At 40.7% G+C, this 72,089-nt stretch overlaps 1 protein-coding gene across 1 annotated transcript; it reads right to left on the bottom strand.

Moving 5' to 3' along the window:
- Positions 1–26,161: 26,161 nt before the first annotated feature.
- Positions 26,162–58,324, bottom strand: ZNF235 (zinc finger protein 235). Its single transcript, XM_047077895.1, has 4 exons — positions 58,291–58,324; positions 55,563–55,689; positions 54,762–54,845; positions 26,162–28,774 (listed from the first exon to the last, which is right to left on the bottom strand). Exons 1-4 carry the CDS (start codon positions 58,303–58,305, stop codon positions 26,838–26,840), a joined length of 2,163 nt encoding a protein of 720 aa, XP_046933851.1. The 5' UTR covers positions 58,306–58,324; the 3' UTR covers positions 26,162–26,837.
- Between the last annotated feature and the right edge of the window lie 13,765 nt (positions 58,325–72,089).

Here is a 72,089-nt window from a genome sequence, read left to right as displayed (position 1 = left end):
ATTTCCTGTCTTATATTTAGGTCTTTCATCCATTTTGAGTTTATTTTTTGTGTATGGTGTAAGAAAGTGTGGACCATTATGTTTTCATTTTCATCTGTTTCCATGTACTTTTGGATTTCTTCTTTGATTTCTTGGTTAACCTATTAATTGTTTGATAGCTTATTATTTAACCTCCATGTATATGTTGCCTTTCCAAATTTTTTCTTGTGGTTAATTTCTAGTTTCATAGCATTGTGGTCAGAAACGATGCATGGGATGACTTCAATCTTTTTGAATTTGTGGAGACTTGGGGACTAAAGTGTGATCTATTTTGGAGAATGTTCCATGTGTACTTGAAAAGAATGTGTATTCTGCTGTGTTATAACAGAATGTTCTAAATATATCTGTTAAATCTACCTGATCTAGGGGCGCCTGGGTGGCTCAGTCGGTTGAGTGGCTGACTTCTGCTCAGGTCATGATCTCACAGCTCATGAGTTCGAGCCCCATGTTGGGCCCTGTGCTGATGGCTCAGAGCCTGGGGTCTGCTTTGGATTCTGTGTCTCCCTCTCTCTCTGCCCCTAACCCATTCGCATTCTGTCTCTGTCTCTCTCAAAAATAAACATTAAAAAAAAAATCTACCTGATCTATTGTGTCATTCAAAGCCATTGTTTCCTTGTTGATTTCTGATTGGATGATTTGTCCATTGACGTAAGTAGGATGTTAAAGTCCCCTACTATTGTATTGCTATTGTTTGGTTCCTTTATGTTTGTTATTAACTGTTTTATGCATTTTGGTGCCCTTATATTGGATACATAAATATTTACAATTGTTATATCCTCTTGTTGAATTGTCCCCCTTGTTATTATATAGTGTCTTTTGTCTTTCATTACAGTCTTTTTTTAAAGTCTAGTTTGTCCAGGGGCGCCTGGGTGGCGCAGTCGGTTGAGCGTCCGACTTCAGCCAGGTCACGATCTCGCGGTCCGGGAGTTCGAGCCCCGCGTCAGGCTCTGGGCTGATGGCTCAGAGCCTGGAGCCTGTTTCTGATTCTGTGTCTCCCTCTCTCTCTGCCCCTCCCCCGTTCATGCTCTGTCTCTCTCTGTCCCAAAAATAAATAAACGTTGAAAAAAAAAATTTAAAGTCTAGTTTGTCCAATAGAAGTTTTGGTACTCTGCCTTTCTTTTGACGTCCATTTGCATGATAAGTGTTTCTCCATCCCTTCACTTTCAATCTTCAGGTATCTTTAGGTCTAAAATGAGTCTCTGTAGACAGCATATACATGAGTCTTGTTATTTTATCCATTCTGTACCCGATGTCTTTTGGTTGGAGCATATAGTCAATTTGCATTCAAAGTATTATTGATATATATTTATTGCCATTTTATTGCTTGTTTGTGGTTGTCTCTGAAGTTTTTCTCTGATCCTTTCTTTTTCCCTTCTTTATGGTTTGCTGGTTTTCTTTAATGATATATTTGGATTTCTTTCTCTTTGTTCTTTGCATATTTATTAGTGGTATTTGATTTGTGGTTACCATTAGGTTTGCATATAACATCTGCATATAGCTGTCTATATTAAGTAGATGGTCGTTTAAGTTTGAAACCATTCTTTACTCTCGTACTCCTCTCATTTTGGTCTATGGAGTCATACTTACATTCCTTTACTTTGTGAGTTCTTGGACTGATATTTTTACAGAAATATTTATCAATCCTGCTTTTGTGTTTCCTACCTTCATACGGTCACTTCTGTGACTCTGCAGAGTCCCCTTTCATATTTCTTGCAGGGCTGGTTTAGTGGTCACAAACTCTTTTATTTTTTGCTGGCCTGGAAACCCTTTCTCTCTCCTCTATTCTGAATAATAGACTTGCTGGTGAGAGTACTCTTTGCTGCAGGATTTTTTTCTTTCAGCACTTTGAATATGTCATGCTACTCCCTTCTGCCCTGCAGTTTCTGCTAGAAATCCCCTGATAGCCTTCTGGGGTTTCCCTTTTATATAACTGTTTTCTTTTCTCTTGCTGCTTTTAAATTTTTTTCTGTATGACTACATTTTGCCATTTTATATTTTAATTTTTGTTTATGTATTATTTATTTTCATTTAAACCTTATTTAGCATACAGTGCAATATTGGTCAGGAGTAGAATTCATCACTTACATAAAACACCCAGTGCTTATCACAATAAGTGCCCTTTTTAATACCCATCACCCATCTAGCCCATCTCTCTCCCACCTCCCCCCATCAACACTCAGTTTGTTCTCTATCATTAAGAGTTTCTTGTGGCTTGTTTCTCTCTCTTCTCTTTTTCACGCCTTCCCATGTGTTCATTTGGTTTGTTTCCTAAATTCCACATATGAGTTAAATCATATGGTATTTGTCTTTCTCCGATTGGCTTATTTCACTTAGCATAATACATTATAGTTCCATCCACATCATTGGAAATTGCAAGATTTCATTCTTTTTGATGGCTGAGTAATACTCCACTGTATATATATATATTTTTTTTTTTTTAATTTTTTTTTCAACGTTTATTTATTTTTGGGACAGAGAGAGACAGAGCATGAACGGGGGAGGGGCAGAGAGAGAGGGAGACACAGAATCAGAAACAGGGTCCAGGCTCTGAGCCATCAGCCCAGAGCCCGACGCGGGGCTCGAACTCACGGACCGAGAGATCGTGACCTGGCTGAAGTCGGACGCTTAACCGACTGCGCCACCCAGGCGCCCCTCCACTGTATATATTTACACCACATCTTCTTTATCCATTCATCAGTCGGTGGAAATTTGGGCTCTCTCCATAGTGGCTATTGTTGATAATACTGCTATAAATATTGGGGTGCATGTACCCCATAAAATCTGTATTTTTGTATCCTTTGGGTAAATACCTAATAGTGAAATTGCTGGATCATTGCATAGTTCTATTTTTAGTTTTTTTTCTTTTTTTTGAAGTTTATTTATTTTGAGAAAGAGAGAAAATGGGGGAAGGGGCAGAGACAGAGAGAGAGAGAGAATCCCAAGCAGATTCCAACATGGGGCTCAAACTCACAAACTATGAAATCATGACCTGAGCCAAAGTCAGATGCTTAAATGACTGAGCCACCCAGGTGCCCTTCTGTTTTTAGTTTCTTGAGAAACCTCCATACTGGTATCCAGAGTGGCTGCACCAGTTTGCATTCCCACCAGCAGTGCAAAAGGGTTCCCCTTTTCTCTGTGTCTTCGCCAACACCTGTTTTTTCTTGTGTTAATTTTAGCCATTCTGAAAGGTGTTGGGTGATATCTCATTGTGGTTTTGATTTGTATCTCCCTGATGATGGGTGGTGTGGAACATCTTTTCCTGTGTCTGTCAGCCATCTGCACGTCTTCTTTGGAAAAGTGTCTATTCATGTCTTTTGCATTGTTATTGGGTGTATAGAAATGCAACCAAGTTCTGCATGTTGATTTTGTATCCTGCAACTTTGCTGAATTCTTGTATTCTAGCAGTTTTTGTGCAGTCTTTCAGGTTTTCTACATAGAGTATCATGCCGTCTACAAACAGTAAAAGTTTGACTTCTTGCTTCCTGATTTTTATGCCCTTTATTTCTTTTTGTTGTCTGATTGCTGAAGCTAAGACTTCCAGTACTATAAATAGTACTATAAATAGTAATGATGAGAGTGGCAATCCTTGTCTTGTTCCTGACCATAAGGGAAAGGCTCTCAGTTTTTCCCTATTGAGGATGATATTAGATGTGGGTGTTTAGTATATGGTCTTTATGATGTTAAGGTATGTTCTTTCTTTTCCTACTTTCTTGAGGATTTTTGTAAAGAATGGATGCTATATTTTTGTCACATGCTTTTTCTTTTTTTTAAAAATTTTTTTAACATTTATTTATTTTTGAGACAGATAGAGAGCATGAATAGGGGAGGGTCAGAGAAACAGGGAGACACAGAATCTGAAACAGGATCCAGGCTCTGAGCTGTCAGCACAGAGCCTGACGCCAGGCTCGAACCCACGGACCGCGAGATCATGACCTGAGCCGAAGTCGGACACTTAACTGACTGAGCCACCCAGGCACCCCATGTCACATGCTTTTTCTACATCTTGACAGAATCCTATGGTTCTTATCCTTTCTTTTATTAATGTGGTGTATCTCATTGATTGATTCGTGAATATTGAAACAGGCCTGCAACCTAGGAATAAATCCCACTTGATCATGGTGAATGATTTTTTAAATATACTATTGAATTTGATTTGCTTATATCTGGTGTGAATTTTTGCATTTGGTTTCATCAGGGATATTAGATGATCTGTCAACTGTTGTAAGTGGGTGTTAAAGTTCCCTTCTATTACTGCATTATTATCGAGTTGCTTTATGTTTGTGATTAATGTATTTCTATATTTGGGTGCTCTAAAGTTGGGGGCATAAATATTTACAATCGTTAGATCTTCTTGATGGATAGACACCTTAATTATGATATAATGCCCTTCTTCATCTCTTGTGATAGTCTACAATTGTTTTAAAGTCTAGTTTGTCTGGGGCAACTGGGTGCCTCAGACAGTTAAGCATCTGACTTTGGCTCAGGTCATGGTCTCATGGTTTATGGGTTTAAGCCCTGTGTTGGGCTCTGTGCTGACAGCTCAGAGCCTAGAGCCTGCTTCAGATTCTGTGTCTCCCTGTCTCTGCTCCTCCCTGCTCATGCTCTGTCTCCCTCTGTCTCTCAAAAATAAACATTTAAAAATTTAAAAAATATTAAAGTCTAGTATGTCTGATATAATATGGCTACTCCAGCTTTCTTTTGACCACCATTGGCATGATAGATGGTTCTCCATCTCTTCACTTTCAGTATGCAGATGTCTTTAGTTCTAAAATGAGTCTCTTGTAGGCAGCATATAGATGGGTCTTGTTTTTACTTTTTAACCCATTCTAATACTCTATTGTCTTTTGATTGGAGGCAATTAGTCCATTTACATTCAGGATAATCATTGAAAGATACGAATTTTGTTTGTGTTGCCTGTAGAGTTGGTGTTTCTGGTAACATTCTCTGGTCCTTTCCAGTCTCTGTTGCTGTTGGTATTTTCTGTTTTTTTTCTTCCTCCACTCAATGAGTCTCCCTTAAAATTTCTTATAGGACTGGTTTAGTGATCATGAACTCCTTTAAGTTTTTGTTTGTCTAGGAAAGTCTTTATCTCTCCTTTATTCTGAATGATAGCCTTGCTGGATAAAGAATTCTTGGCTGCATATTTTTCTGATTCAGCACGTTGAATATATCCTGCCACTCCTTTCTGCTAAGTCAAGTTTCTGTGGACAGATCTGCTGCTGCAAACCTGGTCTGTCTTCCCTTGTAGGGTAAGGACTATCTTCCCCTTGATTCTTTCAGGATTCTTTACTTGTCTGAGTATTTTGTGAAATTGACTATGATGTGCCTTGGCAATGGTTGGCTTTGTTGAATTTAATGGGAGTTCGCTATGCTTCTCTGTGCTTTGATATCTGTGTCCTTCCCCAAATTAGGAAAGTTTTTGGCTATAATTTGTTCAAATAAACCTTCTGCCCCACTTTCTCTTCATCTTCTGGAACTCCTATGATATAAATGTTATTATGTTTTAATAAGTTGCTGATTTCCCTAAGTCTGCCTTCGTGATCCATAACCTTTGTTTTCATCTTCTTTTCAGCTTCATTATTTTCCATAATTTTATCTTCTATATTGCTAATTCGCTCCTTTGCCTCATCCATTCTTCATGACATCCATTCAAATTTGCATCTCATCTTTGGCCTGATAAGATTTTAGTTCTTTTATTTCTGCAGAAAGAAATTCTCTGGTATCTTCTATGCTTTTTTTCAAGCCCATCTAGTATCCTTATAATCTTTGTTTTAAATTTTATTGGGGCGCCTGGGTGGCGCAGTCGGTTAAGCGTCCGACTTCAGCCAGGTCACGATCTCGCGGTCCGTGAGTTCGAGCCCCGCGTCGGGCTCTGGGCTGATGGCTCAGAGCCTGGAGCCTGCTTCTGATTCTGTGTCTCCCTCTCTCTCTGCCCCTCCCCCGTTCATGCTCTGTCTCTCTCTGTCTTAAAAAATAAATAAACGTTGGAAAAAAAATTAAAAAAAAAAATTTTATTTCAGTCATCTTACTTATATCTGTATTGATTAAATCACTGGCCTTGAATTCTACTTCCAGTTCCTTCTTTTGGGGTGAATTTCTCCATCTTGTCATTTTGTCCAAAAAGAAAAGAACAAAGGAAGGAAGGAAGGAAAGGGAGAGGGAGAGAGGGAGACAACAACAACAACAACAAAAACCCGAAAACTAGATCCTGGATGTGTTTCTGTCTGCTTGTTAAAAGAATCTTGATCTAAAAATAAAATAAAACAAAATGAAAATAAAAAAAAATACATACAATAAATATATAATTTAAAAAGGAAATGAAAAAATGAGAAAATAAATGAAAAAAGAAAGTAAACAGGAAGCTAGATCCTATTTCCCCTAGAGCTGAAGCTTTGTAGCACTCTATAATCAGTAGGATTGGTGCCAGGGAATTGTTTGTGCTGGTTTTCTTGGGGAGGGACCTGCTGGGCTGATTCTCAGGCTGACTTGTTTCAGTGGAACCGTGCTTCCGGGGGCATTGGGGTAGGGCTTGGCGTAAGTGGCTCTGGCTTCCATTAGGTGGCGCTGTTTTGCTCCCTGAAGGCTTTCAGCTCTGACTGGGGGGAGGGGATAAATATGGCATTGCCCTGCTTTCTCGTCCCGGAGCTGAAAGATCATGTCCCCCCACTCTTCAGGGAACCCTCACAGAAGAGCAGTCAGTCACCCCTCTTGTGTCCCTGGTTTCCATCAGAACCCTGTGTTTACCTTGCCTGTATCCAAGCTTTTTTTTTTTTTTTTTATCTCAGGTGTGCAATTCATTTTCAAAACTCCAAATTTCAGGGACTCCCACAGTGCAGACCTGCTCTGTTGCTACGCGGGAAGGTCTAACTGTACTTTTGCTGGCCCTTGCAAGGAAAGCAGTCACATGACCATGTAGCAGTTTAGGGTTTATATCAAAACAGAGCAGAAAGCTGGCAACTCCGCTTTCTGCCCTCAGCCCTAGTCCCTGTTCCTATGCCTGAAAACTGCGCAGCATGGTGGCACCACCTGTCCTTGCGACCCAAGGATCCTCAGGTCATGCTGTCACTCCTGGGATTCCACCCTGCTTTGCCACCTGAGCAAAGCCTTTAAAGCACATCTCCCACTGTAGCAGACTTCTAAAAGTTCAGATTTTGCCCTCCCCTGCTTGTAACACTTTGCAGTAGGCTCTGTAAACAGGCTCCCTCCCCACTGCCATACTCATAGCTATACATCTCCACACCTCCTACCTTCCAGAAGGTGGTAGCTTTTCTACTTATAGACTTGCAGTTTTGTTCTCTCAGACCTCCGACTGATTTCTTGGGTGTTCAGAGTGATCTGGTGACTATCTAGCTGTGTTTGAGGGAGGAGACAAGCTTACCCTCTCCCTACTCCTGTGCCATCTTAACTCCTCTCCTCAGCTTTCTATTTAAGTACTTTGAAGTTTTATTGTTAGGTTGCTTTATAGTTTATCCTTGTTTTTTATATTTACTTAATGAATTGACCTTTAATCATTACATATCTCTTTTTTTTTTCAACTTTTTTTTTTTTTTTTTTTTTTTTTTTTTGGGACAGAAAGAGACAGAGCATGAACGGGGGAGGGGCAGAGAGAGAGGGAGACACAGAATCGGAAACAGGCTCCAGGCTCTGAGCCATCAGCCCAGAGCCTGACGCGGGGCTCGAACTCCCGGACCGCGAGATCGTGACCTGGCTGAAGTCGGACGCTTAACCGACTGCGCCACCCAGGCGCCCCTACATATCTCTTTTTTTAAAAAAAAAATGTTTATTTATTGGGGCGCCTGGATGGCTCAGTCAGTTAAGCATCCCACTTTGGCTAAGGTCATGATCTGGCAACTGGTGAGTTCCCCTGGGTAGGGCTCCAGAGCCTGGAGGCTGCTTCAGATTCTGTGTCTCCCTGTCTCTCTGCTCCTCCCCCACTCCTGCTCTTTCTCTCTCAAAAATAAATAAACATTAAAATTTTTTTAATGTTTATTTTGTGAGAGGAGTGTGAGCAGGGGAGAAGCAGAGTGAGAGAGTAGGGGAGGGAGGGAGGGAGGGAGAAAGAGAGAGAGAGAGAGAGAGAGAGAGAGAATGAATGCCAAGCAGTCTCCATGCTCAGTGTGGAGACCAATGGGGGGGCTTGATCTCATGACCCCCAAGATCATGACCTGAGCCAGTATCAAGGGTTGGATGCTTAACCAACTGAGCCACCCAGGTTCCTGAATAATATCCCTTTTTATCCTTGGTAACTTTTGTTGTTATAAGACTAGTATGTCTTATATTAATGTGGCCATTTTGACTTTTTTTTTCTTTTTAAAACTTTTTATTTTGAAATACTTTAAGACCTAAGAACTTGATGGGAACAAGGGGGAAGGGTGGTATTGCCACACAACTTTTCACAATGACAAAATCTCACATAACCATTGTACGCTCCTGGTTTTAAAACCAGGAAATTGCCCTTGATACAATATTATTAACTGTACACATTTTTATTTGTTTTCATCCTTTTTTCACTTGAAAATTTTAATGAGGTAATTTAGGTTGCCATGCAGTTATAAGACACAATACAGAAAGACCCCTTGTGCCTTTTGCCCAGTTTCCTTCCATAGAAAAATCTAGCAAAACTATGATATAATAATGCAACCAAGATATTGACACTCATACAATACACTGACCTAAATCAGATTTCTCCAGTTTTATTGGTACACGTTGTGTGTATGTCAAGTGCCGTGTAGATTCATGTATCCACAACTATAGTCAAAATATTGAACGTTTCTTGTCTTATTTATAACCCTACCTACCACCTCCAACTTCTTCACCCCATCCCTAACCTCTGGCAATCACTATCTGTGTCCATCTCTGTAATTTTGTCATTTCAGGAATGTTATATAAAAGGAATCTTAGAGCAGGTAACCCTTGGAAATTAACTTTTTTACACTCATCAAAATTCCCTGGAGATCCATCCAATTGTGGGTATCAGTAGTTCAGTACATTTTAGGATAATGTAGTATCCCATGCAATATGCCACAGTTTGATTAACCTTTCACCAGTTGGAGGACATGGGCACTGATTACATTTTTTTGGCTATTACAAATAAAGCTGCCATGAGCATTTGTGCACAGATTTTTGTGTGAACATGTTTCCTTTTCTCCAGGATAAATGCCTAGGAGCAAAATTGCTGGCTTGGCAGAGAGCTGCATATTTTAATCAGTGTTTGCATGCAGAAAGTGTGTGTGTGTGTGTGTGTGTGTGTGTGTGTGTGTGTGTGTGTGAAAATTCATCCCACATACAGGTTTTGGTAACCACCACAACACTCAGGATATAGAACTGGCCCACCTGGTATTATCCCTTTATAAATAGACCCTCTATCCAACCCCAACTCCTGGAAACCACTAATCTGTCTTCTATTATTATAATTTGGGGTATTATACTTTATTTTTTAAGTAGGCTCCACACCCAAGAGTCACATGCTCTATAGACTGAGCTAGCCAGGGTCCACTTGGATATTATGACTGCAGCTGCTGTGAACATTTGCAGATAGGCTTTGGTCATATGGTCATATGGCATGTTTAGTTTATAAAGAAACTGCAAACTTTTCTAGAGTGACTGTACCATTTTATATTCTCACTAGCGACCTGTAATAGATCCATTTGCTCTCCAACCTCACTAGCCCTTCAGATTGTCAGGTTTTTTTTAATCCACTCTTCTGAGTATGTGGTGGTATCTTGTCATGGCTTTAATTTGCATTTCCCAAACAGCCACAGCTTTCTTGTGATTGTTACATGGTAAAATTTTACCCCATCATTTTACTCTTAACCTGCCTATATCATTGTAACTGAAGAACCTCTCTTGTAAACAACGTATAGTTGTGTCATTAAAAAAAATTTTATTCTGACAATCTGTCTTCTAATTGTTGTATTTTAATTTTTATTATTTTTTTTAATGTTTATTTATTTTTGAGACAGAGAGAGACAGAGCATGAACAGGGGAGGGTCAGAGAGAGGGAGACACAGAATCTGAAACAGGCTCCAGGCTCTGAGCTGTCAGCCCAGAGCCCGACGCGGGGCTCGAACTCACGGACCGCGAGATCATGACCTGAGCCAAAGTCGGCCGCCCAACCGACTGAGCCACCCAGGCGCCCCTAATTGTTGTATTTTTAGACGTATTTACTGAAATGTTTGGAATTCCCTTCACGTTTGTAATTTGGTCTGCCATTTGATTTCTGTTTGTTCCCACTGCTCGCCTTTTCCTGCCTTCTCTTGAAAAATAAACAGTTTTCGGGGCAATCAGTTGAGAGTCGACTCTTGATTTTGGCTCAGGTCATGATCTCGTGGTTGTGAGATCAAGCCCTGTGTTGGGCTCTGTGCTGGGCCTGCTTAAGATTCTCTCTCTCCCTCTCTCTATGCTCCTCCCCTGCTCCTGTACTCACTCTCTCTCAAAAAAAAAAAAAAAAAAGAAAAGAAATGATTTCACAGAAATTCAGCTTTGAACAAGGCTGCTTTTTTGCCATGATGCATCAAGGCAAAAACAAGACCACTCTGCAATCCTGTTTCAGCAGGGACAAAATAGTTTACCCAAATGACAGAAATGGCTAACTAGCACCCTCTCCCAGCTGCTTTGAGTGACTGCCGTTTCTTCACCAATTCTACCCCTAGCCTTGGTCTAACCTTCCCTCCTACATAACATTTATGAATATACCCAATCACAGAATTACCCCCTGACAACACCCAACCCAGAGCAAAGCCCCACTCTTTTGAACCCTCCGCGATATCACCTCACACAACTCACTGAAAATCCCTTGGTTGTGGTCTTTGCTGTCCCTTGCTGCAATGAGTAATCAGCCTAACTTGTTCAGCTACATAGCAGGAGTGTTTCTGGTGGAACTCTGTGCCTCTGGAGTTGAGCCAAAGTCCAGTTATCACCAAGTAGGGCAGATGAAACTAAACACAGCAGTTCTCAGGGACACAAACAAATAATGAAGTTCTTCTACGGTTTGGATAGCGATCTGAAGCAAGGTTTAGAGAAGATAATGACTAGGGGGCATTGACAGAATGGCTTCAATAATCCCATTGAAGCCCTTGCTGCCTTGGATGGGGACTTCCTGCTCAATAACAGTGTGTATGTATGAACCATTTCCACCCCCAGCTGAGTATTCAAGGTGCTGCCCAGAAGGCAAGTTCATGCAGAACTTACCTCTGAGGTTTCAATGAAGCAATTTGGCACTGGGTTTGTTTTTCTAGGATTGAAGTCCCCCGGGATATTTTGCTGTAGTTATCTGATGAAATTTGAACTGCTCCTTGGTGAAATTGTTTTCCAGGCTTTTAACACCTGCTCCTGTGGTCTGTCTGCTTGTTGATAGAATGAGCACAGGTTCCATGACTCTGGTCAAGCTGCTGTAGGGATTGGGAAAGTCAGAGGGTCTCCTCAGACCGTAGCCTTTTGGACACAAACTTTGCTTCAGGTCGCTATCAAAATAGTATAATAATTTCTTCCCTAGTGTTTGCGTCGCTGAGAACTTCTTTGTTTTGTTTTGTCTGCCCTGACTGGTGGCTATTGAGCTTTGGCTGAGCTCCAGAGACATGAAGTTATACAAGCACCATCCTTACTGCCTGGTCAATACTCATGGGGTCTCTTTTTTGTTTGTTTGTTTTTAAATGTGTTTAAAATCAAGTTAGTTAACATACAGTTTAGTATTGGTTTCAGGAGTAGAACTTAGTGATTCATCACCCAGTGTTTGGCCCAACAAGTGCCCTCCTTAATGCCCATCCCCCTCCCCCACCTGCCTGCCCCACCTCCCTCCAGTACTCCTCAATTTGTTCTCTCTCTCTCCCTCTCTCTTTTTTTAAATGTTTATTTATTTTTGAGACAGAGACAGAGCATGAACGGGGGAGGGTCAGAGAGAGAGGGAGACACAGCATCCGAAACAGGCTCCAGGCTCTGAGCTGTCAGCACAGAGCCCAACACGGGGCTCGAACTCAGGAACCCAGGAACCGTGAGATCATGACCTGAGCTGAAGCGGGTCACTTAACTGACTGAGCCACCCAGGCACCCCATCAATTTGTTCTCTTTAAGAGGTTCTTATGGTTTGCCTCTCTGTCTGTTTTTATCTTATTTTTTCTTCCATTCCCTGTGTTCGTCTGTTGTGTTTCTTAAATTCCACATATGACATTTGTCTTTCTCTGACTTCGCTTAGCATAATACCATCCAGTTCCATCCACATTGTTGCAACTGGCCAGATTTCATTCTTTTTGATCATCAAGTAATATTCCATTGTAGATATATACCACTTCTACTTTATCCATTAAAGGGGCACATGCACCCCAATGTTTATCACAAAACTTGTTTCCAGGCTTACCATCTGCTGCCTCTATCATTTCCTCACAAATAGTGCTAACTTGTACAGTTGCCTAACTGGCACAATTTCTGGAGGGACGATTTAGAATTGCACTGGCCACTTGGGGAACTTTTACAAGTGAGCGAGACTGTTTGAGATGCACCTTGGAACAAAGTGAAGGAAAGATAAATTCATTGGGAGATTTTTTTTTTGCCTAGAAGTGAGAGCATTTTGTTTAATTTGGAAGATACCTGATCCTTTGTTTCTGTATTTAAAGAGTTTGATCATTGATAACTTTAAAAATTATTTTTTAGGGGTGCCTGGGTGGCTCAGTTGGTTAAGTGTCCGACTTTGGTTTGGGTCATGATCCCACGGTTCATGAGTTCAAGCCCTGCACTGGGCTCTGTGCTGACAGCTCAGATTCTCTCTCTCTCTCTGCCCCTCCCCTGCCTAAGCTCTGTCTCTCTTTCAAAAAAAAAGTTAAAAAAATAAAAATTATCTTTTAAATTTAACTTTTAAAAATTACCAGGCACCAAATTTTCTCAAAACCAGCTATGTGTCAGTCCTTGAATGGGTCTATTCCAAATCTTTTTCTGCATCTAAACTTTCTTCCTTTTTCTTGCAAAGAGAACATATTAGCCTCATCATGGTATAAATGCATCATTGTCTGAAGCTGGATCCCTCTCATTTTTTTTTTCTGTTCCACTTCTTTTTTTTCTTTTTTTTAACGTTTATTTGTTTTTGAGACAGAGAGAGACAGAACATGAACAGGGGAGGGGCAGAGAGAGAGGGAGACACAGAATCGGAAACAGGCTCCAGGCTCTGAGCTGTCAGCACAGAGCCCCACGCGGGGCTCGAACTCACGGACCGCGAGATCATGACCTGAGCCGAAGTTGGACGCTTAACCGACTGAGCCACCCAGGCACCCCTGTTCCACTTCTTTTTTTATTTTCTCCCATGTGTGAGTTAGAGGGAGTGGAGAGAGAGGGAGAGAGAGAATCTTAAGCAGGCTCAATGCCCAGTGTGAATTCCAACACGGTACTCGATCTCAGGACCATGAGACTATGACCTGAAATCAAGAGTTGTACGCTTAACCAACTGAACCACTCAGGTGCCCCTATTTTCTCTCTCTCGTGAAACATTTAAGATTATCAAAAAAATCATTTGGTTGTTGTTCACACACACTAGGAGATAAACTGTCAAAATGGTTTAAAATAGAAGTTATTAAACTTCAAATTATTATATGAATAATGTACCAAGAAGAAAAATTACAATTTGGATATTTTTATGTAAAATGACTAAGTTAATACATGCCCAGATTAATACAGTTTCCTTTCATTACCAGATTTATTCTGTAAACTCCCAGGTAACCATCAAAAGTATTCTGCTGTTCTTGTGTATAGTGTTCTATAAATATCACTTAGATCAAGGTGGTTGATATTGTTCATATCTGTCTTCAGATGTAATTAAAAAAACTCCAATTCTAATACTTTTTGAGAGAGGTTAAAAATCTTTACTTCTGATTTTAGGTTTTCTTATATTCCCCTTTAATTTTGTAAGTTTTGTTTCATGTATTCTAAAACCTTGTGACTTGTCACATAAACAATAACTATGGGGCACCTGGGTGGCTCAGTAGGTTGAACATCCGACTTCGGCTCAAATCATGATCTCAGGGTTTGTGGGTTCAAGCCCTGGGTAGGGCTCTGTGCAGACAGCTCAGAGCCTGGAGCCTGCTTCGGATTCTGTGTCTCCCTCTCTCTCTGTTTCTCCCCTGCTTGCGCTCTGTTTCTCAAAAATGAATAAACGTTAAAAAATATTTAAAAAAATTAATAATTGTATGTGTCACTAATGTATTGACCTTTCTATCGTTGTAAGATTTCCCTGTTGTGTCTCTGTGAGAGTTTTTGTGAGGAAATCTACTTTATCTGATACTAACATAACTGCCAGTCTTCACACATTTACTGTTCATATGGACTTTTCAACCTATCTGTGTCTTTATGCTTAAGGTGCCTTTCTTGAAGACAACGTATAGTGAATTTTTTACCCATTCAATCTTTGCATTTGTATAGTTAATTAACATTTGATGCCATTATTTACATGGTTACATTTAGGGCTTCCGTTTTACCAGTTGCTCTCCCTTCTTTTTTTCCCTTTGTTTCTCCTTTCCTGCTTTCTTTTGAGCTAATTGAATATTTTTGAGCATTCAGTATTAATTCAGGCTGTACATATTTGCATTAAGTTACTTAAGTGATTGTTTTTTTCACAGTTGTCTTAAAGTTAATATTGTGTCATTTCCTGTAAAAATATTTTTTGCATGTATCGCATCCACATGTTATTTTGCATCATCAATCATGTATATTAAATAAATTAAGAAAAATAACATCTTATAATTATCCACATATTTACAGTTTTGGTGTTCTTCCTTAATTCCTGGAAGTCCATGTTTCTAGTGTCATTTCTGCTTGGAAATGTACATTTCTCGATGTGCAGTTCTGCTGGGAGTGAATTCTCTGTTGTCTGTGATTTGAAAATATCTTTATTTTGAGAGGACGTTATTCTGAATACTGGTGTGTGTGTGTGTGTGTGTGTGTGTGTGTGTGTGTGTCCTCGCAGCAATTTACAGACAGTGCTGCTATTTTTTTTGGCCCCACGTTGTTTTCTGATTGGACTTTTCCCCAAATGCCAACAGTCATTTGAACCATTGTTTCCCTCTGTAATGTCATTTGTCTTTAGCTGCTCTCATGATTTGATTTATATCCTTGGTTTTTATTAGTTTGATTGCAGTGTAGATAGGTCTGGTTTTCCTGTTTGAAGTACACTTCTTAAATCTGTAGATTTATATCTTGCACCAAATTTGGATTTTTCATCTTTATTTTTTTTTAATTATTGTCTGCCTTATTTTCCCTACCCCTCCTCCTAGGACTGTAAATACACTAAGTTATCCCTTTTGATTATCCTTCTGATCACAGAGGTTCTTTTAAATTTGGGGCTATCTCTGTTCTTCAGATTTGATAATTTCTCTCTCTTTTTAAAGTTTGTTTATTTTGAGAGTGAGAGTGAGTGAGTTCAGGGAAAGGGGCAGAGACAGAGAGAGTGAGAGAGAATCCCAAGCAGGCTCCACACTGCTAGCACAGAGCCTGACACGGGGCTTGATCCCACGAACCACAAGATCATGACCTGAGCCTAAATCAAGAGTTGGATGCTCAATTGACTGAGCAAACCATGTGCCCCCAAATTTGATAATTTCCATTAATCTGTCTTCAAGGCCATGGATACTTTTCTCTGTTGTTAGCATTTTGCTATTTTAGGAATCTAGTGAACTTGTTTTTGTTATTGTCTTTTTAATTAATTCATTTGGTTTTTTAAAAATATTTTTAAATTTATTTTTGAGAGAGCGAGCGAGTGTGAGCGAGCAGGGGAGGGGCAGAGAGAGAGAGAGAGAGAGAGAGACAGACAGACAGACAGAGACAGAGAGAGAGAGAGAGGAGACACAGAATCCGAAGCAGGCTCCAGGCTCTGAGCTGTCAGCACAGAGCCTGATGTGGGACTTGAACTCACAGACCGCGAGATCATGACCTGAGCCGAAGTTGGATGCCCAACCAACTGAGCCAGCCAGGTGCCCCTAATTAATTTGTTTTTTAAGTGAAATTCTATTGTTTACAAAAAAATAAAGCAGCCAGGGAGTTCCCATACATTCTTTCCCTCCTCCTCCCCCAACCCATTTCCCCTGTCATTACCATCTTGCTATCGTGATACATTTGTTACTACTGATGAACCAATCTTGATCCATACTATTAACTAAAGTCTATATTTACCGAGTATTTACTCTTCCTGTTGTACAAGTTTATGGGTTTTGACAAACACATAATATCCTGTATCTCCCATTACAGTATCATACATAATAGTTTCACGGCTCTAAAATTACTCTATGTCCCACTTAGTTAACCTCCCCTCTTATTTTCTTCAACCCCCTGATCTTTTTATGGTTTCTATAGTTTTGCCTTTTCTAGAATGTCATGTAGCTGGAATGCTATAATATGTAGCCTGTTCAGACTGGCTTCTTTTACTTAGAAATATACATTTAAAGTCACTTCGTGTCTTTTTGGTGGTTCGATAGCTCATTTCTTTGTTTTTAATCATTGAGGAACACTCCATTGTAAGAATATGCCATAGATTGTACGTCAACTCACCCATTAAAGGGCAACCATGTTCCTTCCAGTTTTTGACAATTATAGGTAAAGTTCCTATAAACATTTGTGTGAAGATTTGGAGGTATATAGATAGGTTTTCAACCCCAGTGAGTAGGTTCCTAGAAGCATAATTGCCAGATTATATGGCAAAACTAGGTTTAGCTTCATAAGAAACTGCCAAACGCTGTCTTTCAAAGTGTCTGTACCACTTTGCTTTTCCACGAGCAATAAAATATCATTTTTGCGCTCTACATTCTTAACAGCAGTTGGTATTGCCAGTATTTGGTGTTTTAGCCACTCTAATAGGTGTAGAGTGGTATCTCATTTTTTTTAATTTGCAAGTTCCTGATGACATGACCTCTTTTCACATGCTTTTTTTCCATCTGTTATCTTCTTTAGTGAGGTGTCTGTTCAGATCTTGTGCTTATTTTTAAGTTGGTTCGTTGTTGACTTTAAGACTTCTTTGTATATTTGGGATACACAGCCTTTATTAGATCAGAGTTTTTCAGGTATTTTCTCTGATTTTGTGGCTTGTCTTTTTATTCTGTCAACAGTGTCTTCTGCAGAACAGAGTTTTTAATTTTAAGGAAGTCTAACATTTTTTTTCTTTCATGGATTGTGGTTTTGGTTTTTTATCTACAAACTCATTGCCAAACCCAAGGTCATCTAGATTTTCTCTTATCTTCTGGGAGTCTGACAGTTTTACGTTTCTACATTTAGGTTTGCAATCCGTTTTGAGTAAGATTTCGTGAAGGATGTAAGGTTTGTGTCTATTTCTTTTTTTTCTTTTGCAACTGTTTGTTGAAAAGACTTTCTTGGCTCCGTATTATTGCCTTTGCTCTTTTTCTCAAAGATCACTTGACTATATTTGTGTAGGCTTGTTTCTGGGCTCTATTCCATTAACCTGTTAGTCTATTCTTTTTTCAGTACCACCCCATTTTGAGTACCGTGCCTTTGTAGTAAGTCTTGTATTCAGGTAATGTCAGTCCTGTCCTGTGACTTTATTCTTCTTCCTTCGTTGGCTGTTCTCAGTCTCTTGCCTCTTACACAAACTTTAGAGTCCATATGTCCATATTTATGGAATGGAATTTATGGAATGTCCATATAACATTCTGGAATTTTGTTGGCATCATCTTGAGTCTGTAGATCTAATCGGGAGAACGGACATCTCAACAGTATTAAGTCCTCCTGTCCAAGAACATGGAATATCTCTCCATTTATCTAGACATTAAATTTTTTTTTAATGTTTATTTATTTTTGAAAGAGACAGAGCATGAGCAGGGGCGGGGCAGAGAGCAAGGGAGACACAGAATCCGAAGCAGGCTCCAGGCCCTGAGCTCTTGGCACAGAGCCTGACGTGGGGCTCGAACTCACGAACTGCAAGATCATGACCTGAGCCGAAGTCGGACGCTCAACCGACTGAGCCACCCAGGCGCCCCAGACATTAATTTTTTTTTTACCAGAGCTTTATAATTTTCCTCATGTGGTTCTTATATGTATTTTGTTAGATTTATATATAAGTATTTCCCATTTTTGGAGCTAACATAAATGGTATTTTGTTTTTAATTCAAACTACAACCTTCCATGCTGTTACACAGGGAAGAAATTGACTTTTGTATATTGTATCCTGTACCTTGCTCTAACCAGAAGGAGGTGTTTGTTTTTTGTTTTTGTTTTTTTCAGTTCTTTGGGATTTTCTACATAGTCTTTGTGAACAAAGGCTGTTTAATTTCTCCCTCTTCAAGCTGCATACCTCTTATTTCCATTTCTTAGTTGTTAGCTAGGACTTCCAGTACAATATTCAATGGGAATGGTGAAGTGAACATGTTTGCCTTATCTCTGATCTTCAGAGGAAAACTTCTAGCTTACCACCATTAATTTATTATGTTGTGCTAGGTTTTCTTGTAGATGTTCTTTATCAAGTTCAGGAAGTTCCCCCACTATTCCTAGCTTACTGAGTTTTTATCATTGGAAGAGACGCAGTAGCACTGGCCTGCAGGGCACTCTCCTTGTGTTATCCTCTGAGAAGCTTTCATTGGTGGATGAGGCCTGCAGTCAGGCCCAATGTCTGCCTTCAAGCCCTCTGCTGGGGCCATAGTTGGACTGGCGTGTGTGGTTGTGTTCCCCATTTCCTTGGGCAGGAGTCACTTTGGAGTGGTGCTGGTCTTTATTGGGGATGTTTCTTTGGATAGGATCTGGCCAAAGCCGTATGGCGGGGGTGGGGGGGGCAGGCAGATCTTCAGGAGATGTGGGGGCAGAGTGAGTGATACCAGCAAGGTCAGCACCGGTCAGCTAAGAGGGGACTTGCAGCCACCCAGAATTCCTGCTTAGGCCAGGGCAGGTCCACACCATGTGTGGCAGGATGTGTTGTGTTAGCAAGTTAGGTAGGGAGTGTTGGTGCTATGTTGGTTCCTGTGTATATCTAGGCTGGGGGGTAGGGTTGGGAAATGGCATCTACCAACTCCTTTGTTCCCAGAGAAGTCTCCCAATGATATCTGCCTCTCCAGCACATGCTCTGAGATTAATAAATCTCCTTTTCATATACCCCAGGCATTTTTCAAACTGCTGCTTCTTGCTGTATCTCTTTAGGGCTGTTTGTTGTGCTATCTCTTTAAGGGTGAGGACTCCATTTCCTATTGCCCTCCAAGCTCTTGCAGATCCCACCTGCTGACTTTTAAAGTTCCAGTTGTTAAGCCCCATTGGTTGTAAAAACTAAAGAAATTTGGCCCCTCTCGTTTTTAAAGCCCAATGTCATGGGGATTTATCTTTCCTGTGTGGGTCCCCTATGGCTGGGGTACCTGGCATGGGGTCTGGTCCTCTCCCCTCTCTGCACCCATGGCATCCCTCCCTCCTGCAGCCTATTTCATAAGTCTATTTAGCTTTCATGTCTCTGCCCTTCCTACCCTCTTTGATGTGGCCTCTTCTCTACATGGAGCTCTGGAGAGTCTGTTCTGCCAGTCTTTGGGGCATTTCCTGGAGTATTTATAGTGATGTGGGTGTTATCTAGATGTATCTGTGGGACATGGTAAGCTTAGGGTACTCCTCCACTGTCTTCTCCCTAGACGTTTTATTTGGTTATTTTTTGATAGTTTCTACTTTTCAGCTAAGGTTTCTTTTTTTTTGTTTGTTTGTTTGTTTGTTTGTTTTGTTTTTGTTTTTTTTCCTTCTTTGGTGAGCATAGTTTCCTTTACATTTTAAGCATAGTTATAATAGCTTTTAAAAATCATTGTCTAATTCCCACATCTGGATCATTGCAGTGTTGACCTCCATAGATGTGTTTTCTCTTGAAAATGAGTCATGCTTTCCTGTTTTTGTTTTCTCACATATCTAGTAATTTTGAATTATATCCTGGACATTGTGATTAATATATTCAGGAAACTCTGGATTCCATTACGTTCCTCTATTTTCTTTTCTTATATTTTTATTAGGCACTTAATTTAGCTGGACTCAAACCAAAAATGTTCCCTTTCCTGTGGGTGGTGGATCAAATTTTAATTAACTTCTGTTAGTATTGGCTTGGATTATTTGTCTCCTCTGTCTAGTTGAGGAGTCAACAAGACATTTGGGAAATGCTTATATACAGAACTTGGGGTTTAACCTCTCTGGCCCTCTTCCAGGATATTCTACACACTTTATTTTCCAGCAGCAGTTGTGTAGGCCTTGAACAATTTTGTTGGAAAACTTATGATTTTCCATCCACATTTTAGCTGACCAAAATAGTGCAGGCTGGACTTGCTCTCTGGGTAAAAGCCATGAAAATCAGGAAACTGACCTTGTGTTATTTCTTTCTTCCAAGTGTTGACCATCTCCAGAATCTGCGTGCCTTTTGTTCACTCTCAAATGCCTTTGGGTAGTTTTTCTTGTACTATTTGGTCTAGAATTTATACTTGTCATCTGCTGGAGTTTTGGTGCAACAGGGACCATTTGGTCAGCAGATTTAAAATGCTTCTCTCATTCTTATACTTCATATATGGTTACTTGTTTACATATATTTACACCACTAAGCAGTTCACCTCTAAAGCAGTGTTTTCCAACTACATCATGGTAATTCATGAGATGTTGCACAGATAACTAATTTTAGCAACTGATCAATCTCCAAAATCTTAATTTTTTTAAGTTTGAGAGCACAAGCAGGGAAGGAGCAGAGAGAAGGAGAGAATACCAAGCAGGCTCTGCATTTTCAGCACAAGCTTGATGTGGGGCTTGATCCCATGAACTGTGAGATCATGACCTGAGCCAAAATTGAGTTGGATGTTAAACCAACTGAGCCACCCAGGCACCCCTGAAATTACTTTGTAAAAATCCTGAGTGTTGGCATTATTACTATAATAGCCTTATTCTCACTAGAACTGCAATATGACTTATGTGAAAGATAATAAATTGGGGTTGGAGCTAGTGTGCAAAAACACACTTAAGTCACAGCCTATTTGGACCACAAACTGTAGATTGCTTCATCTAGCATATATTCCTAACCCAGTTTCCTCTTCCCTGCCTTTCTATAGACTGGGAAACATAAACACTCTTGAAGTATTCCTTGCTGTTAGAGATTGACATGAGACACAATTTTGGGCATTGGGATTTAAGGGGAAGTCTGATCTTCTTTCCACACATAGGGGAAATTAAGGTGGGAGAGTGAAAGGGAGTAGGAGTGATGAATTTTAGGTCCTTGTGAGTTCTAAAGGTTATTAAAACGAGATATAGGCTGGTAAAATGAGAGTTGGTGATTGAATTGGAATGTTTGAGATTATAGAGGGTTTCTGGTTACTTTCTTGTAAGTAAGATGTTACCACTGGAGTCAGGGGCTGAGCTGATGTGGAAGACAAGACCATTGGTGGCACAGCAGTCAAAGAACTGAGAGTCCAGGTTTTTGGAAGTGGATATAATAATCTTCAAGTAGTGTGACAAGAGTAGTGGCAGGGTAACAGGACTCGTTCTGGAGATAAAATCAAGGAACAAGAAGAATGAAGATTGGTTGATAGCTGCATGAAGGAACAGTGGGTAGTTTGTGCAAATTAATGGGCAGAGGGGAGATGGAGATAATGGTTTGGAAGGGAAAATGAACAACAGATACCTACCCCATGTCCAAGTCCAGTAACTAGTACAAGGAATGTGAGAGAAAAGAGACAATTTGGAAGAGTTAGAATCCTTGGTCGGGGACAACTTTCTTCATTGAAATTTCATGGTAGTTGTTAAGAATGCCTCATTAACAGGCAGCATTTTTTTCCCCAGTAAATTGTCCAAGTCTCAAAGCAACTACAACTGCACATCAACTGCAGAGTTTGGTAAACTTTCTCTGACCCTAAAAGTCTATACTCACTAGTTCTCTTTTCATATATTGATGTATAGATTTATATTTATATGTGTACATAAATATACACACATATTTTTTATTTTAATCCTGGATTATTTCAAATATAAAGAAAATACAAAGACGACCATTTGTAAACCACCAAACTTCTGTGAATCCACCCAATTTCCACCATGCATTTTAACCTCCCCATTCCTGTGGCCTATCTACACAACGGAATATATAATATAAAGATTAATTTCATGAAAAAATGAAAAGTACTTATTGTATATTTCTAAGGAGGTAAATCAAAAACTTTAATAAATAAGTCTAACCATATGTCTAAATAAAAGGAAATCAATACAAATAAAAACATATTAGGGTACTTATGGAACTAGAGTTTCATCAGAACTTAATTCATTTACCAATTTTTGTAAATCACAAGATACGGAGAGCTTGAAAGGGAATATAAACATTAAAGAAAAGAATCTAATTTTATTTCAAATGAATAATATAACTAGATTGAATGGAAACAAAAAAGGAATAGACAAAATTACTTTTAAAGTACTTTATATACTTGGTTTAAAGAGAAAAATTCTTGTAAACAAGTCCTGAACACAGCCAGGTTTATTTTTTGCAATGCTATTGTTTTATTTATTTTTTGAGAGAGAGCACGCACGAGTGGGGGAGAAGGACAGAGAGAGAGAATCTTAAGCAGGCTCCATGCTCAGCTTAGAGCCTCATGCAGGGCATGACCCCATGACCGTAGGATCATGACCTGAACTGAAATCAAGAGTTGGATGCTCAACTGACCGAGCTACCCAGTTACCCCCACAATGCTATTGTTTAGCAACTCAAAACTACTTGCTGTGTATTAAAGGACTGAATAATCAGTAAACAGATTGATGATAGTGGGAACTGATTTCTGACTATTGCAAAAGAAGTTAATATGGAATAGGGACAGACTAGACATACTTATTTGAAGTTGAAGGTATCTTCATTTTTCACATACATACATATACAGGAAGGACTGATACCCCAATAATGATAACACATAGCACGCAGATCTTGGTTTCTAAGTACCATTCCACTCAAAGGAATCAGGTCTTTGTAGAATCTGTGGCTGCAGCAGGCAGTATACAAGATAAACCCAAAATGCTATTAGACCAGAAATCAAGTGTTCATATTGATGATACATACAGATAGAAAAGAGACACAGGGGAGAGGGGAAAGCTCCTGTAATGATGGAATGCCAATTGCTAAATATAGGAGGAATGATGGAGCAAGAAAGCCATCGCTTTGCAATCATCGCAGTAATAACTGATTCAGACCAAAGATATCAACAATAAAACTAGCAGGTGAAAGATTGTAATAAGGTAGTTGTTACACAAAAACCTCCCCACAAATTAGTTATTAATATCAAAGGCAAAACAGCAATTTTATAGTGGAGAAACCTTGAAGTTGTCAGTTTATTCAAATGATCAAAACTAGGATCACTGATAAATATGTTTCCCGGTTTAATGCACTGAGAAGTATGTGTCATTCATGGAACATGCTTGCCACACTGATTTGAATCTAATCATGAGAAATCACACCAAAATTTAGGGACAGTCTACAAAATAACTAGCCCATACTTTTCAGAGACACTGACTTCATGAAAGAGAAATACCGTGGAGCAGATCCAGATTTAAAGGTTAAAGGAACAGGACAACTTAACGACCTGTCTTAAGATAAGATCCTGGAATAGGGGAAAAAAAAAAAAAACTGTTATAAACATATTATGGGACAACTGTGGAATTTGAATAAGCTGTAGATTAGAAAACATTATAACCAAGTATGGCAATCTTAAGACACGTTTGCAAATTCCTTGACACTCCTCTTATCAAAAGGTGGAGTCCGTGCTCCCTCTCTTTTTGATCCTGGATGGGTTTTTGTAACTGCCTCCTCGAATTAACACTGTAACTTCTGAGGGTAGATTAGACGAGGCCATAGTACTTCTGCCGATTTTTGTTAGGATACTCTGAGCCTCCACGTAGTCTCCAGTCAGGATGAAGTGGCTCTGCGGCCACAGAGATGGAAAGACATGCCCGAGGAACCAAAGCTGTGTGGGTCCTCTCAACTCAGGTATTATACAGTTGAATGATCTGGTTGGTCTGTAATCACAGTGGATAACCTAAGGATATATGGGAATTCTGCTCTTGCATCTTTTCTGAATGTTTAGAATACGATGAAAATAAAGGCTTTAAAATGCTCTCAAAACAAGTTAAAATTTTACTATACTACCCCCCTTTTAAAGGTAATTGTATCATACGTATACATGAGAATATTCTACATACATAGCACAGTATATCTAGAGGTATGAATATGATCTGATTACTTTTAAAGGGGACATAATAGATTGACATGCATCTATCTCCTACAAAACTCTGGCCACTCTTATTTGCATATCCTGGGTATCTACCAGTGTTAGTAACCATAAGTTTATTTTTTCATGTGATTTTGCATAGTATTGCACTGAATAGATAAACCATAAACTGTTTTGTCAACTCACCTGATGAATGCAAACTGTGCTATAACCAATAATGAAACAATGAACATCCTTTCATGCGTCTCTGTAAACAGGTTCCTGTGACATATGGTGAGATAAACCCATCCATAAGCACATCTGTAGGTATACATATTTGTTGGTCCACACATACTGGGAGGGCACTAACCTAGTTTTCTCATGAAAGATGGGTCTCTACCTGCCATTATAGATCAAGGTCGTTATCTTTTTTTTTTTTTGCAGTTGTATATTATTAGAACATATTTACTTCAATATTTTGCTAAGAATTTTTTTTTTACAAAATTAAGTATAAGTATCCTGTGTCCACTCCCACTTTTCCTATAATCTTTTAACCAAAGCCTCTAGTGCTATGATTGCCAGGTCAAAGGGTATTATGATATATATATTGACCAGCTAATAGTGTTCGCTCCTAACAAGAGGCACTGAATGCTGAATGCTGTGCAAATGGTAATCCATCTAAATTGTTACATTTAATGAAATTTCAATAAAATTCAACAGGTTTCTTGCTCCACACTCCCTTTGGTGGGGGGCGGGGTGTGACAAAATTAATGTACTTGAAATCTGCTAAAGCCCCTGCCTACAGAGGTCTGGATGGGGGACTTATGCACAGAGAAGGCAAGCTGACCTAAGCCTAAATGGAAAAAGGAGAAGAAACCAATTAACAATTCAAGTTTACTAAAAAACTTTTTGTCATTAGTAACTACTCAACACTTTTAAAGAGTTAACAGTGAAATCTACCTTAATGGATTAGGGTCCAAAATTCCCAAGCATATAAATTGTATCATGTTATTAGATTGCTTAAAAACAGTATTTTTCAGTCTATAAAATACAAATTAATAACATTAAATATTACACTGTACAACAGGGCTGACACACTACAAAGAACCAGGGCCAGATTGGGGATGGGGGCCATTCACCAGTGCCATCCCAATTTGCATTATTATGGATGGCAGTATTATGTAATTTTCTGTACTTGAGTATCTCCTGAAATTAATCTCATTAAGGCTACTTGCAGGATTCCTTTGAAGTATGTTATTATGAATTCAGGGTAGGGGAGTAGAATTTTCAAATACAGTAAAACCTTGGACTGCGAGTATCTTGTTCTGCGAATGTTCCACAAGACAGGCAAACATTTCTAATGTGTTTTAACTTGATAGACGAGGGATGTCTTGCAATACGAGTCGTATGTGATGCCCAATGTCACGTAATCACAAGTGAGCCAATGGTTCTCTCTCTCTCACCGAAGGATTCCCATGCTCAGATGCTCAGTCTCAGGCTGTGGTGTTCAGCGGAAATCAGTGATTTTTCAGAACGTTGGAAGGTACCCACAACAGGCACTAGTGTATTTTTATCACTTCAAAGCACCTATGGACAGTCCTTTGCTTTTCCAGACAAGAGTAAGCTTAAGAAGGCTTTGCTTCATTCTAGGTAAGGCTGCCTACAGATAGAGACCCTTTCCTCTGCTGCCTTCTTGCGAGTTACATTAAATACAGTAGATGACAAGAGTTTATTACTGTACTGTAGCCAACATCCGTGCGACCACATACAAGGGCCCTGTGCAGAAGAAGAGTCCATTGAACCAATAGATAGCAGTGATTCCGTTAGTGACAGTGACCGTCATCCTACACAGTAACCCTCCTTTCTCTTGTCTCCCTCACACCAGCCACTAAGGTTTTCAAAGGTAAGTGCAGATTAATTTATTTTTCCTTATATTTTATGATTTTGTTTTATATTACAGTATTGTAATCCTTTTCATCCGAATATTTTTGGGTTGTGGAACAAATCATCTGAGTTACTTCTTATGATGAAATTGGCTTAGGTATTCAACTGCTTTGGATTAAGCATGTTTCTGGAATGAATTATGCTCACGTATGGCACACATAAAACCAAGGTTTTACTGTATCTGTCCTAATGACAGATTTTCTCCACTTTGTCCGGTAATTGCTGGGCATCTCTTATGAGCCAAGCGCACTTTTCTACACAGTAGAGATAAAGTAGTGAAAAACATCCCTCCCTACATGGAGGTTACACTGTCACTGACATTCATTTTACTTGTCCATCACTATACTTTTGTTAAAGTCCTGCCCCTAATCTTCATTTATAAGGCCTTTTTCCTGGGTAGACTGGGGTGAATTTTGAAGTTCTTTTATGTTGCGTCTCGAAAAATTGGGACATTCAGAATGCTGGCACAAACACTGGCCGTATTTATGGAAAAGGTTTTCTCTCGTCTGTGAAATCCGATTCGCAAAGAATTCAGCACCCAGCTGTCCTTAAAAGAGAGCACTTCACAGAGGTGCTTGCATGTGAAGATTCCTTGAGGCTTCTGAGTTCTGAAGGAACCTTTCTACAATTACTAGTGTCGATTTTCCAATGGAGATGAAGATGTGAACTCTGACCGAAGGCCACCCCCCACACCTCACATTTCTACAGATTTCCTCCAGTGTGGACTCTCTGATGGTACACAAGATGTGATCTCTGGCTGAAGCCTTTACAACAGACATCACATATGTATGGCCTTTCTCCAGTGTGGACCCTCTGATGTGTGTGAAAATGGGAGGCCTGACTGAAGCCTTTACCACACTGCTGACATGTATAAGGTTTCTCTCCTGTGTGCACCCTCTGATGAGCACTGAGCCCAGCACTCCAACTAAATTCTTTCCCACACTCCTCACATTTAAACGGTTTCTCTCCAGTGTGAATGATCTGATGGACTTGAAGATTTGACCTCTGGCTGAAGGCCTTGCCACATGTATCGCATTTATATGGCTTCTCTCCCGTGTGGACTCTCTGATGGGCTTGAAGATGGGAGGCCTGACTGAATCGCTTCTGGCACGCATCACACTTGAATGGCTTCTCCCCAGTGTGGACACTCTGATGAGCTTGAAGATTGGAGGCCTGACTGAAGCCCTTTCCACACTCTTCACATTTATAAGGTTTCTCTCCTGTGTGGACCCTCTGATGATTGTGAAGATTCAAGCTCCAATTGAAGCGCTTCCCACACACCTCACATTTGTATGGTTTTTCTCCAGTGTGGACTCTCTGATGGGCTTGAAAATAGGAACTCTGACTGAAGCCTTTACCACACACGTTGCAGCGAAATGGTTTCTCCCCCGTGTGAACCCTTTGATGGCTCTGGAAACTTGAGGCTGAACTAAAACCCTTCCCACACTCTTCGCATTTGTATGGTTTCTCTCCCGTGTGGACCCGTTGATGGCTGTGAAGGTTAAAGCTCAAGCTGAAGCACTTTCCACACTCATCACACTTATACGGTTTCTCTTCCGTGTGGACTCTCTGGTGGGTATGGAGATTTGAGCTACAACTAAAGCGTTTACCACAGTCTCCACACTTATATGGTTTCTCTCCGGTGTGGATTCTCTCGTGGGCCTGGAGATGTGATCTCTGGGTGAAGCCCTTCCCGCACACCTCACATTTGTAAGGTTTCTCTCCAGTGTGGACTCTGCAGTGAATGTTAAGATCTGTGCTACGACTGAAGCCCTTCCCACAACTTTCACATCTGTAGGGCTTCTCTCCTGTGTGAATGGGCAAATGGGCGTAAAGATGGGAGGTCTGGTTAAAGCTCTTCCCACACTCAAGGCACGAATAGGGCTTCTCCCCTGTGTGCACTCTCTGATGAGTCTGCAGGTTTGAGCTCTGGCTGAAACCCTTCCCACACTCGTGACACCAATAGCGTTTTTTTCCTGTGTAAACACTTTGTGGAATGGGCAGAGCTGAGCTATAGCGGGCGTCCTTCTCGTGTGCGCCGTACTCGGAGGACTTCTTTCTCGAGTGTACCTGCTGATGAAGTTCAAGACTGGGGCCATCGTTGAATGCTTTCTCACACTGATGACAGTGGTAGGTCTGCTGGACCAGAGGGGACACCTTTAAGATGTCTTTACCGCAGTCTTCGTTGTGAGGTTTATCGCCATCATGGTGGTGTGAGATACAACTAAAGATGTTAACGTATGGAGCAAATATACATAATTGGTTTTTCATCTGAGTCTGCTTACAACTTCTCTGGTAATTCTGTGTTTCGCTGAGATATATTTTACTCCAAGAATTCTGAACTCTCCCAGCCAGAAATTCTTGATTTTCAAGAATACTGGAATGATCCTCTAGAAGGTTCATTATACAGCTGTCTTCCATGGAAGCCTGAATACATATTCCTGCTCCCACTTGACAGGGGGAATCGCACTGTTCAGGGAACTCAGAACTCTTTCCTTGAATATTTATCTTGGAGTCTTGATCTTTGGTTAATTTGCTCACGATATGTCTCTTGATTTGCCAACATGAAAACTCTCCCAATGAAAGGCACCTTACTCCTGCTTCGTGAAGAGTCTCCTTCTCGTTTTGATTCCTGCCTCCTGAAGGGATAAAGAGAATAAAGAATCAGGGACAGAGAGACTGACATCAGCAAGGTGGTGAATTAAGAAGCTCCAAGCCCTTGTTCCGCAAAGGAAACATTTTTATTTAAAAAAAAACTAGAGACTAGCTAAAATATCTGAAAAACAAAGGTCTACAGCAAACAATAGAATATCCAGTGGAAAAAAACCCACACATTTAAAAGGGAAGGAAATTTGGGATCAGCCCAGAGTGAGGGCTTAAGGTCTTCTCAGGTCTTTTATTTATTTATTTTTGAGACAGAGAGAGAGCATGCGCGCACAGGTGGGGGGGTGCAGAGGGAAACACAGACTCTGAAGCAGGCTCCAGGCTCTGAGCTGTCAGCACAGAGCCTGACGTGGGGCTTGAACCCACAAGCTGTGAGATCATGACCTGAGCTCAAGTCAGATGCTCAGCCGACTGAGCCACCCAGGAGCCCCTTCTCTAAGCATGCGTCTTTCCTTGGGGGTCATTTGGGCGTTCTCCGTACGCAGCTACTTGTAAACGTACTGGCAGTTTTGCTTATGGCAAGGTGCTGTCTGAAGGATCCAGGAGCCCAATTCCCTATTTCAAACTGGACAGAGCAGACTTTGTGATAGTCCAACCCATCTGGGGTCTGCTGGGGGACTAGAGACCTGCAGAAGGCTGGGAACAGAGATTCTGTGTGAAGGACTACAAGAGAACAGCTCTGTCCTCAAAAAGCTAGGGAGAACGTCTCTGGGGGTCTTTGTGTATGAAGGAATTGAAAACCACACACATAGGTTCAGGCAAGACACATGCTCAGAATATGCCTGGGGAGACCCCAGGGTTCAGAACGCACCCTGCACATTAGTGAAGATCTTCCCTGGACAAGAGCTGGTCTCAAAAGATGTTTTTTCTAATGCCCAATTTGCAACAACGACAAAAAAATAAAAGCATACAAAACCCCCAGGAAAAATATGGCCTAGATTGGAGGGAATAAAATAAAATGGCAGAAACGAACTGTCCACGACGGGTAACGCCAATGCCAGAGTCTTTAGGACTGTCCAAAATATACTCAGAGGGCCAAAGGAGCAAGTGACACAAGCAGGAGGGCAGAGTGGGAAGGTCCAGCCCTGCTCCCATCCAGGAACGACAAGTAAAACACCACAGACAAAAATGACTTTGTGAGAACTTGGAAAACCAGTTAAGAAGCAGCAGCAACCAAGATAACATTTAGCCAAATAAAAGCTGTGCCGGAAACTGCAAACCTTCCCAGAGGTTTTGCTCGCCCCACCCCCTCCTGGTGAGTGTGTGGGGAGGTTGGGGGGAGGCCGCCTGGTTCCTGGTTCCTCTCTCAGGAAGCAAAGAGCAGAACGTGCTGGCAATGTTCTGACCGATTTGGGGGCTGCTGCTGCCCGAGCACTGGTGGGAAGAGGGGCACGGTTCTGTGATGGAGTTTGCAGACCTGTGGGCACCTGGGGGAAGAAATGACCAGGCAGAGGAATATAATCAAAACCTGAGGTCCTGAAAAACAGAGGTGGGAAAAATCAACATGTCCAAAAGCAGCCACACATGCGGGGGTGGTGAGGGATGGGAAGGAATGACGGAACAGACCAGGGTCCAGGGAAGATGCACCCCAGAAAAATGTCAAGCTAATGAAGGTCTTCCTCTGCACACAGCCAGTCCACAGAGAGGTGGCTGTCCCCCGACCCCACAGGCTTAATTTTCAACAAAAGATCAGAAGGCAAACAAAGAAACTCAACTCATGCAAAGGAGAGTAAGTATCTCTAAAAAACCAAACCTGCAGAAACAGGACTCTAATTTACTTGACAAAGACTTTAAAAACTTTAAATATGCTCAATAAACTAAGAAATACTGACATGACAAGATAACGACATAAAATCAGGAAAATGACACCTGAACACAATTCTGAACCTGAACAATGCAGTAACAAAACTGAAAACTTCACTGAGAGTTCAACAGCAGCCTTGAACAGGCAGAAGAATCCATGAACTTGAAAACCAGTTCACAGGAAATCATCAAGTTGAAAAAGCAAAAGGAAACAATGAACAGGGCTGAAGGGACTTCAAGCTGACAAGGGGATGAACTGTATGAGTCCCAGAGGATACGAAAAGGGGGCAGAGAACTAATTTGAAGTAATAGTGTCCAGAAACTCCAAAACTTCCACAGGATAAACTCCAAAAGACCCACATTAAAATACACTAAAACCAAACTGTGCAAAGTCAAATATCTAGAAAGGAGCAAGCAGAGGGCAGTCTGTCACATAGAAGGGATCCTCCATAAGATCTCGAGCGGATTCCTCAACAAAAACCTAGCAGGTCAGAAGACAGTAGGATGATATACGTAAATTAATGAAGGGAAAAAAATCAGACAACTGAACATATTTCCAGTAAAATTGTCTTTCAAAAATGTGGGAGAAACAGACGTCCCAAGACGAACAAAATCTGTGGGAGTTCATTTCCATTAGACTTGACCTACAAGAAACACTAAAAGAGTGTTTGGAAGGGTACTGGACAATATTTGCAAGTTAGAAAGAAATGAAGTTCTCTGCTAAAGGTAATATATGGCGACCTTTAAAAACCTGTATAATTTTAGGGGTGCCTGGGTGGCTCAGAGGGTTAAGCATCCGACTCTTGACTTCAGCTCAGGTCATGATCTCACAGTCATGGGGCTCTCTCTCCTTTCCCTCTGCCCTTCCTCCACTGGCAATCTTTCTCTCAAAATAAACATTTAAAAGACAAAACCTGTATAATTTCAGTTCCTAACTTCACTTTTAATTCTGTTACTGTCTTTAAAATCCTATGGGTGCACAATATACTTTTTGATAGCAATAATATTAAGGGAAGGGAGAAGTTGTAAAAAGTGTTTTTGTACGTGGTTGAAGTTAAGCTGTTAGCAGTTTAAAATAGTTTTAATAACTTTAGGTATTTAAAAAAATTTTTTTAATGTTTATTTTTTTATTTTTTTTTTATTTTTTTTATTTTTTTTTTAAATTTTTTTTTTTCAACGTTTTATTTATTTTTGGGACAGAGAGAGACAGAGCATGAACGGGGGAGGGGCAGAGAGAGAGGGAGACACAGAATCGGAAACAGGCTCCAGGCTCTGAGCCATCAGCCCAGAGCCCGACGCGGGGCTCGAACTCACGGACCGCGAGATCGTGACCTGGCTGAAGTCGGACGCTTAACCGACTGCGCCACCCAGGCGCCCCTTTAATGTTTATTTTTGAGACAGAGAGAGACAGAGCATGAACGGGGGAGGGTCAGAGAAAGGGAGACACAGAATCTGAAGCAGGCTCCGAGCTGTCAGCACAGAGCCCAACGTGGGGCTCGAACCCACGGACTGTGAGATCATGACCTGAGCCACCCAGGAGCCCCTAGGTATTTTTTTTTTTGTGTGGTTACCATGGTGTTTACATAAACGTCCTAAAGAACGTACATCCAAAAAAAGAATCAAAATGCATCAACTACAAATAACACAAAAAGAGTAGGGAAGGAAATGAACAACAAACAAAGCTGTAAGACATGAAGATTAAAATCCCCTATCGAGGGGCGCCTGGGTGGCTCAGTCGGTTGGGCGGCTGACTTCGGCTCGGGTCATGGTCTCGCGGTCCGTGAGTTCAAGCCCCGCGTCGGGCTCTGTGCTGACGGCTCAGAACCTGGAGCCTGCTTCCGATTCTGTGTCTCCCTCTCTCTGACCCTCCCCTGTTCATGCTCTGTCTCTCCCTGTCTCAGAAATAAATAAAAAAACGTTTAAAAAAAAATCCCCTATCGAAAGACAGCTTGACAGAATGGCTTCAGAACACACGACCTAACTATATGCTGCCTGTAACAGACTCGCCTGAAATCTAAGGATGTGCACAGGTAAAAAGTCAAAGGATGAAACAAGACATTCCAGGCCAGAAGAGTAACCAAAAGAGAGCAGGGATGGCTATACTAACAACAGAAAGGAAAAAAAAAAGACTTTAAGTAAAAAATGATTACAAGTCACTGTAAAATGATAAAAGTATTAACACACTAAGAAGACCTAACAATTACAAACACACATGCACCAAACATCAGAGCTCTTAAATAGGAGGCAAACACTGAGAATCAAAAGAAATAGCTCTGCAATAACATTAGGAGGCTTCAATACACACTTTTAATAATGGACAAAACAACTGAAAAGATCACCAATAAGGAGACAGAGACTAGAACTTATAATTATACATCAACAGGGCCTACGTTAGGTCATACAAACTATCTTTTCCAGTCATAATGCAAGAAAACCAGACAATAGTGGAAAACAGGAAAACCCACAACTAAGTAGAAATTAACATAAAATAGATCAAAGAAGAAATCAAAAGGGAAGTAAGAAAATACCTAGAGACAAATGAAAACAAAAACACAGCATATCAAAACTGATGAGATCTGTAGGTAAAGCAGTGCTACAAGGGAAAATCCTAGCTACAAATGCATACATTAAAAAAGAAGAGAAATCTTGTCTTAACAACCTAACTTTACAACTTAAAGAATTGGAAAAAGATCAAACTAAACTCACAGCTAACAGAAAGAAGGAAACAATAAAGAGAGAAAAATTAGAGTTGGTCTTCAAAAAAGATCAAAATGGACAAAGGTTTAGCTTCATTAACTAAGAAAAGTAGAAGACTCAACTAGAATCAGAAATGAAAGTGGGACAATCTTACTGGCCCTATAGAAATAAAAGGACTCTAAGAAAAAGCTATGAATATTTATTTGTAGGCAAGCAAATTGGATAAGCTAAATGAAATGGGTAAATTCCTAGGAAAACGCCTACCATTACTAAATGAGAAAAACACAACATCTGATGGACCTGTAACCAGTAAGGAGATCAAATCAGTAACAATAAACTTTTCAACAAGGAAAAGTCCAGGACCATGACCACATACCTTTGCTAATACATTTACCAAAATCAAGAGAAAGAGGAGGTATTACAAATGATTTTATAGAAATATAAAGGACTTTAAAAGAATACTACGAAAGAGTATATGTAAAAAAATAACCTAGATGAAATGGACAAATGCCCAGAAACCCTCAAACTACCAAGACAGAATCATGAACAGAAATCTAAACTACAAAAGTAATTACAAAGAAGAATGAACACGGGAAAGCTTAGAACCAGATGGCTCCATTGGAAAATTCAACCAAATATTTAAAGAAGAATTAACATGTAGGGAACAGCCCCAAATTCATTCTAGAAGGCAAGCATTACCCTGATTCCAAAGCCAGACAGAGATACTAAAGGAAAAGAAAACCTAAGTGCCAATATCCCTGATGAACACTGATGCAAACATCCTCAACAAAACAGAATTCAATAGCAGAATAAAAGGCTTATACACCATGACCAAGGGAGAATTATTCTTACAACGCAAAGATGGTTCAACATAGAAAATCAACCAATGTAATATACCACAACACAATGAAGAAAAGAATACATGATCATCTCAATTCAGTAAGAGCAACGGACAAAACTGAATAAACTTGCATGATAAAAACACTTATCAAACCAGGAATAAAAGGAAAATATCTCAACAAAATAAAGGCCATATGTGAAAAGCTCACGGCAAACATCATATTCAATGGTGGAAGACTGAAAACTTTCCCTCCATCAGCAGGAACAAGGTAAGGATGCCTGCTTTTGCCATGTCTATTAAACACAGTACTGAATGTCTGAGTCAGAGAAATTAGGCAAGAAAAAAAGGCACCCAAATTGGAAAGAAGTAAAAATGTTGACACATATTATGATTTTATTTGTGGAAAACCCTTAAGATTCCACAAAGAAAATGCTTACGAAGCAATAAGCAAATTCAGCCAAGTTGCAGACACAACTAATTTTTGTGAGATTTTATTTCTATGCACTAACAATGAGTGATATGAAATAAAAATCAATTACAAAGACAAATATAGAGACCAACAGATTAAATTGGAAACCTAGAAATCAACACTCATATATATGGTCAAAAGGATTTCAGCAAGGGTTCCAAGACCACTCAACAGGGAAAGGACATCTTTCCAACAGGTGGTGCTAGGAAATCCCCATGTCGTTGCAAAAGAATCAAGTTGGGCTCTTACCTTACATCTTTCAAAAACCAATTCAAAATGCACCAAAGCCCTAAACAGCTAAAACTGTAAAACTCTTAGAAGAAAAAAGGGGAAAAGCTTCCTGTTATGGGATCATGTGATTACTTGCTCAAAGCATGAGCAGGAAAAGTAAAAAGAGATACATGAGACTGTATCAAAATAAAAAACTTCCACAAATGAAAGGACACAAATACTGGAGTGAAAAGGCAACCCAGGAATGGGAGAAAATATTTCCAAATCATGTTTCTGATAAGGGATTAATATAAAAAGTGTATAAGTATCTCCTATAAAACAACACAAACCCCCCAAAACTGGCAAAATACGTGAACACATATTTCTGCAGAGATGATAAACACATGGCCAATAGGCTCATAAAAAGATGCTCATCACTGACTGTTAGGGAAATGCAAATGAAAACCACAACAGGGTACCACCTCACACCCACCAAGATGGGCACTATCAGAAAAACAAACAAAAGAAATAAACCCAGAATGGATGTAAACTGGTGCAGCCACTATGGAAAACAGTATGGAGGTTCCTCAAAAAATTAAAAACAGAAATATCATCCAATAATTCCACTATGGGGTATTTACCTAAAGAACATGAAAACACTAATTTGAAAAGGTATATGCCCCCCCTAGGTTTACTGCAGCCTTATTTATAATAGCCGTGATATGGAAGCAACCTAAGTGTCCATCAATAGATAACTAGATAAGGAAAATGGGTATATACACAGTGGAATATTATGCAGGCATAAAGAAGGATGAGATTGTGCCATCTGCAACAACATGGATGGATGGAGAGGGTATTAGGCTGAGTGAAATAAGTCAAACTGAGAAAGACAAACACCATATGATTTCCATCATATGTGGAATCTAAAAAATAAAAAGTAGAATCAGACCTTAAACATAGAGAACAAACTGATGGTTGCCAGAGAGGAGGGGGTAGGGGGTTGGGCAAAATGGGTGAAGGGGAGTGGGAGATCTAGGCTTCCAGTTATGGAATGAGTAAGTCATGGGAATAAAAGGCACAGCATAGGGAACACAGCCAACAATATCATAATGGTGTTGTGGGTTGACAGACAGAGGTTACACTTGTGGTGAGCCCGGCATAAGGTACAGAGAAATTGAACCACTATTTTGCACACCCTAAGCTAAAGTAACACTGTATGGCAACTATATGGAAACAAAAGAAGCCAGAAAACAAAGTACTGGTCAGGATGAGGAGAAACTGGAATCCCGCCTGCTGTTGGTGGGAATGTAAAACAATGCAGCCGCCACAGAAACGGTTTGGTGATTGTTCCAAAAACCTACCAATACCCAAGATCATCCAGCAAATTCGCTTCTCGGTACATTCCAAAATTAAATGAAAGCAGACTATCAGATTGGTACACAGATTCTACACACCATTAAAAGACAAGAGGAGCGCCTGGGGGGCTCAGTCAGTTAAGCGTCTTGACTTTGGCTCAGGTCCCGATCTCATGATCAGAGTTTGAGCCCCATGTCAGGCTCTGTGCTGACAGCTCGGAGCCTGGAGTCTGCTTCATATGCTGTGTCTCCCTCTCTCTCTCTCAAAAATAAACATTAATTTTTTTTAAAAGAGAATATTATAAACTTTATGCCAATAAATTAAAAAATTAAAGTGAAATAGGACAAATTTCTTGAAAGAGAAAACAAGGCTGATCTAAGAAGATATCTGAATAGCCCTGTATCAAAGAAATAAAATAAATTCATATTTTAAAACCTTTCCACAAAGAAAACTCAGAGCTCACGTGGCTTCATGTAGAAAGTTTACCAAACCTTTAAGGAAGAAATAATACTAATGACATACAAACTCTTCCAGCAAAGTGTTTACGACTGACTACTTCCTAATGTACTTTATCCGGCCAACATCACCCTGACACCAAAATCAGACACAGACATTACAAGAAAAGACAACTACAGACCAGTATCTTTCAGGATCGCGGTTACAAAGTTAGGCCAAATAAACCCAACAATGTATAAAAAGGGCACAAAATCATGAGCTGGTGATTGTTTCAAGAATGACAGGTTGACTTAACATTCTAAAATCAGATGAAACACTTTCCTCCAAAGATAAGGAACAAGGCATAATCATGACAAAGTTTGAAACATTGTGAGAATTACCAAAATATGACACAGAGAAATGAAGTGAGTAAAGGCTGTTGGAAAAATAGCGCTGGGGTGCCCGGTGGCTCAGTCAGTTAAGCATTGGGACTCTTGGTTTCGGCTCAGGTCCTGAGCTCTCGGTCTTGGGATGTGTGGATCAAGCCACACATTGGGCTCTGTGCTGAGCCTGCTTGGGATTCTCTTGCTCCCTCTCTCTCTCACTCTCCCCCATTTGCACGCTCTCATGCGCTCTCTCAAAATAAACATTAAAAAGCTTTTAAAAATAATAAAAAAGAGACACAGTGCTAACAGACTTGATGCAGGGTTGCTACAAACCTTCAATTTGTAAAAACCACACAAATACCAGGAGCATAAAAACCCACCTGGAGAGAGCTACACCTGTACTCAAAAAGCCAACAGTTAGAGGCACCACTTTTTTTTTTTTTTTAAACTTTATTCATTTTGGAGAGACAGAGAGCATGAGCAGGGAAGGGGCAGAGACAGAGGGAGGCACAGAATCCAAAGCAGGCTCCAGGCCCTGAGCTGTCAGCACAGAGCCCGACGCGGGGCTCGAACTCACGAACTGCGAGATCGTGACCTGAGCCGAAGGCGGACGCTCAATCGACTGAGCCACCCGGGCGCCCCAAGGCACCACCTGCTTTTTGAAAGTGCGTGTTACACCGCTTAACTTTTACAAAGAACGTACGTGAGTCCTGGCATTTGCTAAACCACAAGAAATCCGAAGAGCGTTTTCACTTTTATGAGAAAAGGTGAAAAGTGAAAATAGCATTTAGCTTTCGTTTTGCGGTGAGCCGTGACAGAGGCAGCGCGCGCCCCAAGGGGCCAACGGCTAAGCTCCGGAACTAAAGGCAGCATCTCAGTGCCGAAGCCACTATAGCCTTAACCGTGGCTGGGAGCACCTGTGCTTCGTCTGTGCACCCACGAGCAAGATGTGTCCTAGGTAGCAGAAAGCCTAAGAGAGAGGAATTTCTGGGTCTGGGAACAGTCAAAACAGTCAAAAATGTTCCATATAAATGACTGGTAACTGGTTGTTTTTTTTTTTTTTTTTTTTTGAGAGAGAGAGAGAGAGAGAGAGAGAGAGCGAGCATGTGAGCAGAAGGAGGGGCAAAGGGAGAGGGAGAAAAAGGATCTTAAGCAGGCTCCACGCTCAGTACAGAGCCGGATGCGGGGCTTGATCTCACAACTGCGACATCATAACCTGAGTCAAAATCAAGAGTCGGATGCCCAACCAACCGAGCCACCCAGGTGTCCTGGTAATTGCTTCTTTAAGCCATTTTGGCTCACAGAAGACTTCATAGGAACCCTCTACGTTCAGAGAGCAGGAGAAACCTATACGTGAAAAGATGTCCAGTATTGCTCATCACTAGTGAAATGTAAATCAAAACCACAAGGAGATATGACCTCATGCCTGTTAGAATTCCTGGCATCAAAAAGACGAGAGATAAGAAGTGCTGGTGAGGATGTGGAGGAAAGGGAATCCTTGTGCACTGTTGTTGGGATTGTAAACTGGCGCAGCCAGTACAGAAAACAGTAAGGAGGGTCCTCAAAACATCTAAAACAGAACTACCACAGGACCTCGCAATTCCAGTTCTGGGCATATATCTGAAGAAAACAAAATCAGCCTGTCGGAGAGATCTGCACCATGTTCACTGCAGCAGCATTTACAATAGCGAATACGTGGAAACAAGGGTCCATCGATGGATGAATGCATAAAGAAACCGGGTCGTGTATAAGGGGGGGGAGAATATTATTCAGCCATAAAAAAGAATGAAATCTTGCCATTATGACAACACAGATGGACCTCAAGAGCATTATGCTAAGTGAAATAAGTCAGGCAAAGACAAATACCGTATGATCTCTCTTGTAGGTAGATGTAAAAACAACTCAGAGGAAGAGATCGAATTTGTGGTTACCAGGGATGGAGGGACTGGATGAAAGGGACCAAAAGGCTCAAAGTTCCAATGATAAGGCAAATAAGTACTGGCGATGGAATGGTGAATATTGTTAACACTGCTTATGTGACCTATCTGAAGGTTGCTAAAAGCATAAACCCTAAAAGTTTTCATCACAAGGGAAAAAACCCATTTTTAAAAAACCTCTAACAGGTAATGGATTTTAACTAAACTTACTATGGTAATCATTTTGTAATATTAAGTCAAGTCATTATGATGTACACCTTAAAATTTTACGGTGCTGTATGTCAATTATAGCTCCATTGGGGCACCTGGGTGGCGCAGTCGGTTGAGCGTCCCACTTCAGCCAGGTCACAATCTCGCGCTCCGTGAGTTCGAGCCCCGCGTCGGGCTCTGGGCTGATGGCTCGGAGCCTGGAGCCTGTTTCCAATTCTGTGTCTCCCTCTCTCTCTGCCCCTCCCCCGTTCATGCTCTGTCTCTCTCTGTCCCAAAAATAAATAAAAAACGTTGAAAAAAAAATTAAAAAAAAAATATAGCTCCATAAAATGGAAAGAAAAAGGAGACATCAATACAGACACTATGGACACGAAAGGAATAACAAATGGATACCATGAATAACTCCAGGCCCACAAATTTAATAATCTAGATGAAATGGAACAATTCTTTGAAAGACACAATCTGCTAAAACTCATACAAGAAGAAACAATCTGAATAGGCCTACATCTGTATTTTTTTTAAGTTTACTTTTTTTGAGAGAAAGAGAGTCCGAGAGCGTGCACGAACAGGGGAGGGGCAGAGAGAGAATCCCAACCAGGCTCCGCACTGCCAGCACAGAGCCTGATGCAGGGCTCAATCTCACCAACTGTGAGATCATGACCTGAGCCCAAACCAAGAGTCGGACACTTAACCGACTGAGCCACCCAGGGGCCCTAGGCCTGTATCTATTAAGGAAGCTGAATCAATAATCCTTTGAAACAGCACAAGGCCCAGATGTGTTCACTTGTGAATTCTACCAAACATTTAAGAAAGGCATTATATTACTTCTTTACAATAGCTTTCAGAGGACAAAAGCAATGAGAATATTTCCTTGCTCATTCTATGAGGCCATGGTTACCTTAATACCAAAATCAGACAAAGATATTACAGGAAAACTACAGACTGATATATTTCATCAACGCCAAAGATCATCCAAAAATATTAGCAAGTCAAATGCAACAATGCATAAAAAGAATTAGACGCTGTGGTCAAGCATACTAGGCATGTAGGAAAGGTTCAACCCTGGGAAATTAATCCATTATATGAAAAAAACTACAGAAAAATCACATAAGACTATCAAAAGATACAGAGAAAAAGCATTTGATAAAATCCAATACTTGTTTATAATAAAAACTCTCAAGCAAACCAGGAATATAGAAGAAATTCCTCAACTGGACAAAGGACATCTAACTAGTATCTTTGTGAGACACATAAAACCTTCCCGCTAAAATCAGGAATCTCTTAGCACTCCTTTTCAACACCGTACTGTAAGTCCCAGCTAACGCAAATGGGTACAGATTGCAAAGGAAGAAATAAAACGTTGTTGGTGAATGATGTGATTGTCTATGTAGAAACCCCCAAAGAATCAATCAAAAAACCTCCTGGAACTAATAAACAATTATAGCAAGGATGCAGAACACAAAATTGATACAGAAAAGTATATTGCTCCCTTATACACAAGCAATGGACAAGTGGAATTGGAAATTACGACAGCATTATCATTTACATTAGCACCCCCTAAGAGTCTACGTTCAGGGATAAAAAGCCCCAAGACTGTCAAGATGTCAGTCCTTCACAGTCCCGATCAAAATCCCGGCGAGACATCTGGTGGATATCGACAAATGGATTTAAAAGTTTCTACGGAAACGCAAAAGACCCAGAAGAGCCAACACAGTATTGAAGGAGAATTACAAGGTTGGAAGACGCGTTAAGCAACACCTAGACCTATTCTATAGAGCTGCAGTATTCAAGATGGTGTAGAATTGGCGACAGAAGAAATGGACCAATGGAGTGGAATAAAGACGTGAGAAATAGGGCTCAAGCAAATATAATCAGCTGATCTTTGACAACGGGGCAAAGGCAATACAATGAAGCAAAGACAGTCGGTGCTAGAACAACTGGACATTCACATGCGAAAAAAAAAAATCCATATGGAGAGTTTAAGCTTTTTGCAAACATGAACTCAAAGCATAGACCTTAATGTAGACGCAAAACTAGCAAACTCCTAAATGAAGTTTCTGCTGTGTGCAAGCCGCGTCAAGAGAATAAGGGGAGTCACGGAGAAAATGTTTGTAAAAAATATATGTGGCAAAGGAACTCGTCAAAGCCAACAATAAGAAAACAATGTGTTTAAAATTTGGACAAAAGCCCTGGACACATCAGCGAAGAAAATATACTAATTCCAAAAAGGTGTTCAACATCACATGTCCTTAGTGAACTGCAAATCAAAATGAGATACCACTACACCTATGAGGACGGCCCAAATCCCAAAGGTCAACACCACTGCTGGTGAGTATATAACTGGAAGCCTCAATTCACTGCTGCTGAAAACGCAAAATGGTATGGCCACTTTGGAAGACAGTCTGGCAGTTTCTTATAAAACCACAAAAGTAAATAGTGCACCTTGGCACTTACCAGATGAGTGGAAAACGTATGTCCACACAAAAATCATCACACAGATGTTTGCGGCAGCTTTAATCATAATTGTCAAAACTTGGAAGCCATCAAGCTGAATGGATGAATAAACTGTGGTACATCCAGACAATGGACTATCGTCCAGTGCTAAAAAGAACAGAGCTATCAAGCCCTGAGGGAGCTTTAAATGCACATTGCTAAGTGAAAGAAGTGAATCTGAAACAGCTGAAAGCTCTAAGATTCCACCTGACATCCTGGGAAAGGCAAATCTATGGAGACAAAAGGACCGCTAGTTGACAGTGTTTAGAGGGGAGGGGGAATTAACAGGTAGAGCACGGAGAATTTTAAGGCAATCTGTTCTGGATCATACCGTAATGGTAGATACATACCACTATAAATTTGTACAAACTCCTACAATGTACAACGGCAAGAGCAAACTCTGAAGTATAGACACTGGGCGATGATGATGTATCCCGGTAGGTTCATGGACTGCAACAAAAGTACCACTCTAGTATCAAATGTTGACAGGGAAGGCTGTGTGTGTGCCTGCACGTGGGTGTAGTCTAGAGGAACTCTCTGTATCTTCTGCTCAATTTTGCTGTGAACCTAAAAGTTAGGTGAAAAATAAAACCTATTTTAAAAATGTATTTATAGGGGCGCCTGGGTGGCTCAGTCGGTTGAGTGTCTGACTTCGGCTCAGGTCACGATCTCACAGTTTGTGGGTTTGAGCCCCGTGTCAGGCTCTGTGCTGACCGCTTGCTCAGAGCCTGGAGCCTGCTTCAGATTCTGTGTCTCCTTCTCTCTGCTCCTCCCCCACTCACGCTTTGTCTCACTCTGTTTCTCAAAAATAAATAAAATGTAAAAAAAATTTAAAAAAATGAAAATAAAAATAAAAAATGTATTTATAGACTTAAATACACGCCAGTGGAAAAAAACGAATAAAAAGTAACACATATATGCGAACCACAAGATCCAACCATTCCATTTGTTACTCTTGCCTAAGAAAAATGAAGGTGTATGACAATAGACACACACATATAAGAATATTTAGCATCTTCACTCGTAATAGCCCAAAGCTGGACAAACCCGTCAGCAGGTGAACGAATAAACAAATCGTAGTATATTCACACTGGAATACTACTTAGCAATAAAAAGGAATGAACTATGGATAGATGCAACACGGTGAATCTCAACCTATACTGAGTAAAATAAGACAGCCAAGGGAAAGAAAAAACACCATATGATTTAAAAAAAGGTTTAGGGGCCCCTGGGTGGCTCAGTTGGTTAAGGGTTCTGACTTGGCTCAGATCACAATCTCACGGTTCGTCAGTTCGAGCCCCGCATCGGGCTCTGTGCTGACAGCTCAGAGCCTGCTTCAGATTCTGGGCCTCCCTCTCTCTTTGCCCCTCCCCTGCTTGCACTCTGTGTCTGTCTCTCTGTCTCTCAAAATTAAGCATTAAAAAAATTTTTTTTAATTAAAAACAAGTCCTGTAGAGTGACAGAAAATAGATCAGTAGTTGCTTGGGGACGGGTGTGGGACATGAAGAAGGGGAGAGAGGGAGAGATTACAAGTGGGCATGAGAATTGTGCACAACTTTTAAAGATTTCTTTTGCATTAGAGTGCTTCCCAAATTAACCCCCCTTCCAGATCTGGCAAGAAAAAGCCAAAACTGTTCAGGGCTGGGGAACAGGAAGTTTAGGGTGGAAATCCTGGAAGCCAGAAAACCACAGAAGTAAGATTAATCTCAGTTTTTCCCAAATCCCTGGCTCACCATTAACGGCACAGGGTAAGATTTGTGAGTTTGATTCTCTGCTGACTCAGTGCTATTACTTAACCCAAACACAGTTTGAAGTGTCAAAGGTCACAACTCAAGGTCGGAAACACCACTGGAAATTTAGGGGAGAAAAACCAAAGGTAAGGGATCCACAGAGGGTCCGTCCCTAACTAGGACTATAAACCCTACCCACATCTTTGGCAGATCTCTTGACTATGCAGACGTAGCAAAGACCCCAGGGCCTGGACTAAAAAAGCGGCAGCCCGAAGTCATGAGAGGCATTACAGCAAAACACCAAGAAATATTTAATCTGCCCCAAATATTACAGAAAATGACAGATGAGCAAAGAGAGAAGACCCAAAGGCATGATGATGAATGTAAACACACCCGTATTAATAACTACACTGTGTGTGAATGTACTACCCCAAAATCGGAAGGCAGATGTTGGCAGATCACATAAAAAGAAAAGATCCAACTATACACTGTCAACAAGACACCGTTAAAAAAAATAAAAGACATACAAATATATCATGCAAAGCCTAAGAAAGATTGAGTGGCTAAACTAGTATCAGATAAAAAGAGACTCTACGAAATAGATGTGGATGGAGGTAGAGTGTATTATACTAAGTGAAATAAATCAGAAAAAGACAATTACTGTATGACTGCCCTCACATGTGGAATTTTAAGAAGCACAATAGATGAGCAAAGGGGAAGGAAAAAAAAAGAGAGGGAAGCAAACCGTAAGAGACTCTCACCTCTAGAGAGCAAACTGAGGGTTGCTGGAGGGGAGGTGGCAAAGGGATGCCTTAGATGGGTGATGGGTATGAAGGAGGGCACTTGTGATCAGCACTGGGTGTTGCATGTGTTGTATGTAAATGAGGATCCACTAAATTCTACACCTGAAATGAATATTACACTTGATGCTAATTAACTGGAATTTGAATACAAACTGGAAACAAAAACAAACAGAACACTATTAAAGACAGAGAGAGCCATAATAAAAGGGTCAATATGGCAAAATGATGTCAAAATTACAAACGCATATGTATCTAACAAAGGCTACAAAACACACGAAGCAAAAACAGAAACAGAGATGGACGAAACTACAGAGTTAGAGATTTTAACACACTTCTCTTAGTTGGTGAAACAATTCGACCATAAAAAAAAAAATCAGTGAAACAATACAAACTCTGAAGCCTTAAAACTAACCATTTTAACTAAAATGAAACTTATAGATCATCACTGCACCCAACTATAGAACATACATTTTTTTCTCCAAATACCCATGCAAAATCCATCAAAATAACTGTATCCAGGGGTTATGAAAAAAGTTTCAAAAGACTGGAATACTGAAGAGTATGTTCTCTGACCAGAGTGGAATTAAATTCAAAACCAGTCACAATAAAGCTGGAGGTATCACAATCCCATGTTTCAAGATACACTACAAAGCTATAGTAATCAAAATAGTATGGTAGTGGCACAAAGACACATAGATCAATGGAACAGAAGAGAGAGCCCAGGAAGAAACCCCTGCTTATATGGTTAATTCATCTTTGACAAAGGAGGCAAAAATATACAACGGGGGAAAGACAGTCTTTCTTTTATTTAAAGTTTATTTACTTTGAGAGAGAGATCTTGTGTGCACGTGCAAGAAGGGGAAGGGCAGAGAGAGAGAGAGAGGGAGAGAGAACTCATGACTGTGAGATCATGACCTGAGCCAAAATCAAGAGTTGGACACTTAACTGACTGAGCCACCCAGATGCCCCAAGACAGTCTCTTTAATAACTGGTGCTGGGAAAACTGGACCACTTTCTTATATTACACACAAAAATAAAGTCAAAATGGATTAAAGACCTAAGTGTGAGATCCGAAATCCTAAAAATCCTAGAAGAGAGCACAGGTAGTAATCTCTTCGACACTGGCCTTAGAAACATTTTTCTACATCTATCTCTTCAGGCAAAGAAAACAGAAGCACAAATAAACTACTGGAGTTACACTAAAATAAAAAGCTTTTGCACACCAAGGAAACCATCAGTGAAATAAAAAGGCAACCTCCTTAATAAAAGAAGACATTTGCAAATGATATATCTGAGAAGAGATTAATATCCAAAACATATAAACAACTTACATATAACTTAACACCAAAAAAACAAATAACCCAATTCAAAAGCCGGCAAAAGACCTGAATAGACATTTTTCCAAAGAAGACATATAAATGGCCAAGAGACATGAAAAGACACCCAACATCACTTACCATCAGGAAAATGCCAATCAAAACCAGAATGAGATATCACATCCTATCTGTCAGAATGGCTAGTATCAAAAAGATGAATAATAAGCATTGATGAGGATGTGGAGAAAAAGGAACCACTGCCTACTGCTGGTAGGAATGTAAATTGGTGCAGCCACTGTGGAAAACCGTATGAGGGTTCCTCAAAAAATCAAAAATAGAATTACCATATGGAGCGCCTGGGTGGCTCAGTCAGTTAAGCATCCAGTTTCGGCTTGGGTCATGATCTCGCAGTTCATGGGGTCCAGCCCCGCGTCGGGCTCTGTGCTGTCATCTCGGAGCCTGGAGCCCGCTTCAGCTTCTATGTCTCCCTCTCTCTCTGCCCCTCCCCTGCTCTTGCTCTGTCTCTCTCTCTCAAAAATAAATGAACATTTAAAAAAATTAAAAAAAAAATAGAATTACCATATAATCTAGTAATTCCACTACTGGATATTTACCAAAAGAAAACAAAACACCAATTCAAAAAGATACATGTACCCCTATATTTACTGCAGCATCATTTACAACAGGCAAGACATGGAAGCAGCCCAAGTGTCCATCAACAGGATGAAGATGTGGGGTGTGTGTGTGTGTGTGTGTGTGTGTGTGTGTCCATACACACACACGGACATACATACACAAGATGGAATAGTAGTCATAAAAGAGAGTGAGATCTTGCCATTTGCAACAACATGGATAGACCTAGGAGGTATTATGCTGAGTGAACTAAGTCAGAGAAATAACTCGATTTCACTTATAGGTGGAATCTAACAGTCAAAACATGCAAACAAAATGGAAACAGGCCCATAAATACAGGGAACTAGTGATTGCTGGAGGGGCGTGAGGGATGGGCAAAACAGGTGAAGGGGAGTGGGAAGTACAGGATCCCGACTTCGGAATGGGTGACTTACAGGGATGAAAGGTACGGCAATGGTATCGTAACAGTGCTGTATGGTGACAGATGGCAGACATTGCATACGGTTGTCTACTCTCTATGCTGCACACCTGAAACGAATGTATCATCGTATGCCAACTAGATGTCAATAAAAAGACTAGACTGAAACCACAGTGAAGACATCCAGAAAAGTCCTAATGATACAAAAATTAAATACACTCTAAGCTACCCACACGTCAAACAGGAAATTGCATGGGAAATTAGAAAACACTTTGAAATAGTGATGAAGGAACATTATATCACCATTTCTGGCATGCAGTTAAATAGCACTCAGAGATACTTTTATAGCTTTAAACGTTTACATTAGGGAACAAGAAAGGTCTAAAATCAAACACCTAAGGTTCCATCTCAAGAAGCCGTGGAAAGAGTAGGAAAGAAGAGTAAAAATCAAATAAATAGAAACAAACAATAGGGAAAACTCAGTATCAGTCATGAAAGATAGGATATTATTACAGATCTTAGAGGCATTAAAATAAAGGGATATATTCAACAACTTAGATAAGATGTACTAATTCCCTGAAACATACAAATAACCAAATCTGTAGCAAGAAAAGCAAAAAATCTAAGGAGTTCAGGGATTTAATTCATAAAAACATTCTCACAATAAGACCAGACGACTTCACCAGTGGATTCCGCTTGGCACTCAGGAAAGGAGTAATACCAGTCCTACACAAACCCTTCCAGAAAACAGAAGAGGAAGGTATACTGAATGTCACTTGTGTAAAGCCAGTATTACCTCGACATCAAAACCAGACAAAGATATCAAGTCCCAAGAACGTTACAAATCAAAATCCCCCTAACAAAAGTACAAATATCCTTAATAAAGAACAGATCTTGTTTGTTTCTACAAACATAATAAAAAGAATAGTAGTACATCATGAATAGGTGGGGTTAATCCCAGCGTTAAAGACAAGACGACAGGCCCCGAATGGAGTTGCATATGCTAAGCCTCATGCCCCCAAACCAAGACTTAGTATAATTTTTGGCTCACCCAGAAATGCAATCTTAAACCAATCGGGAATCCCCTGATCTGCTCTAGTTAGGTAGCCTGCCATCCCCTAAAGGGAAAGTAACCTTGCAAATGACCAACCTGCTTTTGTGCCTCACAGAACTTCCTTGTCCGTGTTCCATTCTGCCTGTAAGTCTTTTACTTTATATAGCTCCTGAGGGAGCTTTTCTATCTGCTCTCATGAATGCTGCCTGATTCAGGAATCACTGAATAAAGCCAGTAAGATCTTTAAAATTTAGTCAGCCGAATTTTGGGTTTTAATAGAAGGAACGCAAGGTTGTTTTAACATGTGAAATCGCCAATGCATTTTATCGTATTTACGACATACAAGAGAAAATGTAATGATCACCTCAGTATTTTACGAAAGATGTATATGCGTATACTATTACCTATTCATGATAAAAACTCTGAAACTCAGAAGGGAACTCAACCGAAAAAGAAAACCTACGGCTGACGACGCCATTATCGGTGCTGAAAGACTGACGCTGTTCACCTGCCTTGAGGCAAGCAAGCAAACAAAAAAAAAACCAAAGGCATTCAGATCGGAAAGAAGAAAGAATATACATTCGTACATCATGATCTTCTACATAGAAAATCTTTAGGAATGTGCAATAATGCCTCTAGAATATACCAATATGGGAAGACTGCAGGCTACAAGGTTGATGTCAAAAATTAACCGTATTCCTAGGAGATAGAAGCAAACAACTGAGAAATGAAATATATAGTGTCAAAAAAATAAAACACTTCTGAAAAATTAAAGAGATATATAAAACCTATCCACTGAATGCTATAAAATGTGATATTGTGATTTATAATAAATACATATTTGGTCTTCAGTTCCTGGCCCGCAGATCCCCAAATCCTTGGAATTTCCTAAGAGAAAAGAACAATGGGAGCATCTTTGTTATAATACTTGGTCTCTTTTCCTAAGCTCCTGAAATCCTTCCATAGCCATAAAGGTGAAATGGGTGTCCTATACTTCCTAACAAACTTCTTTCAACCACATCTGAGTTTAGGTTAATGAGGTGACTTTTGGAAATCCTCTAAGGATGGGAGGCTGGTTGCCATGAAAGCCAGCCTTGATTACAGGGTCGGAATTTTTTTTTTTAATTTTTTTTTTTTTTCTCAACGTTTATTTATTTTCGGGACAGAGAGAGACAGAGCATGAATGGGGGAGGGGCAGAGAGAGAGGGAGACACAGAATCGGAAGCAGGCTCCAGGCTCTGAGCCATCAGCCCAGAGCCCGACGCGGGGCTCGAACTCACGGACCGCGAGATCGTGACCTGGCTGAAGTCAGACGCTTAACCGACTGCGCCACCCAGGCGCCCCCAGGGTTGGAATTTTTAGTCCCACCTCCTGACCTCTGGGGGAAGGGAGAGGGCCAGAAAGCTGAACCAATCACTAACAGCCAATGACCTAATCGATCATGCCTAACTAATGAGGCCTCCATAAAAACCCAAAAGGAGGGGGTTTGGGGAACTTTCAGGTAGGTGGACATGTGGAGATGCAGGGAGAGTGGTGAGCCCAGAGAGTGCCTGGAAGTTCCACACCCCTCCCCACATATTTTGCCCTACGCGTCCCTTCCATGTGGCTGTTTAGTTATATCCCCTTGTAATAAACTGATAATCTAGTAAGTAAACGGTATCTCTGGGTTCTGTGAGCCACTAAAGCAAATTAATTGAACCCAAGGTTGGGGTTGAGGGAACCTCTGAAGCACAGTTAACAATCTGGCCTTATCACTGGCCTCTGAAAGGGGGTGAAGGGTGAGGGGTCGGGATCTTATAGAACTGAGCCCTTAACCTGTAGGATCTGACGTTGTATCCAGACAGATGGTGTCAGAATTGAGTTGAAATGTACGACACCCAGCTGGAATCTTGACTAATTGCTTAGTATGGCAATAACCTCCACTTATTAGAACCGGTATCAGAATTATAGAATTGAGATGTGTCCCTACAAAAAAAGAAAAAAAAGTCAACTAAACACACACACAAAATGTAATAATGAAGGAAAAGAGGGCCAAAAAAGCTTTATGATATACTTGAAACAAATATAAAAACAAATAACAAAATGGCAAAAGTCCTTCCCTATCAATAATTACTTTAAATGTAAATGGATTAAACTCCCCAATCAAAAGGCACAAATTGGAGGAATGGATTAAACAAAACAAAACAATACATGATCCAGCTATAAGCTGTCTACAAGAGACTTTATATCTAAGACCACACATAGCTTGAAAGTGACATGACAGGGGTGCCTGGGTGGCTTGGTCGGCTGAGCGTCCAACTTTGGCTCCCATCACGATCTCATAGTTCATGAGTTTGAGCCTCGCATCGGGCTTGCTGCTGTCAGCGCAGAGCCCGCTATGGATCCTCTGCTCCCCCAACCATGCCTTTCCCCCACTCACACCCTCTCTCTCTCAAAAGTGAATAAACATTAAAAAAGAAGAAGAAGAAAAACAGAAAGTGACAGGACAGAAAGATATCCCATGCAAAAGAGAGCTGGATAGCTATAACTGATGTCAGACAAAAGAGTTTTAAGTCAAAAACTTATAAGAAACAATCTGTACTGATAAAAGAGTCAATGCACCAAGAAGATATAAAAATTACAAATGGATATATACTAAACATCAGAATACCAAATATATGAGGCAAATATAGATGAATTGAAGGGATAAACAGCTATTGATAGTAACAGAAGGAACATTCAATATCCTGCTTTCAGTAATGGATAGAACTAGACAAAAGATCAAGGAAATAGAGAACTTAACACTACAAGCCAACTGGACCTAACATACACAGGAAATGCCACCCAACAACAGCATAATATACATTTTTCTCAAGTCGTTCTCCAGGGCAGACCATATGTGAAGCCACAAAACAAGTCTTTAACAAATTTTTTTTAAAAGATTGAATGAAATCATACAACAAATTTTTCTAATCGCAATGGACTGAAGCTAGAAATCAAAAGCAGGAATCTTGGAAAATTGACGAATATGTGGAACTCAAAACATACTTATCAATAACCAAATGAATCAAAGAAAAACAATCACAAATAAAATTAGAAAATATCTGGAGACAAATGAAAATGAAAATCCAGGGTACCAAAACTTAGGGGAAGCAGTGAAAGCATTGCAAAGAAGAAAATTTTTATCTGTAAATACTTGCATCAAAAAAGAGATCCAACAATTCCACTTCTGGATATATATCCAAAGGAAACAAAATCACGGTTCAAAAGAGATATTTACACCCCCACGTTCACTGCATTATTTACAATAGCTGAGACATGGAAATCACCCAAGTGTTCGTAACTAGTGAACAGATAATGAAAATGTCACTCACACACACACACACACACACACACACACACACACACACACGCAAGAATATGATTCAGCCATAAAAAAGAAGAAAATGTGTAACAACATGGATGGACTCTGCGGGCATTATGCTAAGTGGAGTAAGTCAGACACAGAAAGACAAATACCCTATGATCTCATTTATGTGTGGAATCTAAAAATATCAAATTTACAGAAACAGAGATCAGATTTATGGTTGTGAGAGTTGGGGGTGGGGTGCGTGATGGAAATTGGGAAGAAAGATGTAAAATCATTTATGTTCATAGATAATATGATCTTATATGTAGAAAGCCTGAAAGATTCCACATAAGAATTGTTAAAATAAATGAATTCAGCAGGATACAAAGCCACACACAAAAACCAGTTGCATTTCTACATACAGAGAGTGAACAATCAGAAAAGGAAATCGAGAAAAACAAATCAAAGCCACAATGAGATACCACCTCACACCTGTCACAATGGCTAACATTAACAACTCAGGCAACAACAGATGTTGGTGAGGATGCGGAGAAAGAGGATCTCTTTTGCACTGATGGTGGGAATGCAAGCTGGTGCAGCCACTCCAGAAAATAGTATGGAGGTTCCTCAAAAGATTAAAAATACAACGACCCTATGACCCAGCAACTGCATTACTAGGTATTTATCCACGGGATACAGGTGTGCTGTTTCAAAGGGGCACACGCACCCCAATGTTTATAGCAGCACTATCGACAATAGCCAAAGTATGGAAAGAGCCCAAATGTCCATCGATGGATGAACGGATAAAGAAGATGTGGTATGTGTATATATGTGTGTATGTACATATAATATATATAACATAACATAACATAACATAATATAATATAATATAATATAATATAACATATGCATACATACCATATGTATATATGAAGTATTACTTAACAATCAAAAAGAATGAAATTTTGCCATGTGCAACTACGTGGATCGAACTAGAGGGTATTATGCTAAGTGAAATTAGTCAGAGAAAGACAAAAATCATATGACTTCACTCCTATGAGGACTTTAAGAGACAAAACAGATGAACATAAGGGAAGGGAAACAAAAATAATATAAAAACAGGGAGGGGGACAAAACAGAAGAGACTCATAAATGTGGAGAACAAACTGAGGGTTGCTGGAGGGGCTGTGGGTGGGAGGATGGGCTAAATGGGCGAGGGGCATTAAGAAGTACACTTGTTGGGATGAACACTGGGTGTTATATGTAGGGGATGAATGCCTGGATTCTACTCCTGAAATCCTATGCTAACTAACCTGGATGTAAATTAAAAAAAAAAAAAATCCATATACAACAGCACCAAAAAGAATAAAACTTGGGAATTAACTGAACCAAGGAGGTGAAAGACATGTACACTGAAAAGTACAAAACATTGATAAATTAAAAACATTAAAAAAATGGAATGACAGCCCATGTTCCTGAATTGGAAGGTTTACTATTGTTAAGATATCAGTGCTACGTGGTCAAAGGACCTACAGGTTCAATGCAATCTCTATCAAAATCCCAAGAGTACAGAAACAGAAAAACCCATCCTAAATTCACATGGAATCTCAAGGGACCCTCAGTGGCCAAAACAACCTTTAAAAAACAAAAAAAGTTGGAGGTAGTCACTTCCTGATTTCAAAACTTACTATAAAGCTGCTGTAGTCAAAAAAGTGTGGTACTGGCATAAAGACATACAGACTGAGGGAATAGTCTACAAGGCCCCAAAATGAACCACTGCATACACAGTCAAGTGGTTTTTGACAAGGGTGCCAAGACCACTGAATGGGAAAAGGACAGTCTTTTCAATAAATGGTGCTGGAAATATTGGCTATTTACACGCAAAAGCATGAAGTCAGATCTTTCCTTACACCATATTCACAAATTACCTCAAAATGCATCAAAAAGCAAAACATAGGAGCAAAAACTATAAAACTCCTAGGAGAAAGAATACGCCAAAAGCTTTGTGATACTGGATTTGACAATGATTTCTCGGCTAGGACACCAAAGGCACAGGGAAGAAAACACACAGACATATTTGAAAATTTCATGAAAATGAAAAACTCTTGTGCATCAGAAGACACTGTCAATAGAGTAAAAAGGCCACACGCAAAATGAGAAAATACTTGCAAATCATATATCTGAAACAGGATTGGTATTCAGAACACAGAGAACTCCTAAAACTCAAAGGAAAACAATCGGACTCAAAAATGGACAAAAGACTTGCACAGATATTTCTCCAAAGAAGAAACACAAATGGCTATTAAGCACATGAAAAGATGATCAATATCACAAATTATCAGAGAACCGCAAATCAAAACAAGGTACCGCTTTGCACCCATTAGGGTGGCTATTAAGGGGAAAAAAAAAACAACCCACAGAACACAAGTGTTGGTGAGGATGAAGAAAACTGGAACCCTTGTGTATTGCTGTGGGAACATAAAACAGCGCAGCTATCGTGAAAAACGGTATGGCAGTTCCTCAAAAATTAAAAACAGAATTACCAGGGGCACCTGGGTGGCTTAGTCGGGTAAGCATCTGACTCTTGATTCAGCACAGGTCATGATCTCATGGTCGTGAGACAGAGCCTCCCTGGGGCTCCGTGCTGGGCATGGAACCTGCTTAAGATTCTCTCTCTTCCCCTCTCTGTCGCTCTGCCCTCCCCAACTTGCTTGTAGTCTCTCTCTCTCTCCCCCTCCCTTCCTCTCCCAAGGAAAAAAAAAAAATAGAATTGCTAACACGATCCAACACTTCTGTTCTGGGTATACACACAAAAAATGGAAAGCAAGGACTTGAACAGATATGTGTACACCCATGTTCACAGCAGCATTTTTCACCATAACCAAACGGTACAAACCCAAATGTCCATCAATGGATGACGAAAATGTGATAGGTGCACACGACGCGACGTTACTCAGCCATAAAAAAGAAGGAAATTCTGACATGCGTTACAACACAATCAACCTTGAAGACGTTATGCTAAGTGAAATAAACCAGGTGCAAATGGCAAATGTCGCATGACTCCACTTCCATGAGGTACGTGAAATAGTCAAATCCACAGAGACGGAAAGGAGAACAGTGGTCGCCAGGAAGTGGGGTAAGAGAAGAACAGGGGGCGCTGTTTACGGTGCAGGGTTCCAGTGTGGGATGATGGAAACGTTCTGGAGATGGACAGCACGGAGGGTTGTGCAACAGTGTGGATGTACCTAAGGCCAACTTAAAGATGGTTGAAATAAAGGGTACTGTGTGTATTTTACCACAATGTAAAAATCCCAGATGCTAATAAGTCTGGTGGTATAGTGCTTACGCGCAAATGAAGGCAAGTCAGGGACACGGCGAGTGCCGGGAGATGGCATTTGAAGTGGTGGTCGGATAAGGCCTTGGATAGAAGGACTTCGGATAGACAGGAACGAGCGAGAAAGCAAGAGCGGTCAGACGTGTACCGGCTGGCAGCGTTCCGGCCGGAGGAGAGAACGGGAAAGGTCCTAATGCAGAAGCACCTGAGTGTCGTGAGGCTGGCAGACAGAGGGAGGGGGACGTGATGGGAGAAAAACGTAAATGAGTGGTGAGGCTGGGGGAACGAGCCCATACCACAGGACCTTCCAGGCCCCTGGAACACGCTGGGTTTTATTCTGAGTAAAAGGAGAAGCCCGGGGAGGGACTGAAGCAGGTGTGACGCGGCGGGACTGAGGTTTTCAAGGGGCCTCTCTGGCTGCTGCACGAAGATTAGCCGGGACGCAGGCAGATCGAGGGGACCGTCCCCTGCCAGGACCCGAGCCGCGCCATTCTCACCCGAGTGCCTACCTCTTTGGGTGTGGATCTCCTTCATGCAAAGCTTTTCCTCTCTCTCCAACTGGGATATCACATCTGGTTTGGAGGATGAATGCCCTGTGGAAAGAGAAGACGCGAGTGAAAACACGAAGGGCGCGAGTACTGAAAACCGTGGGTTCCCATCCCATAATGTGAGGCTCTGCCCCTCCCCGCAGCAGTGGTTACCAAACACTTTTCCGTCACGACCCACGGTGAACAGTACGCTTGGCATCATTAGAAATCTATTCTTACCACACAAATTACTGAAATAAATGACCAAACAAACGGTTTCTAACCACTGTCTGTTTTCCTCACATCCTTCCCCGTCTGACACCCCTCAATGTAAACAGCTGAACTTAACGCATCAAGGTGAACCCCCGCTAAGGAGCTCCGTCCTGTAAGTATTCTAGATTAGAAGATAGTCGGTGCCATTTACGAACGTCCTGACCCACCAGTGGCTCGTGATCTACAAGTTTAAAAAAGATGCCTGAAATATGGAGCCAGGCGGAGACAAGCTTAACTGTTCATTTACAGTTCATTTACACGAGACCATGTCTGCCTCGGAACAAAGACTAGAAACATCTCGTCTCCATGTTCTAAAGGGACTGGGAAACCCTGGTCTCTGAGGAGCCCTGAAGCCTTAAACTAGTGGGCAGAGGCCGGGGATGTCACTCACCATCCCAATAGGCACAGGACGGCCCTCACAACAAAGAAATATCTGCCCCCGATGCCAACAGTGCCAAGGTGAAGAAACCCTGCTCGAGGGGATGAGTGACAGAAAGGTCTTGCGCTCACCCACAGAGACCAGGTTCCGGAAGTTCTCCAGCATCACTTCTCGGTACAGCTTCCTCTGGGTGGGGTCCAGCAGCCCCAGCTCCTCCTCCGTGAAGACCACAGCCACGTCCTTGAACGTCACCGCCTCCTACAACACCAAGCACACGTAACCTCGAGCTCGCACCCCATGGCCACTGGGAGCGGGGCGGCACGGAGAAGGTGGAGATACGGGGGAAGCCGTTCCCGATTCTGAGGGAACCGAGCAACTCTTCTCGTAGTTTCTCCTCTTCCCCTTCCACAGTCTTACCAAACACGCTAGGGCCGTGCAGGGGAGGGGAAGGAGAGGGAAGAAGGAGAAAAACACCTTGTATACAGGTAGCATCGTGCCCTTTATACGGTTTTCATACAGATCTCAGCCAACTGTCCTGTTACTTCCCTAGGATAAGTTCCAGGAAGTGGCATTTGCACTCTTGAAAAATATGCACCTTGATTTTGTTAATATAATGGCAATTTCCCCCATTAACTCTTCCCGTAAAAGATTACAAGTATTCTGGATTCTCTACACTCTGGCCCAAACTGGGGGCACCTGGCTGCCTCCGTTGGTAGAGCTTTGGGACTTTTGATCTCAGGGCTGTGAGTTTGAGCCCCACGTATGGTGTAGAGATTATTTAAAAATAAAATCTTCAAAACGAAACAACCAGAACATAGTCTTTTCGACACAGTGTGGCAACTACGCTCAAATAATAATAAAAGATCATCTTTCCATTTTTTTTCCCATATTACCTGTTCATTTCCTTTGTTCATAATCCTACCGGAGTATCTTATGCATCAGTAAAATTCCTACTGAGAATATCAAGCCTTTTTTCTAGCATGTATAAATTCTTAGCCACCACCCCCCAGCCCCAACTCCTATTTCCTATTTGTGTCATAACTTTTTCTGCGTGGAAATAAAAACTCTAGCTGGAGTTCTGAGCACCTGTGTACTAAACAACGACTTGACATGTCTGACACAGAAGAGACAGGCACTAAGAAAAGGAATCAGGTGACGACAATGTTATGTTTGGAGACCCCCATCCACCAGATTTGCCAGCACACATGTAGCCTGGCCTGAGGTCCCCGAACAGAGAAGTCTCTTTTCTTCTGGGTCTTTCCATTTACCCTAATCGGACACCTGAAACTCCCGACTTAGGCAATGGGAACTTTAGGGTCAGCTGGGAACCGAGTGGATTTCAGGAGGTATCTGAAGGTTCACAAACCTGTTTCTTCATGTGAAAATGCAGAGAAGACCAGGTATATCCTCACACAGCTGTTCCACAGAGTAAATGCCTGGCAAATCCCTAGTGCTCAAGATTTTTAAAAATAAGTATGTGCTGGGGCGCCTGGGTGGCTCAGTCAGTTAAGCGTCTGACTTCGGCTCAGGTCATTATCTCACAGCTTGTGGGTTCGAGCTCCACATCAGGCTCTGTGCTGACAGCTGGGAGCCTGGAGCCTGCTTCGGATTCTGTGTCTCCCTCTCTCTCTGCCCCTCCCTGCTCAAACTCTGTCTCTCTCTCTCTCTCAAAAAATAAACATGAAAAAAAAAGTTAAAAAAAAAATGTGCTTCTTCAAAACATACTAACGCATCAACGAATAAAACAAATATTTAACTATATAATACACACATGATTGAACTTAGAATTAAAAAAAAGGAATCTACCTTTTAAGAAGTATTTAAATTTATTTACTTACTCATTTTTAAGTAACCTGTACACCCAATGTGGGGCTTGAACTCACAACCCCAAGATCAAGAGTCACACGCTCTACCCTGAGCCAGCCAGCCGCTCTCAGAATCTAGCTCTTGCTGTTTGAAAACTAAAATTATTTTCTGAGTTCAGTCTCTGGCAGACTCCGCTGCTCCAAGCCATACTGTAGACATTCTTATCACAAAGAATGAGGCACCACATGTGAGAAAACAATCGAGTCCCCAGAACTTTTAAGAGAAATACAAAAATGACTGACTTCTCAGAATTTCTGTATGGGGTGAAAGGTTATATGTAAGCAAATTGTTATTGTAAACATCTCTAAGATGGTAAAATCCATGTGGGTTTTATATGGAGAATGGGGTAAAACAGCAGGTAAATTATAGAAAATAATGTGACCCTTTACACTGTAGGTAATTATCAAGTTGCATTTTAAAAATCCAAAATGGGGGGCACCTGGGTGGCTCAGTGGGTTGAGACTCTTGATGTCAGCTCAGGTTATTATCTCACTGTTCGTGGGACTGAGCCCTGCGTCGGGCTCTGCACTGACAGCTCAGACCCTGCTTGGGGTTCTCTCTCCTTCTCTCTCTCTCTCTCTGCCCCTCTCCCGCTCACTCACACTCTTTCTCTTTCTCTCAAGATAACGAAATACACATTAAAAGAAATAAAATATTAAAAATCCAAAATGCTACTTAAACTGTGATTACAAGTCCAGACACGTAAACACAAATGGGAAAGAATACGGCACAATTAAAACTGTTCATTTGTAAACATGTTTAGAACGTGCAAGTTTGTTTTTTTTTTAAAGTTTTTTAAATATCAATTTTCACGCTGTTATTTGGCAATAAACAAAAAACAAGAGGCTGGTACACAACAATTATTCAAGTGCCTGGGGTTCTTGCCAAGTAGGAGGGTAAATGTTTCCACCCTTCCCAAGTAGGGGGTTAATGCGTCCACACTTTGTGAAACGAGAGGTCATTTTAAGGAACAGAAAGACAAAACCAACTTACCTGGAATTTGGTCATTTTTTTCTCCTTTTCCTTTTGGGGAAGGGCAGAGTTCTGGGAAGGTAAAGCTGTGGATGGGAAAGCCATCGTGAGAGAGCCGTCAGTCCACAGGGCACTTGTGAGAACCCCAAGAGGTCCCCCTGTAGACCAGGGGCTGGATTCCAGCTTCCTCTGGGCTCCCCCAGACAGCTGCCTGAGCTCAGGAACAGTCCGTCACCTAAGTGCTTCTGGTAGCTTCCAGAGTATTCCTGAGCCTGGGTCTCAGAGGAAATGAGAAGCAGGTAGGCAGTATAACTTAATGGGGCCAAGGTGCATGGGTTCAAGCTCTGCATTTCTACTTACTACTTTCTACTCACCACCAGTGTAAACCTTGAGCAAATTATTAATCTTTCTGTGCCTCAATCCAGTCACCTGTAAATGGGTAAATAATGCAGGTATTCCCTATTCCCTAAGGTGTCAGACAGGCAAATGCTTTCATGCTTCCCGAAACTTCCCTTGCAAATGTGCTTTCTAGAAAATAAATCTTTTCAGAAACCCACTAATTCAGAGATGAAGGCTCCAGGTGGCAAGTCACCGATACCCTAGGACAGTCTAATTATTATTATTATTTTTTAACGTTTAATTTATTTTTGAGAGAGGCACACACAGAGAATCCGAAGCAGGCTCCAGGCTCTGGGCTGCCAGCACGGAGCCTGACTCGGGGCTCGAACTCACCAACGGTGAGATCACGACCGAGCCCAAGTTGCAGGCTCAACCGACTGAGCCACCCAGGAGCCCCCAGGAAAGTCTAATTCCGACTGGTTGCCCACAGATAATCTGTTCTGCTGCTAATGAAAAACTGCCATGCTTTTCCCCCAATGACACCATTTTAATAGGTGTAATTACTTGAGCATGTTATTAAGCTCAACAAAGTTTCCTCTCCCATACGCATGAAGGCAATGACTGATTGAAACCGCAGACTAAGAAATCCTGCTGCATCTTAAATGAACAACACGCAGCTATTACACGTTCTCAACACTTAAGGACTCAGTACACCGCAGGCACTCTGCGAAGCCGTGCGCAGGACTGTTTCTCTGGGATAAGCCACAAAGAACTTTCCCCGGGATCCAGCTGAAGATAACTCTCCTTCCTAATCAAGGGTCTGGGAAGAGTCCAGGAATCCCGGAACGGTCCCACAGCAGAGATCGGTGAAGGGCCAGTGGAGCTGCAGCCGGGGCTCCGACCCCACGCCCCCAATGCCAGCCTCTCAGGAGCTTCTAAATAACAGGGGGCCCGATATTATGACAGCATTCCCGGCACCACCCAACATTTTACTAGGCACTAGGCACTGGTTTTAAGCGTTTCGTATATAATCTCATCTAATTCTTAGAAGAACACTACTGGGTAGGCACTAACCCTTTTCAGCCAGGGGGAAACGGAGGCAGGGAAATGCTAATCACCGGCCCAGTGTGTCACCTCGAGGCACACGCACAGCTGGCTCTAGGGGTGAGGGAGGAGAGCTCTGGGCGCGGAGAGCGCGGGAGACCTTCAAACTCCGCACGCCACGCGCGCCCGCCCCCACGCGGAGGCTTCGTCGCCGCTTCCTCCGTCCCCGCCCTCCGCCGCGACTCCCATGCCCCATGAGCGAGGACCCGGCGGCTGCTGGCCTCACGCCGAGGCCGAGAAGGCTCGGAGGGACCGCAGGGGCGCGGGGTTAACTCACCTCCCTGCCAACAATCTCGGCCCCGACCTCGCCTTCCTGGAGCGGAAGTGTCCCCGACTGTACCCCGCTCCTGGACTACACTTCCCAGAATGCCCAAGCGGAAGCGCCTCCGATTTCACGCAACTCCTGGACTACATTTCCCAGGATGCAGCTTGCGGGACCGCGCTTCCAACAGCTGACTCTTGTTTGGGTGTAAACCGGCTTCAGGTTGGGTTACCTCGCTGGTGCTGTAAGTGTCAGGTTTCTTTTTGTTTTATTCATTTCTTAGAGCGCCTGAGAAAATTGCGAGTTGAAAAAAATTCGGTCGTATTAAAGAAAAACGGACCAAAACTTTTAGGGGAAGGCTGGATCTCAAACTTGTATCAAATGCCGGCTCCCCGGTATCTCCAATACCACCGTCGGATAATACACGGAGTTTATTGCTAATCGCAGGGACGGAGACCACCACCGCGATGGACACGGCACCTTGACACGGACACGAAGTCAAGGTTGAATTTACTGAGAATTGCAAGTTCGGTTGCAGGCGGGTCTTTCAGTGCGACGGACTTGGATTAGACTCGCGTAGGCCAGGATTGGGGAGAACAGCAAGGGTTTTTAGGTGCCAACGGTTGCTTTCTTTTGCAGAGATTGAAGAATTGATGGACCTTGTGGAAGTTCCTTTGTTGAACAATCAAGCACTTTGCTAGGACAGGAATCCCCTGGAGTAGTAAACGTGTGCTAATGACGACTGAACAGTTATGTTAACGTAGACGGTAGACGGTGGTAAAGGAGGTAGGTAGATAGGAAATTTCAGTCTTCGGTGACCATAGCTGTTCCATGCTGTGTCTCGTACGGAGGGGAAGGAACAGAGGTAAAGGGAGTGTGTTTGACTCCTCTGCCTCCTGTATTCCACAAGGCACCTAAGGGCTCTTCACACCCTTTTGTGGCATGATCTATTCATTCCAATATGCTCAGAATTTACAAAAAGTAGATACAAATGTTGATTATGCCTAAAAGAGAAATATCTTGAACTTCATTTAAAAAAATGAGTTGTGTTTAAAAAAAAAGCCAAGTAAATTAAAAAATCTAATTGGCTTTATGTAACCATTCATGAATTGAGCAGCATCCCTTCTAGTAAATGGAAAGAAGCTCCTGGGAGCTTTCCAAAGTAAACAAGACCTTTCGCTCCTCACCTGAGATAAAGAGCCCAAGACCCCATCCAGTTTATACTGGCTCTCAGAGCATGCCCATAGCCCCTTCTCCTTGTCCGACATTTACCTCTGCTTCATTATCCTATTGAAGTCTCCACCGGAAGAGAAGCACAAGAGTGCATTAACATAACATAGGATGCATGTGTAGGCATGTTTTCTAAGCGCCTATGCACGACCTTATGCCCACCTTTGCATAAAAATGACAAAGCTCCTCCTACTGAATATTCATCTTAAACCCCAAAAAGAAACCTCACCGCTGCCAGGGGAGTCACAGCTTTGGAAGTTATTCCCTGTGATCTCCTTATTTGCTGCAAATAAAATTTCCTTTGTGTGACAGCTCCACTTGGTGTTGTCTCTATCTGTAACTCACCAAGGAGCAAACTCACATTAGTTTGGTGGCAGAACCAAACTAAAATGGAGTCTCTTAGGTCAGGGACAAAATGGAGATGGTTAATGCAGGTGCAAAAAGGAAACTTAACCTAACCTTACAGGAATTTACAGCTCATCTCAGAAATCAGTGGAGGACACCAGTCAATCCCCAAATGCCGAGTCTGTTCACGGCTATGTCTGGACTTCCTTTCCTTGACTCAGCTACCCTGATCCAAATAAGAAAGAAGACCACTAGGCAACCAATCAACTAAAAAAGACAAATGACTTCCATATTTGTCCCATAAATACCCCTTAGCCTGTGAACAACTCAGAACTCTTGTTTCTGTAGCTTTGAGATTCCTGGTTTGCAGGTCAAAAGCCTTGCCGTAAACTCATCCTGCTTTGTTTCATTCAGTATGCAGAAATTGCCTTTTGACATACCCAATCCCTATTCAGATTTTCCAATTACCTCCCAAATCTTTCATAACTGGTTTGCTCAAGTCAGCATCCAGAGTTGTTCATTCCGTTTATCTACTCAGGTGCATTTATCCTTGAATACAGCCCTTTCAGTTTACCTTTTCAGATCTTTGACCTGTGGAGGAATTGGGTCAGTTGTCATGATGTCCCAGTTAACTGGATCCAAATAATTGGATCTCTCCAATTATTTTTTGTGTCATTAAATAATTTGTTCTTCTATGTATCTCCTTTAAAGTTTATTTTTTAAGTTTATTTATTTATTTATTTTTAGTAATCTCTACACCCAGCATGGGGCTTGAACTCATGACCCCAAGATCAAGAGTTTCATGCTCTTCCAATTGAGCCAGCCAGTTGCCCCTATTTTTTAAAGTTTTAATTTTAATCCCAATTATTTAGCATTCAGTGTTATATTAGCTCAGGTATATAGTATAGTGATTCAATTCCTAAAAGTTTAAATCTAAAGTCCTGATAGATTTGAGTTTATCTCTCTGGACGAAAAGACCATGGAGGATAGTGAAAATATCTGAACACCAACTGAAGCCAATTCAAATCCTGGGCAATGCACCTCTGAATAGGAAAATAGATAACATTAAACATGTGAAAAATGGTGATTTTAAAGAAAAGAACCATTTTAAGATCAAAAGATTCTTCCCCAAAATAAAAACGTTTGGTAACATTTGTTTTGCTGTTTTATATATTAAGCAGGATCAACCTGATAATAGGAAAGATAAAAATGACTAACAAAAAATATAACAGAGGCTTCCACTTTGAGTAATGGCAAAATAGGTAACTCCCATTAATCTCTCACACACACACACACACACACACACACACAGTCTGTTGATAAGCACCAGTAAGCTAACAGTGTGTACAGAATTTCAGGAGAATAAGTTCTGAAATTCAGGAGAACTTGGAGCCACTTCTCCCCTGAGGGGCACTGGCCAGTTCTGAAAATGGTAAGGCTGAGAAGCAAGGCACTCATCTCTGACACTGTGATGACTCCAGGGTTATAAAAGTTGGAGTCCACGGCCTGCCAAGAGCGGATAACTGATAAAACTCCTATATTTTGTGTTGGATACCAGGAACCACTGAACCCTGGAGGTAAGAGTGAATAGCATACAGATCTGCCCTGGTAGGGGCCTGCAGCCCAAATCCAAATCAGCTATAGCCTTAAAACTATGTAAAAGGAATCCTGAATTGCTAATACCTTCGGGTACCTGAGGGTCAAGTGAATATCCTCTTTGGAAAAAAGATATCACCCTAAGCCTGAAATTATTTTGACAAATTTTTAAATACAACATCAGACAAAATATATTTTAAGTCAAAAACTATTGATAGACCACACGAAAGTTGCACACGGATGTTCAAAGCCCATTATATTAATATCCAGAAAAGTGGAAACCAGTGTCCATCAACTGATGAATGGGTAAACAAAATGTGGTCTATCTATACTATGGAATATACCTTGGCCATAAAAAGAGAATAAAGTACTGATACATGGATGAACCTTGAAAACATTATGTTAAGTAAAAGAAACCAGCCCAAAAGGATGTATATGATTCCATTTATATGAAATGTCCATAATACGCAAATACATAGAGACAGAAGGTAGACTGGGAGTTGCCAGGGGCTGGGGGTGGGTAGGCAGAATAGGGAGGGACTGTGCATGGGTATAGAGTTTCATTTTGGAGTGATGAAAATGTTCTGGAGGGAGAATAATGGTGAGGTACACAATTGTGTGAATATACTAAGAATCCACTGAATTGTATACTTTAAAAGGGTGACTTTTATCAAATGTGAATTAAATCAACACATGTTTTAAAAACATTGCTAGAGAGACCCTTCATAATGATAAAATGTTAGGTTCACCAAGAACATATAACAATTCTAAATTGTGTGCACCTGTATAATTAATAGGCTGGCTGAATTTTGTCCCCAGATCCTGGAAGATAGCCATTAAATCCTTAGAATCTAAGTGACAGGAGTCTTTCTTATTTATGAGGGTTCCCTCAGACCACACCTGACAGTTTACACCGGACAGATGAGTTTTGGGGGGAGGGTAAGATAATTTTATGATAATGGATGACTCAGGATGGGGGCTGATCACACCAGAAAGACTAACAATGTGATTAAGGGTTGGTACTTTGAACCAGGTGATATCAATCTATGGAGGGGAAGGAGACTGGAGACTGAGCCCCAAGACTAATGATTCATTCGATCATGCCTACATAATAAAGCCCCAGTAAAGTCAATGGTCTTCTTCATTTTGACTGTTTACCTGTATTAGTTATATTAAGACCTTTTGCAGGATTCTTCTGAGTAAATTTTATATGAAATTTTTGAGATGAACTCAATATAATTTTCTCCCTTTTACCCATTTAACAAATAAGTTCTGGGCACAGCTACAAAGTGCTAACCAGTGGTAAGATGTAGCTTCAGGAAGTGGGGGGGGGGATACGGTGGAGTAGGGGGATCCTAAGTTCACCCTGTCCCTTGGATACACCTAGATAACATCCACATCAGTGTAAATAACCCAGAAAGTGATTTGTTGACTGGCAGAACAGACTCTCCACCCCTAAATGTAGAGAAGAGACCACATAAAAAAGGGTAGGAAGGGTGGAGATGCAGATAGGAACCAAACTGACCTGCAGGATCATACACAAGAGGATGCCGCAGTTGGAGAGAAAGGAAAGGAGCAGACCACACTAGGCAACCCCGGCATAGGGGACCCACACTGGAAAGACAAATCCCCATTAACATTTGGCTTAAAAATCAGAGGGACTTAATTTCATGAGTTCTTACCGTCAGTGGGGTTTAACACCTAGAACTTTAAAAATCAGTGGCGCTCAGATCTAGGAAAAGTGGAGGTTGATAGGAAACTGAGTCCCTGCCCTTAAAAAGAGCATAACAAACAGCCCCACCAAGACATAGCTTAGAAGCAGCAGTTTGAAAAACACCTGAGGCTCAAAGGAAGGGGATTTATTTACTAATCTCAGAACATGTGCTGGAGGAACAAAGATCTTTATGAGACTTCTCCAAGAACAAAAGAACTGGTGGAAACCATTTCCCTCCCCCCAACCCCAGTCTAGATACAAGACAACTGTGGGAATCAGCATAGTGTCAACACTCTCCACCTAGCTTGCGAACAGCATGCCCCATCCCCACACTCTCCTGAAGACTCACACCCTCTGACCTACCTTATGCAGTATTCCTAAGTGGCTACAGGTCCCCCACAACAGACCTGTGTAAACCTTGCTAACATCATGCGCTGCCCCCGCCCCTGTACTCTCCTGTAGACCAACATCTCCAACGTGCCCTCAGCAGGAGTCTATCCAAAGTGGTGACACAAATATGGCAGTATGCAAGCAGCCCCAACAGAGGCCAGTACCACCACTCTAAAGTGACTCCTTTCCCAGAGAGAGGGGAAGATAAGCACATATATCAGTCCAATTGTGGCTCAAGCAATTGGCTAGGGATAGACATCTGGTCTGATTGCAGGCCCTGCAAACCAATGAAAACTTCTTAGGGGACAATACACGGAGAGCACCCTGCAGTTCAGTGCTACTAAATCTGTGGAAAAAGCCTGGTCTGACCCAACTCAGGCCCAAGGTGGCCCCAGACTGGCCCCCTAACAACACAGAGACCAAATTATGCCTACAACAGGCAAAGCGTCAGTGCAGATGACTGGACTGAAGGCAAATGTGGCTTAGCCACAACAGTAGGGTGCATACAACACATGTAGGAGACATCCATGAAGTGCAAGTTTCTGGTGAATAGGGGACATTGAACTTCAGGGCACTACAGGACCTCTTTTTCATATGGTCACTACTTTCAAGAGCAAGAGACATAGCTGACGTTCCTAACACAGAAACAGACACACAGAGTTAGACAAAATGAGGAGACAGAGGAATATGTTACAAATGAGAGAACAGGACAAAATCATACCAAAAGAGAGTTAAACAAAATGGAGACAAGTAATATGTCTGACAGATAATCTAAAGAAATGGTCATAAAGATACACACTGGACTTGAGAAAAGAGTGAAGGACCTTGGTGAGTCCCTCAACAAAGACAAAACATGAAAAGGACCAGAGATGAAGAACTCAAAAAGTGAAATTGAAAATGCTCTACAGGGAATAAAGGGTAGATTAGAGGAAGTAGAAGAATGGATCAGTGATGGGTATACTGAGTAATGGAAAGCAATCAAACTGAACATGAGATAGAAAAAAGAATAATAAAAAGCAACACCATCAAGCATAACAACATTTGCATTATAGGGACCCCAGAAGGAGAAGAGAGGGAAAAGGATGCAGAAAATTTGTTTGAAGAAATAATAGCTGAAAAGTTCCTGCATCTGGAAAAAGTAACAGAAATCCAAATTCAGGAGGCACAGAGAGCCCTCAACAGAATCGATCCAAGGAAATCCACACCAAGACACATAGTAATTAAAATGGCAATAAGTAGTGATAGAGAATTTTAAAAGCTGCAAGAGAAAAGAAAACAGTTACATACAAGGGAAATCCCAGAAGGCTATCAGCTGATTTTTCAGCAGAAACTTTGCAGGCCAGAAGGGAGTGGCATGATCTATTCAAAGTGCTGAAAGAAAAAAAAATCCTGCAGCAAAACAAACTCTATTTAGCAAGGCTGTCATTCAGAATAGGAGAGATAAAGAGTTTCAGAGTTTCCAAGACAAAAAAAAGTTTCAAAAACTAAGAAAAGTTAAGGAATTCATCACCACTAAAACATCCCTACGAGGAATGTTAAAGGGGACTCTGAGTGGAAAGGAAAGGCCACAAGCAGGAGTAAGAAAAGTAGGAAGCGTAAAAGCAGCAAAATTAAATATATCTATAAAAATAAGTCAAAGGATTAACAAAATAAAGGGATATAAAGTATGACACCATTTACCTAAAACATGGGGGGGGGGAGGGAGGAATAAAGAATGGGTTCAAACTTAAATGACCACCAACTGCTATATGCAGAAGGTGTTATATACAAGCCTAATGGTAACCACAAATAAAAAAACACTAATAAATATGCAAAGAATAAAGACAAAAGATTCCAAGGATGTCACTAAAGAAATCCAGCAAACCATGAAAGAAGAGAGCAAGAGAATAAAGGAATAGAGAAGAACTAGAAAAAGAAAACATAAAATGAATAACAAAATGGTAATAAGTACACACCTATCAATAATTACTTTGAATTTAAATGGATTAAATGCTCCATTCAAAAGACAACACATGGCAGAATGGATAAAAATACAAGACACATCTATATGCTGCCCATGAGAGACACATTTCAGACCTAAAGACACCTGCAGATTGAAAGTGAAAGGATGGAAAAGCATTTATCATGCAAATGGAAATGAAAAGAAAGCCAGGGTAGCAATACTTATATTGTACAAAGTAGACTTTAAAAGAGGTTGTAACAAAAGACAAGGATACTACATAATCATAAAGGGAAGAATCCAAGAAGAAAATATAACAATGTAAATATTTATGCACCTAACACGAAAGCACCCAAATATATAAAGCAGCTAATAACAAACATAAAGGAAATAATCGAGAATAATACCATAGTAGGGGACTTTAACACCCTACTTAATATCAATGGTAAGATTATCCAAAAAGAAAATTAACAAGGAAACAGTAGCTTTGCATGACACATTAGACCAGATGGATTTAACAGATATGTTCAGAACATTCCATCATAAAACAGCAGAATACAGTCTTTTTGAGTGCCCGTGGAAAATTCTCCAGAATACATCACATGTTAGGCCACAAAACAAGTCTCAACAAATTAAAAAAGACTGAAGTCACACCATGCATCTTTTCTGACCACAACACTGTGAAACTAGAACTCAACCACGAGAAAAAATCTGGAAAGAACACAAGTACATGGAGGTTAAATAATATGCTACTAAACAATAAATGGGTCAACCCAGAAATCAAAGAGGAAATCAAAAAAATACATGGAGACCAGTGAAAATGAAAACACAATAGTCTCAAATCTTTGGGAGACAACAAAAGCTGTTCTAAAAGGGAAGTTTAGCATTACAGGCCTTACTCCAGAAGGAAGAAAAACCTCAAAAAACAACCTAACCTTACACCTAACAGAACAAGAAAAAGAACAAACAAAACCCCAAACCAGTAGAAGGAAGGAAATAAAGATAGGAGCAGAAACTAAAACAAAACAAAACAACAACAACAATAGAAAAGATCAATGAAACCAGGAGCTGGTTCTTTGAAAAGATCAACAAAATTCATAATCCTTTAGCCAGAGGACTATGCAATTATAAATGGGATTGTTTTCTTAATTTATCTTTCTGCCACTTCATTGTTAGCGTATAGAAAAGCAACAGAATTATGCATATTGATTTTGGATCCTGTGACCTTCCTGAATTCATTTATCAGTTCTAGCAGTTTTTTGGTGGAGTCTTTCGGGTTTTCTATATATGATATCATGTAATCTGCAAATAGTGAAAGTTTTATTTCTTTGCTGATATGGATGCTTGTCATTTCTTTTTCTTGTCTGATTGCTGTGGCTAAGGCTTATGGTACTATGTTGAATAAAAGTAGAAAGAGAGAGAGAGAGAGAGAGAGAGAGAAGGCTCAAACTAAAATCAGATATGAAAGGGGAGAAATAACAACTGATACCACAGACATACAAACAATTATAAGAGAACATTATGAAAAATTATATGCCAACAAACTGGACATCCTAGAAGAAGTGGGTAAATTCCTAAAACAATATAGCCTACCAAAACTGGATAAGGAAGAAATGGAACATTTGAATAGATGAGCAATGAAAGTGAATCAGTAATCAAAAAACTCCCACCAAACAAAATTCCAGGACCAGACAGAGTCACAAGTGAACTCTACCAAACATTTATAGAAGAATTAGTATCTATTCTTTTCAAACTATTCCAAAAAATAGAAGAGAAAGTAAAGCTTCCAAATTCATTCTCTGAGGCCAGCATTACCCTGATACCAAAACCAGATAAAGACACTACAAAAAAAACCCCTACAAGCCAATATCTCTGATGAACATACATGCAAAAATCCTCAACAAAATATTAGCAAACTGAATCAAACAGCAGATTTAAAAAAAATCATTCACCCCAATCAACTGGGATTTACTCCTAAGATAAGAGGGTGGTTCAAAATTCACAAATCAATCAATGTGATACAGCTCATCAACACAGGAAAGATAAAAACTGTATGATCATTTCAATAGGTGCAGAAAAAGCACTTACCAAGGTACAACATCCATTTAGGATAAAAGCCCTCAACAAAGTTGGTTTGGGGGAACATATGTCAACATAATAAAGGCCATATATGAAAAACCCACAGCTAAGATCATACTCAACGGTTAAAAAGTGAGAGCTTTCTCCCTAAGGTTAGGAACAAGACAAGGATGTTTACTCTCACTACTTTTATTCAACATAGTACCATAAGCCTTAGCCACAGCAATCAGACAAGAAAAAGAAATGACAAGCATCCAGATCAGCAAAGAAATAAAACTTTCACTATTTGCAGATTACATGATATCATATATAGAAAACCCGAAAGATGGGGCGCCTGGGTGGCGCAGTCGGTTAAGCGTCCGACTTCAGCCAGGTCACGATCTCGCGGTCCGTGAGTTCGAGCCCCGCGTCGGGCTCTGGGCTGATGGCTCAGAGCCTGGAGCCTGTTTCCGATTCTGTGTCTCCCTCTCTCTCTGCCCCTCCCCCGTTCATGCTCTGTCTCTCTCTGTCCCAAAAATAAATAAATGTTGAAAAAAAAATTTAAAAAATAAATAAATAAATAAATAAAGAAAGAAAGAAAGAAAGAAAACCCGAAAGACTCCACCAAAAAACTACTAGAACTGATAAATGAATTCAGGAAGGTCACAGGATCCAAAATCAATATACATAATTCTGTTGCTTTTCTATACGCTAACAATGAAGCGGCAGAAAGATAAATTAAGAAAACAATCCCATTTATAATTGCAAAAAAAAATTCCTAGGAATAAACTTAACCAAGAAAGTGAAAGAAGCCCTGTACTCTGAAAACTATGAAACATTCGTTAAGTAAATTGAAGATGACACAAACAAATGAAACATATTCCATGCTCATGCACTGGGAGAACAAATATTGTTAAAATGTCCATAATACCCAAATACTCTACACATTTAAGGCAATCCGTATAAAAACCAATAGCATTTTTCACAGAACTAGAACAAATAATCCTAAAATTTGTATGGAGTCACAAAAGACCCAAAATACCAACGCAATATTGAAAAATAACAAAACAGAATATATCATAATCCCAGATTTCAAGATATACTACAAAGCTATAGTAATAAAAGCAGTATAATATTAACACAAAAATAAACACATAGATTAATGGAACAAAATAGAGAGGCCATAAATAAACCCACAGTTGGCCAACAGGCACATGAAAAGATGCTCAACATCACTTATCATCAGGGAAATACAAATGAAAACTAAAGTGAGATATCATCTCACACCTGTCAGAATGGCCAAAATAAAAAACACAAGAAACAAAAAATGTTGGCAAGAATGTGGAGAAAAAGGAACATTTGTGCATTGTTGTGGGAATGTAAACTCATGCAGCTACTGTGGAAAACAGCATGGAGGTTCCTCAAGAAATTAAAAATAAATGGGCGCCTGGGTGACTGAGTTGGTTAAGCATCCGACTTCGGCTCAGGTCATGTTCTCCCAGTTCGTGAGTTGGAGCCCCATGTCAGGCCCTGTGCTGACAGCTCAGAGCCTGGAGCCTGCTTCAGATTTTGTGTCTCCCTCTCTCCTTGCCCTTTCCCTGCTCGTGCTCTGTCTCTGTGTCAAAAACAAACATTAAAAAAAAGAAATTAAAAATGGAATTACCATTTGATCCAGTCATTCCACCACGGGTCATTTACCCAAAGAATACAAAAACACTAAGTGAAAACAAAACAAAACAAAACAAAACATATGCACCCCTATGTTTACTGCAGCACTATCTGCCATAGCCAAGTCATGGAGGGAGCCCAAGTGTCCATCGATAGATGAACGACTAGAGAAGATGTGGTAAATACATACACAATGGAATATCATTCATCTGTAAAAAAAAAAAAAAAATGAAGTCTTGCTACTTGTGACAATATGGATGGATCTAGAAAGTATGATGCCATGTGAAATAAGTCATTCAGAGAAAAATACCATGTGATTTCACCAGTATGTGGAATTTAAGAAACAAAACAAAGACAAAAAAAAGACAAATGAAAAAACAGACTCTTAGCTATAGAAAACAAACTTCTGGTCACCAGAGGGAAGGTGGATGGGGGGATGGATGAAATAGGTGAAGGGGGTCAAGGGCACACTTATCGTGATGAGCACTGAATAATGTATAGAATTGCTGAGTCACTGTACTGTGCACCTGACACTAATATAACACTGTATGTTAATTGTGCTGGAATTAAAGCAATAAAATAAATATGAAAAAAATATACGCTTTCGGGGCAAAAAGCAAAGACTGTAGCTTCAGCAGTGAACAAAGTCTCTGCGTTCATAGAGCTTATATCTTACTGCACAACATGTATATCTAATCATATTTTCTAGATTTATAACCATTTATAAGTTAGTTAACCACTATTATGAACTCTCGAGCTCCAAAATAATTTCAGAATTTTATTTTCTATAATGTTTTTCACTATTATTCCAAAGTTTCTAAATTTATACTGATATCTAAATGTTTGAGGTTGTTTTTTTTTTTTTTTTCAATGAACTTTTCAATTCAGTGCTACATGACTTGGCAGGAAATGTTTAGAGAACTTCACCTCCCTCCCTGTAATAGTCATTAAAAGTTTCTTCTGTTGTTGTGGCGGGTGCCTGGTAAACAGCCTCTATGTAACTCTGCCTACCAGAGTGTTTGAGAATCAGAGCCAGACTGCACATCGGAACTTCGGGGCTCTGCTCAAAATGTTTAGTAAAATGTTTACAGATAGATTACCAGGGGATATTTTCATACAGAGTTTAAATCCTTTTTCTGTCTTGAGTATCATATTGGAAAGATGCCAATGTCCAA

The sequence above is a fragment of the Lynx rufus genome, unplaced genomic scaffold, assembly GCF_022079265.1.
Source record: "Lynx rufus isolate CCGP_SWC_20201006 ecotype Redwood Valley unplaced genomic scaffold, mLynRuf1.p SCAF_16, whole genome shotgun sequence".
In the NCBI taxonomy this organism is placed as follows: Eukaryota; Metazoa; Chordata; class Mammalia; order Carnivora; family Felidae; genus Lynx; species Lynx rufus.
Note: the sequence above shows the minus strand (reverse complement) of the source record. Positions and strands in the feature narration are given on the sequence as shown.

Excerpts from the sequence above, each read along its gene's own strand:
- ZNF235 (XM_047077895.1), bottom strand. Across the intron at positions 54,846-55,562 it reads CCGGAACCTGGTCTCTGTGG|GGCATTCATCCTCCAAACCA; the intron begins GTGAGCGCAAGA and ends CTCTTTCCACAG. Across the intron at positions 28,775-54,761 it reads GGAGATCCACACCCAAAGAG|GAGGCAGGAATCAAAACGAG; the intron begins GTAGGCACTCGG and ends TTATCCCTTCAG.